At 43.7% G+C, this 72089-nt stretch overlaps 3 long non-coding RNA genes across 4 annotated transcripts in view; 2 read left to right on the top strand and 1 right to left on the bottom strand.

Annotated features, from left to right (window-relative positions):
• The window catches only part of LOC112620712, a 163897-nt gene extending 158942 nt beyond the window's left edge, over positions 1–4955 (top strand). Inside the window, exon 5 of the long non-coding RNA XR_003118577.1 lies at positions 3300–4955. This is a non-coding gene — a long non-coding RNA (uncharacterized LOC112620712). The remainder of the gene's footprint in view (positions 1–3299) is intronic.
• A 22357-nt stretch (positions 4956–27312) lies between these two features.
• LOC112620713 lies at positions 27313–36680 on the bottom strand. Its single transcript, XR_003118578.1, has 4 exons — positions 36519–36680; positions 35016–35156; positions 33983–34236; positions 27313–27720 (listed from the first exon to the last, which is right to left on the bottom strand). It is a non-coding gene; the product is annotated as an uncharacterized LOC112620713 (long non-coding RNA).
• Positions 36681–36833: 153 nt separating this feature from the next.
• On the top strand, positions 36834–68487 carry LOC112620711. Of its 2 annotated transcripts, none has more exons than XR_003118575.1 (4): positions 36834–37193; positions 37991–38032; positions 65089–65168; positions 66761–68487. It is a non-coding gene; the product is annotated as an uncharacterized LOC112620711 (long non-coding RNA). The 2 variants fall into 2 exon arrangements; XR_003118576.1 differs by having other exon boundaries at positions 67345–68352.
• The last annotated feature ends 3602 nt before the right edge of the window (positions 68488–72089 follow it).

The raw sequence follows: 72089 nt of genomic DNA, 5'->3' as shown, positions 1-72089 counted from the left end.
AAATCCTGGAACAGTTCTATCTCAGAGCTTCTGCCCAGCTCTAGAATTCTTTACATCTGTGGTAATAGCATGAAATGGGTATCGAGTACATTTTAAGGACACTCAGAGTTTCCCTTATGCTTATGTTTTTTTCCCTGTTAGTTGATGAGAAAATGTCATCATGTTGCTTGGATTTGTAGGTTCTTTCCTAGTTGTGGGGAATTTTTCCGAGCTGGCTATTATGAGAGGGTCTCAAAAAAAACCACAAAGAAGTTCGGTATATTATGTTCAAATTAAACACAGTATCCCTTCTTATTTTCACTTTTGATCTGGATTTTCACTTCTGAGCTGACTTCTATAATTATATTTAAAGAATTTAGTCTCAGAAATAATCCTTAAACCTTTCTCGCATGCCAAATCGGAAACTTATTCAGGACTTCTAATTCTGGTGATTTCTTTCTTTCTTTCATATATTTATAGATGAAATATGTATATACACACATAGACACAGATAAGACTATATCTATATGTAAATACAGATACTTAAAATATATCTGTATATATTTTAATTGTGGTAAAATAGATAACAGAAAAATTACCATCTTAACCATGTTTAAGTACACAGGTCACTGGCATTAAATACATTCACATTGTTGTGCACCCATCACCATCATCCATCTCTGAAATCTTTTCATCTTGCAAAACAGAAACTCTGTCCTCATTAAACAACAACTCCCCATTCTCTCCTCCCCCCAGCCCCACCGCAACCACCATCGTACTTTCCATTTCTTTGAATTTGGCTATTCTAGGTACCTCAGATAAGTGAAACCCTACAGTGTTTGTCCTTTTGTGACTGGCTTATTTCACTTAAGCACAGTGTCCTCAAGGTTCATCTAATGTTGTAGGATTACAACAACATCGTAGCATTGACATGGTTTCTTTGCTTTTTAAGGCCAAATAATATTCCACCGTGTAGAGATACCACATTTTATATATCCATGTGATGGACACGGGTTGACAGACACAGGTTGCTCCCACGTTTTGGCTGTTGTGAATAATGCTGTTAGGGACGTGGGTGTACAAATACCTGTTTTAGTTCTTGCGTTCAGTTCCTTTGGATCAAATGAGTTATTGATCCTTCTCTATTGACGCTTCTGTTTTCATGGACTCTTGCCTTACTCTTTTGATCATTTCGTGTTCCTCCCCCCATCGACCTTTGGGCCATTTTTCTGGCAATGTCCCTACTATCGAGGTTCTCATACTTCAGTTGGACCCTCACAGAACTGCTGCCTGGAGAAAACAGTTTGACAGCTGAAAAAATATGATTCATTACCACCTCCTACACACACACCAATTCCTGCGATTTTCTGAAGGTATACTGGTGGTTCCTAAATTAAAAAAGAAAATCTCTTGGTCATATGGCAGATTTTTGTAGCTATTGATACTCTGTATTTTGAAATTTAACTGTTGATAATAGCAGCTTCTTGATGTATCAGTCCTCTAATTGTGATACTGTTATCTGTTTCTTATTATGAAAACAATACATGACAATAGTAGAAAACTTGTAAGGTGTAGAAAAGTATTACACACAATGGCACTACCTGAAAGCAACAGCTGTTAACATTCTGGTGCATAGGCTTCCAGTCTCTTTCATGTAAATTTTTACATAGTAAAGATCATACTGTTTTGCCCTTTCTTCTTTGCATTTAATAATAAATATAAGAATTTCTGGCCGGGTGTGGTAGTTCATACCTGAGTAGCTGGGAGATTGAGGTGGGAGGATAGTTTGAGCCCAGGAGTTTGAGGTTACAGTGAGCTATGGTTGTACCATTGCACTCCCCCTGAAGGAAGACCCCATCTCAAAAAAAAGAGAAATTTCTTGTTAAAAAGTATTTGCAAATATTTTCATGATTTTATATAGCTGAGAAATATTTAGAGGGTGGTAATTAGCATAAATAGAATTTTTCCAGTTATAAAAATAATATATTACTTACAGAAAATGCCAACCATCTCAAGATTATAAAGAAGTAATAAAAAATCTAATGTCTTTGTCTGCCCTTTTTAAGCTTTTTTAATGTATCCTAATCCAGTCTTGAGACCACCTTGTCCCTCCCTTCTTCTCACTTTCTTTCTTACCTGGCAACATTAGTATCATGTTTACATATGATTTTATATTCAGCATTTCCACTCAACATTATCTTTTGTTATTTCCAATATCATGAAGCATTCTCCAAAAATCATGATTTAAGCATATGAATTTTTACTGTGATCTGGTTAGTCACATGCTCCATTCCACCTTTGGATGTTTAAGTTGTTCCCAATTTTATGCTTTTGCTAAGTATGTCCTTGTATAGTTATCTTCCTATGTATCTGTGATTATTTCCTTAGGAGATATGTATAAACATCTTAGGAGTCGAAACAGTTTTAAGGCTGAAAAAATACATATATTGCTGATTTCCTGAAATGGTTGTCTCGCCTCACTTCTTTTTTTTTGTTGTCCATCTTTGTGACTGGTGAAATGAATTTCGGTGTTTGCTCATGAAGTTGAGCATTTTTTTTCATATTAATTGGCCTTTCATATTTTTGTGTTAATTGTCTGTTATTACATTTTACCTTTTACATTCAAATACTGTAAAGAATATTATCCTGTTACAGCTATTTTATTTTTTGCTTACCTTTTTATTGAGAGACAATGCCTCCCTCTGTCACCCGGGCTGGAATGCAGTGATGCAACCATAGCTCACTGCAGCCTGGAACTCCTGGGCTTAAGTGATCCTCCAACCCTAGCCTCTGCTGGGACCACACATACGTGCCACCATGACTTGCTAGTTTTTAAGTTTTTTGTAGGAACAGGGTCTCACTATGTTGCCCCAGGCTGGTCTCCGAGCCTTGAGCAATCCTCCTGCCTCAGCCTCCCAGAGTGGTGGGATTACAGGTGTGAGCCAACACATCTGGCCTTTTTTTGCTTACCTTTCAATTCTGTTTGCTGTTTTTTGACATATAGGGGTTTTACATTTTGTTGCAGTTGGATTACCTTGCCTTTTGTTACTTTTTTCATTGCTTCTATAAAGCTAAATCTTCTTTTCCCATTCCAAATTCAGAAATAATTTTCCACTAATTTAGTTTTCTTCCTTTTCTTCTTTTATATTTAACTCTTTAATCGCCACAAATTAATTTTGGTGACTCTTATGAAGTAGGAGTTAATTTTACTTTTTCTAGAATATTATCTGGTTCTTGTGTTTATTCAGAATCCAGTATAGCTATGACATGAACCAAAACAAGTGATTTTTCTTATTTCAGTGCCTTGATTTTCCCATTAGGAGAAATGAGGAAGCCGTGAGTACCAGTGGAAGGACCAAGCCAGGAAGAGGGACTGGAACCATCTCAGAAGCCGTTCCCCTCAGCCTGGAACTTGCCCTGTCTCCTCGCAGATGAGGTAGGAGGCTCAGCACAGGCTGGCGGGAGCAGCCCACAGCAGCAGTGAGGGTCAGTGGGCCTGTGAGTTAAGAAGAAGGTGGCACAGAGCGAGGGTCTCTGGGTCCTGTTTGACTTTTCCATGACTGGGATAAGTAGCCAGGGCTTGGCTAGTTGGAGAGTTACTCGAACCTCAGGTGACATTGTAAGGCAGCACATGGTGTAAAAGAGTCCTAGCCTGGGAAAGTCCAAAATCTTGGGTCTGCTTTTCAGTTCACTCACCTATCTCTGTGACATAGCAAAGTCTCTTAACTTCTTTAATTTTCCAATTAGTGGTATAGTTGCAGGAATGAAATAAAACTGGTCCTGATTACTCAGAGATTCATTTACTGATTACTCTTTTTGTGAGCTGAATAAAGAGTACAACATCTCTCAAAAGGTAACAATTTGATATTTCAGGAAATTAGTTAAGAGACTTTGCTGTATTATGCAGATGGTTGACTGACAGCTGAGCCCAGACCCAAGATTCATTTATAAAACAAAAGAGAAGTACATACTCTGAGGTTTATCCTAAATAAACTAGTCTAGGTAAGTGGCTGAGCTGGGTTTGCCATGAATCAATCTGCTGAGTATATTTCTTGGTAACTAGTTCATCTTTCCTTAATTCAGTCAACAAATATGATACCCAGTTTAGTAAGATGATGACGGATGTCATGTAATACTCCATCTGGACGACTGTGTGCTTCTCAGCTTCCCGAACTTTTCTTAATCTACCTGAAGCTTCCCTTCTGAAAGGTTTCTGTCTTTCCTAACAGTCTCTTCTTACCGCCAGCTACCTCTTGTGTTTAAGAATTTAAGGAAGATGAGCTAGGAATCAAGAAATAACCCAGAACTGATTCCTGTCACTGGCCCCACCCTGCCACTTGCCCAGAGCTGTGGCATAAATTTTTTTAATAGGCTGAAATAAAGATAGGAATAGTATTTTGGTATTAAGCATTGATAAAAGTAAAGGCCATGAGATATACCTGCTCTCACCATGTTAATTTTCTATTATTGGTATTAATAAATTATTACTTACTAACATATTAACAAGAATTGCATCGAGAAAAAAAAGCAGCCACAGGCCAAATCTTTTGAATTTCAAATGTTTATATTAATGTATTGTATTCTAGAAAAGTAGAATTGTCTTAAGTAGCTTTGTAATATAAAGTCATCTATCAGCCCATGACACCTATTAGAATGTTTCAACCTTTGTCTCCCACTTTTTTGTTTCTAGACTGAGTGTACTTGGTCTGGTATTTGTGGCATAACTTACAGAACACATAAGAATGATACAGATACTACTTAATGACGACCTAGTACAAGCTTAGATAGCTAAGGTGAAAGCTTCTGTGGCCTTAACATTTTCCTCTTGAAGAATGTATTTGCTGTAATAAAATACAGTGACTATTTGAAATCTATAAACTTATGTGAGGTCTGGATAAATCTGAGCAACTTTCTTTTTTGTGCTCCAGGAACCCATGCACTATATATACAAATAAAGCTTAAGTAAACATCACTGCTGCAATCTGTGTTTTGTTTGATTATATTACGTATTGCCTGATCTTTAAATAATGATGAAAAATAACATAACCATGTTTTAACATAAACCTTGAATTGGATATGAACTTAAGGGAAACAGTTTCTTGGATAATTAAACTTTATTGTCTCACCGTGCATTACTTGCGTCTTGTAATATTTTTTAAAACAGTCCTGGGGATTTATTTTTTGAGGCGTCCAAATGAATTATTAGTTCTCAAAAGCCGTAGGATATTCCTGGGTCGATATATCCCCAAAACACTATTTTTAAACTGCTTAGTTTATTTTTCTTAGCATGCTCATCTGCTGCATAATTTTCTTTGCTATGGGTCACATGATTCCTCCCGTCCATAACTCACGCACTTAAAATTCTCACTTCCTGATTGAGCCATCAGATTACGTAAAATGTAAATCAGCCTGAATACCTAAGAGCAGGAATTTTAAGGGGGAAAATGCCGTTTTCTTTTCCTGTGTCATTATTAACCCTTAAATATCAGAGTGAGTGTCTGCTCACCTATTTGTATTTGGAAATGAGAGACTGTTAGGGGTTTTTCTTGGCCCTTCCCTTTCAGATTGAATCAGACTTTGCTGCTTTCCTTATAAAAAATAATGTACCAACTAGGTAGACGGTGGGAGTGGTATCGTTGCAGGAATGAAACCAAAAGGGTTCCGATGATTGAGAGAGATCTGAATGAAGAGTACAGCATCTGTCAAAAGGTAACAATCTGATATTTCAGAATTGCAAGTGGCCATTTAGCCTTTCTGCTGCCTGAAAAAAAATGAAAGTAATTTCTAGCAGGCAGGATGACACTTGTTTTATCACGAATCTGACAATCCAGCACATTTTCTCAGAGCAATTTTGAAGTTGTCATAGAAACAGCATGGCATTTGGAGGGTCTTTTTAGTAGTTCTTTAGCTAGAGTTAATTAATTGTATTAACTCTGGATGTTTTTCTTTTTACTCCTGTTCGACAAACAAGGGCTATAATTGCTCAGATATGTATTTTGTGTTCTATATTTTTTGGTGACTGTAGTTTAAAGATGTGATGTTTCGTAAGTGGTTTCAGTAAAGGTTATCAATTGATTTCAGATACGCTAAACTTGGGTTTTTAATTTCTCTGTAAAACTGCACTATCATTGTGGCACCGGGATTTAGTTTTATTTAAGAAGTGAATGTGGGGAGATATTTGCACAAATTCAATTGTGGCTTGCTTCCACTGGTTGCAGCTATCCTTTGCTTTGATTTTGGTGTATTTAGAAAAAGAACTGGGGAATGCAGAAGGGGAAATGTGTCAGGCTTACAGGAGAAAATTGTTTCTTTAAAAACGCAAGAGGCAGGCACAGCACCAAAAGCATGTTCCAGAAAAGAAAGAAATTTGACTTTGTGAAACTTAAGAACGCAGTGCTCTTTGAAACTCTAAAGTATACTTAAATAAATTCTCCCCTAGGAAGATTTGTGGGAACTTTTTATTGGTGGAAAGTAGGTTGGAGCTTCTATTATTAATAGTAAAACTCTGTGGCAGAAATTCTTGCCAATATGGCGGTTGGTGAGAAAGGAATCCCGTTTCTTGGGCAGGGAGAGGGTCAGAAGAAAGAATTGTCTGTGCTGGGGTCTGGATGCTGGGACTTAAAAAGTATTAGATATACAGTGCTTTGTGCTTTTTGTTTCCTTGTATAAGTGAACCGAGAGATGTGACACTTCTAAAACGTCTCGTGAGTTTTGTGGGTTTAATGCTAATGCCACTATCCTTACTGTTCTGTGAGTATTTGTTCAGCCACGGGTGATTCAAGAGAGTTGGGGTAGCAGCGTGTGCAGCCAGCAGCAGTCCAGGTGCTAATGTACCACTGGTGATGTCAGGAGTTACGAGACAGCGGTTTCAAAACACTGCAGTAAACAAGGTCAAAGTGTCCCGTTTCGCTGGAAGAAGGTTTGTTTTTATGAGCTGGACAGTACATGGATGAAGTAATTTTTCAAAACAAACTTTAAATTTATACATGTATTTTTTTTTTCCTTCTTTGGATTAAAAAAAATTGGCCCGTTGAGATTAAATAATGGTTATGTTTTTAAGCAGAATTATGTTTCATATGTTTTTCCAGTCTTTTATTGATTTTCTGTTTTTCACAGAAGAAATGAAAATAACTTCTGATGTAGGGATTCTTAAGTGCAGTTTTAGAGAGCAAGACAGGACCCAGTACTTTCAAAACACGGCAAGTGCAAGTCACAGTCCCTAGTAAGATATTCCTTCTCATTTTGTGCCTTTGACTCTTATTTAGACAGACGTTTAAGTACGAGAAAGCTAATGGCGCAGATTCTGCTGACTGTGTGGCTCTCGTCTTAATGCGTTTTCCAACCTTGAACCTGAGAATGCCAGAGGATTGAGTCTCTGGACGTTCATCTGAGCAGATATCTGCTGGCCGCCTGGTTCCTGAGCTAACAAGTGGGCGTCCCAGGCTTGTGTGTGTAGTCACAACAGTGGAGGTGCCACGTGGCACCCAGAGGTCGACTGGGGCTACCGCGGGGCTTCCCGATCCTCACAAGTGTGTCTTCAGTGTCTGAGATGAACTGGCAACTTGGGGCATCTTTAGAAGCGCAGACATTTGGAGTTCCACGGCAAACCTGGATATAAGCACTCACACAGCTTTTAAAGTGAAAGCAAGGACCTTGAGGAAGGAATTGCCGTCATCTCATTCCCGTCCTGCTTACTGGGCTGGGGAACAAAGTAAGTTCTGCTTGTTTCTTTGTTAGTCAGTCTCTCCTGCGTGTTTTTTCTTGCTAACATTATTAGACACCCAATATCTGGCACATGCCAAGTTTTTCCCCCTTCATTGGGAAGTAGGATATAGTTTATTCAATAACTGATTGCTTCTTTTATCTTTTCCCTCTTCCCATATCTGGTGTGCCGGCTTGCTGTTCAGAGATAGGAAGAGATTGAAATTTATTATCAAGGAGAAAACAAAAGGTGTTTTGTTTTGTTTTGTTTCTAAATGGTCCAAGAACTTTGCCATTAGGTAAATGACTATGACACAGACAAGGCGTTTTGCATGGTGTGACCAGGAGTACCTCCAGCAAAGCAGCCCCAGTTCGCCGCCCTGATTTCCATTTGGAAGCAGGCAGAGTGGGTTTCCCTAGCACTGGTGTTAAGGCAGAGGGTCCTTGTGCAGGAATTGTGCAGAAACTAGGTGGGAAGCTGTCATAGACAAGAGGCTGCAATTTAAAAACGCATCAGGAAATGGAAAAGAGCTGCAAGAATATCAATTATTTAATGATGTTGATCAAAACAAATTTAATATAAAAATGAGATAAATGTATAGAGACCTAACCCTGTCAACAGCAACTAAACTTTCTTTCATGTTAGAAAGTTTTGTGCCATGTAGATTTATGGACAATGTGCTTAATTGCCTCTAGAAAATAATGAAGCGGCTTCGTCACCGCCGTAGAAGATCCTGTGACACTAGCCTAATTCTGACACGTGGCTCCTGTTTCCCATTTTGTTTGTATCTTATGCTGATCCTCTCTCCAGGGATGTGATGTGGATTGATTAACTTGTAATACAAAGTTCTATGGTTTTTGAAGATGCAGAGTAAATAGAGATGAAGAGTGGTTTGTGATTTGTTATTAAATGATCTTCCCTTCTACATTTAGGACTGATTTTTACTGTAGAATTCTTTTTTTATTTTTTTGTTTGTTTGTTTTGTCAACTTGAACAGCAATACTTTGAAGGTAAAAGATGGGAGCACGACTGGAGTGGAACTGGAAAGCAGAAACTAGGGGTCTTCTATGTCTAGTGTGGAATATTGTGAATTTAAGGTAGAGCTTCTGTGTCCTGGGAATTCATATTTTATCTCAAAGTGGTGCTGATAGGACTGGAGGTAGCTGTATTTCATTTGAAACATTCCAGCCTCTTTATAGGAATATCTGTGAATTATTAATTCAGCAAACATCTTTAAGTGTCTCCTTTATGTATAGTGTTGTGGTTAGAGCTGTAATTGTTTCACCATTAAATTTACAGAAATTCAGTTTGTAAATGAAAAATTTAGAACAGTTTGAAAGAAGGGCGAATGAGCAGAGTATTACCATCGAAACAGTCTTGTTAAAGATAGTGCCAAGTGAGCAGGACTGTCCCTTCTAAGCTGCCCCTCCTAATTAAAGGGAAAGGTGGCTGCCATCTGTCTTCTTTCATTCAAGGCAGTAGGGGGTCTAGGGTAGAAGGAAGCAACCCCCCCTTTATTTTTCTCCCACTCTTTTTTATAGTCAGCTTTCTCCCTAGTCAGTGACCCAGAAGGTCATTGATGATCTGTCTGTCTCAGAATGAATAGTAACATAAGCATGCTTGGCACTTGCAAAAAAAGAAAGTTTATAACATGCACTGATCCATTTAAAGTTCTGCTTGAATTATGTCTGAGAGTATTGTAATCTCTGTGTTGGTGTCTCTGCCCTGTTTGTTACCAAGGGCACTACTGGCAGGAAAAGTGGGGAGTTTTACTTTTATTGATTTTGCTTTTCCATGAAAAAATGTTTACACTCCACTGGGCATCATCAGAAGATGGCAGCACGTGGCTGTGTACAGGAGATGTGGGGACGTGCAGGAGTAGTATTCTGAACCAAAATCAGGGACACCTGTTAATGATGATACATCGATGTCATCTCAGGGGAAAGTGTGAACAAGCATGGCAACAGATGTCCAAGACTCAGTGGCGTGCTGTAGCTTTTTGGACCAGTTATTGAAATTAATTCACACTGTTTAGCTTTTGTTAAGCAATAAGCCTTTTAACCTTTTTCTTGTAAGAATACGTTGCAGGAGAATTTAGTTAGTTTGGGGTCATGTCTTAATTGCTTTGGAAATGTAGAATAGTCCCTCCAACAAAATGACTGCATTTTCTTGCCTCAGTTTCCACCTCTCTCAATAGAAGAAATATCTGCTGCTTTTATAAATTATATTATATAAGAGAATATGAAATATTTTCCATCTTTCATAAGAACTGTATTATAACTGAAAAATTCTCAAATCTTCAGTTATGTTGATTTTCAATTTTTATATACCTAAGCAAGGTGTTAACAGTCTTCTAAAGAGATTCAGCTGTTACAAACCTTGTTTAGTTCCCAAGTAGCAGGTATGGACTTCTCAAAACATACTGGTTTTTAGAACTCTCTTTGTGACACAGAAGTGTGGTATTTCTTAAACCCGTAACAATATATTTGGAGAGCTCAAATGTGAAAGTCATGTCTGTAATTTTATTTAGAGCTTTTTTTTTTTTTTTTTTTTTCCCAAATTTGTCACCAACTTGCAACGAGATTTCTTGGAAACATAGATGTGTTTATGTTGTTGTGCCTTGAGATGAACATGTGTGGGCTTCTGAAGACACTGAATGTATGACTGGATGATACCTGAAAAGTGGGTCACTTCCTAGTCAGCGAAGGGTACACAGGGCAGAACAGGCAGGGCTTTTTGGCTTTTTCCATGTTTCTGCTTTTGGTGTGTGTGTGTGGACTAATTTTAGATACTCAGCTAGGAACTTGACTGGCTATCCTTTTTAGCATGTGATTTAAATTAATTTGGTTTTACCCATCAGTATTTATTTCAAGGGGACTAAATAAACACATTAAATGAAGCACTTAAGAACATTCTTATTTTGACTATCCACAGCGGTGGGAAATCTCTGTCCTTTGAGGGTAGGAGGAAGCCAGTAGTTAGGTCTCGTGAATATGGTAGGTGATCAAACCACTGATTGAAGTCATTGTTTCATGTTATAAACATGTGCGGAGCCAGCTACTACATTTCATTAGAAGGTACTGTAGATTCAAAAGTGAACGTGGGTCTGGCATTTCAGAAGGACACAGGGTAGTGAGATAAACGACTGTAAAAAGAGGCAGCACTGTAGACTGATGTCCTGTAACAGAGGTGCACATGTGTTGTTAGAGCCCAGAGGGGGTCAAAATAAAAAGACAGGGCACAGTGGCTCATACGTGTGATCCCAGCACTTTAGGAGGCTGAGGTGGGAGGGTCACTTGAGGCCAAGAGTTCAAGACCAGCCTGGGCAACATAGAGAGATCCCCATCTCTACAAAAATAAAAATAAAAAAATAAGCCACACATGGTGGCATGCGTCTATAGTCCTAGCTACTTGGGAGGCTGAGGCAGGAGGATCACTTGAGCCCTGGAGTTGAAGGCTGCAGTGAGCTATGATCACACCACTGCACTGTAGCCTGAGTGACAGAACAAGATCCCATCTCTGAAAAAAATGGATGAGTGAATTAATTAAATTTCAAAATAGAGACTTAATGGAAAATGAGAATTGTTGTGTACATGATTTATGAAGTGGCTTACATAATAGAATTTTGGATATGAAAGCCCTGAAAAATAGCTTCCTATTTTAAGGATGAACAGACTGGGATTTATTTCTGAAATTCTATAATTCTCAGTCAGTTGTAAGGCTTTCATTATATAATAGACTTTTTTTTTAACCAACGGAAGTTGGACCTCTTCAAAATGTGAGGTCCAAAAAGGTTTTGGGTATTGTTTGAATAACTCTCTTCTCCAAAGTAGACTGTTTTTGAAAAATGATTTCTTTCTGACATTTTAAAATTGAATATTTTTGACACACTGAATGCATCGAAGCATTATATGTCGTGTTTATTGCCGAGAGTAGCTGTATAGCTTGTGGGAGACAGTTAACTTGGAGCTTTCTTGCATCTGGAAGTATGGGGAGAGAAAAGGCTTCTACACATCTCCTTTCATGTTATATTCTACAGGGAAAAAATTTCTATCCTGTAGACACTAGGTGACTCCCTTGTGGATAATTTCATTTAACAATGATTTATGGGTGTTGCTCTATGCCAGGCACTGTTCTAGGAACCGATGCCAAGGCTCAGCTGATGGACTACAGACATGAAGCCCTGTGCTCCTCAATGGCACACTGTAGGTAGATACAGAGCCACCATCTACTGGGTGCTTCTCCTAAGTGTGACAGTGCAGGCTGGCATACAATGCTACCCTCAAAGAGCTTGAAGCTAAGGTTCGCAAGGTTCTGTGCACAGATAAAATTAGAATAAATGCAGAGATGCCATAACAAGATGCCTTAGCAAAAAGAAAAACAAAGAATAAATGCAGAGAGAAAGAGAAATGTATAAAAGGTAGAGAGATAAACACACCACAAGTTCATAGAAAAGAAAGGTTGTGTGTTTATCTGTGGCTGGGATGCTCAAGAAATGCTTCATGGATAAAGAGCCTTTGAGCCAGACATTGAAAGAAAGGTAATGTTGAACTTGAGGACTTGGAGTATCCTCATTGAAGGAAACATGAGCAAACGCATAGGTAGGGAAGGGCAATGCCAGGTACAGAGTGGGCAGGAATCGATTTGTAGTTGCTGGGCAATGGTGTGTGTAAATGACTAAGGAGAAGATCAGGTAGCAAAGGTCCTTGGAGGCCAGAACCCAGAGAGCCTTGAATGGCATGTAACTAAATGATTAAAACTTAAGTTACTGGGGAGCAATGGAAGAATTTGAGTGGCAAGAGTCCCCATCCTGAAGAGAGGCGTTGTTGGGGATCAGCATGTGGGTGCCTCTGGACTGTGAAATAGCCAGAGCTGGGAAGCCTTTTAGAGCTGCTGTAGTGGTCCAGGAAGGAGGTGGGGAGGGTCTGGGTGAGGGCAGGCCACTAGATGGAGAAAATGAATTTATGAGATGGGATTTAGGAACTGCCTAGATAATAGGGGTTGGCTGATGGGAAGCAAAATGCCCCAGAGCTTTGAACTCAGGTGCCATTCATTATTTCTATGCCATCTGCCAGGCATTACATAGCTATTATCTCATTTAATCTTCTCCTAATCTTGTGGGTTCATATTTTCATCCTTATATCAGAGACGAGAAAACTAAGGCTCAGAGAAAGTTAGCAACTGGTCTAAAATTGTACGGTTAACAGGATCTAGAACAGGGACTTCGGTACAGGCCTCCCTGACCCCCAAGCCTGTGTTCTTTCTACTGTACTAGGCTTGGAAGACAGCGGACGTGAGAGTGAAGACAGTCTCTGTCCACTCTGGCATATTCAGCGTAGGTGCTGGGGAGATTCCCACCTTTAGGTGTCCATCAAGTGGCTGGAGACATGGAGCCGAATCTCGAGGACATCGGGAGGACTGAAGGTCTGCATCCTCACTTATTTATTTAGTAGTTATTTGTTGTGTCTTCATAGACCAGCTTGGCAGCACGAATGCTGAGGTCAACAAGAGAGGTGCGTCCTTCATGGAGCTGCCAGGCTGGGAGGGAGCCCTGATGGCGTGGCTTGAGTGTAAGGCAGGAGGTGTGCAGATTGGCCATAGGAACTTACTGGCCTAACCTTGTCAGGTCAGGGAAGCTCTCTAGAGGCAGATGTGGTTCTCAACATGATACTCAAATGATGAGGACCCAGATAAAAAGTGGGAAAATGGCACATCCCAGGCCATAGAAGTAGCGCATACTCAGGCAGAGCAAGAGAGGAACACAATGTCTTTAAATCAAAAACCACATGTGGCTGGAATGGAGGGAACAGCGAGGAGATTAGGCTAGAGAGGTGAGCAGGAACCAGAATAAGAAATGCCTTGGAAGCTGTGAGAGGCTTGGGATTCACCTGTGAAGAAGAGAGTAGCCTCATCTGAATTCCTTGCCGCGATCATGGTCTCCAACAGGTTAAATGGCTGTGGAGTCTAGAGGTTTTTTCCCTCGGTGTGGGCATCACCTCTTCTGAAAGGATGGTGTAATGGCTAATTGTATGTATCAGTTTGGCAAGGCCACAGTACCCAGATACTTGGTCAAGCACCAGGCTAGATGTCACTGTGCAGGTATTTTTTTTAGATTGAGGTTTAACATTTATATCAGTAGACTGAGTGAAGCAGATTATCCTTTGTAATGTATGTAGGCTTCATATATCATCAGTTGAAGGCCTTAAGAGAAAAAGACTGAAGTCCCTAAAGAAGGAACTCTGTCTCCAGACTCCCTTCAGACTCAAGACTGCAACATCAGCCTGGCGCGGTAGCTCACACCTATAATCCCAGCACTTTTGGAGGCTGAGACGGGTGGATCACTTGAGATCAGGAGTTCAAGGCCAGCCTGGCCAACATGGCAAAAACCCATCTCTATTAAAAACACAAAAATTAGCTGGGCGTGGTGGCAGGCGCCTGTAGTCCCAGCTACTTGGGAGGCTGCGGCATGAGAATCACTTGAACCCAGGAGGCAGAGGTTGCAGTGAGCTGAGATGGTGCAACTGCACTCTAGCCTGGGCAACAGAGGGAGACTCTGTCTCAAAACACACAAAAAAAGACTGCGACATCAACTCTTCCCTTGGTCACCGGCATGCCCTGAAGATTGTGGATTTGTCGGTCCCTATAATTGCATGAGCTAGTTCCTTAAGGTAAATATCAGTATCTACCCCTACCTCCACCACTCTCTCTCTCAATCTCAACCTCTCTCTCAATCTCCATTTACCTCTCCCTCTCCCCCTATTGGTTCTGTTTCTCTGGAGAACCCTGACTAATGCAAATAGGAAGATAAAGAAATTTAAACTGTTCGACTCCCGTTGATATTAGCAGAAAGCTGCATCAGGCTTCTCTAGGTGTTCTTGGTGTATGTGTATATTGCTTTTTGTATAGATGAGAATAGTGAAGTACAGAAGGGATGTAATGTACCCACAGTCATGCAGAAGGTTGATAGGAGAGCCAAGGAGAAAACTCAGGTTTCAAACGTCTGGTGTAGTTCAGGTGCTTTCTTGCTATTTGGCCCTTATGTTTTTATTAGCAAGGTAATAAAGTTACAGAGTTTGCCGTGCGTAATTATTGGTAATGTTTATGGAATGTTCTCTGTATGTCAGGCACTGTTTTAGTTGCCCTACAGGTGTTAATGATTTTAATCCTTACAGCTACCTAATGAGATAGGGAATAATAGGATCCCATTTTACAGATTTTAAGCAATGAGTCCTGAGTGACAGAGCAGGACTGAAGACTCAGGCAGCCTGTCTGCAGAGGTTGTGCTGTTGACCACTCCACCGCTTCTCAGCTTAATGCCCTGGGCACAGCTTTTCATCTCTGCCTTTGGAACCATTGTGCAGAATATTTATGATGGTAGTGCGCTCTTGGTAGGGCTTGTATTGAAAGAGAAAATGCTTACAAGTTATTTTTCAAGAGGCCCTCCGATAATGCTTCTTAGCGCCTTGAAAAACAGAAAACATTCCCATTACAGCAACATTGTAGACCTCCTGCTGGAGTATATTTTTAGCAACTAGACTTTGCTGTCTAGCCTAGTGACACTGGTGGGCACTGATTTGCCCAGGGTGATACAGGAGTGTGGTAAAGTGGTGATATGAGTTGGCTCCTGATTCAGCATTTTGGGGTGTGTTCTGGGGGAGAAGATAGCAAACCTCTTTGTGTGTGTCCCTTGGTTCTTTGAGAGAACAGTCATCATAACTCCCATTTATTAGGTCTGTTGTGTGCTAGATGCTGTTTTAAGTGCTTTATAAACATTGTCTCATGGAATCTTCTCAACAGCCCTGAAGGCTGGCATTACCATCCCATTTTATATATAAAGTAAGCAGTGATTAAGGAGTTAAGTCACATTTCCAAAGCAAGTAGCAGAACCAAGGATTAAACCTCATCTGAATGACTCTTAGCCAGTGCTCTTGGTCAGTTGGCTGTGTCTATACTGGGTATCTATACTGGAGCTCACCATTCTTCCCTGTAGACTATGAACTCCGTGAGGGCCTTTATTGATTCTCCACCATACTTCGCACCTGCCAAGTACACTACCTGACACATAGTAGGTGCTTAATGCATATACTGTCATGTGTCACTTAACAGTGTGGATAGGCAGTTTTGTCATTGTGTGAACATCATAGAGTGTACATCCATAAACCTAGACGGTATAGCCTACGACATCCCTAGGCGATATGATATGGCCCTGCTGCTCCTAGGCCACAAACCTGTACAGCCTACACTACAACTGTACTGAATACATTGTAACACAGTGGTAAGTGCTTATATATCTAAACATACATAAACATAGAAAAAGCAAAGCCGTACAGTGTGTTACAATGGCTACGGTGTCACTAGGCAATAGGAATTTTCAGCTCCACGTAATCTTACCGGCCCGCCATCATGGATGTGGTACACCATTAACTGAAATGTTATGCTGCACATGACTGTGTACGGAGCGACTAACAGACCCATTGTGTTCTCTGTGATCGCTTCTGAATGACTACAGGACCAGGGCCAAAGAACACAGACCTGTGAGTGCGTTATGGACTTATGTGGGTTTAGCCCTCATGATAGATATGAGCATATCGTAATGAGTATATCTAGTGTGTGAATGTATATCATAACTTATCCACTTTATGGATATCATAATTTATCCATTTTAGTGATTCCAGGACATTGTATCTATCTGTGCTTTTTTGTTGTTGTTGTTGTTGAAATGGAGTCTCACTCTGTCACCCAGGCTGGAGTGCAAATGGCACAATCTTGGCTCATTGCAGCCTCTGCCTCCCCAGTTCAAGCCATTCTCCTGCCTCAGCCTCCTGAGTAGCTAGGACTACAGGCACACGCTACCACACCTGGCTAATCTTTGTATTTTTAGTAGAGATGGGGTTTCACCATGTTGGCTGGTCTCGAACTCCTAACCTCAAGTGATCTGCCTGCCTCAGCCAAAGTGCTGAGATTACAGGCATGAGCCACCGCATCTGCCCTCTAGCTATGCTTTAAGACAGGTCTCTCAGCCCGGACTGGAGTCATGTAATACACGGCTTTGTCAGTAGCTCTCCTTCCCGCAAAGAAGTCTTGATAATCTTATACTCATCCCTGCCGTTAGGATTCAGGACCAATCTTTTATAGCCTGTACACCACACTGGTCTAGGACAGCACCTAAGTAATACTCATGCTATAAAATATTCATCAAGTTATATATTTTTTAAAACATCCCAAAAATTATCTTTTTCCTCTACTGAGAAGAATTTCAGGCTCCCCTCTCTCTCACTGCCTCTCTTCACACACACCTACCTTAGTCTGTCACCTATTTTGTAAACATATCTTCTTTAAAAAAAGAAAGAAAAGGCAGTACATGCTTTGTCAACTGAAACTAGATTATTTATATTTGTAGCATTTTTTTCTCCTTGAGGTTAATTTCCTTTGCTTCCCATAACTGGAAACCAATGATTCACTGCCATTATATAAGCTTATTTTTCCTCTTGGAAATAGTAAATTATAAGAGGTTTGACCAAAAAATACACATCAAAATTAGGCAGTATTTGGTGTTTAGCCTCCATCTGCCTTGTCTTCTTGTCTTTAGTTGTGCAAGTAGATGCTGATGATTTCTGGCAGAGCTAAAGTAAATCATGTGAATTTACTTTTTTTTCTCATAAAACAGATGGCATGGTCTAGCTCTGGGCTTGTATGTTTCATGAAGTACATGGGTCTGAGTGCATATTTATTTTGTGAGCCAAGGTTTATGCCTTCTTTTATAATTTTCTTTCACCGAAAATTACCCGGAGAGCTAGAAACTCCGTTTTTGTCAGTGTAAGAAGCTTTAGAATCCATATCCAGACTAAGGCCACGGAACAATGTAGATTCACTCAGTGAAAACTCACTAGCGGCCTTCTTTGTACTAGACTGTCACCTTTGCTTGGCTTTGAGAAGCTTCAAACTAGGGCAGTTTATGTTTGGGAATGGCCAGTCAAAATAGCAAGACAGACATAGGCAAGGATGTAATTTTTTTTAAATTTAAGAGGGGAATGGTGGAGCATGAATTAAAACAGAAGGTACTCTTACCTTCTTGGAACTATAAAATAAATACATTTGAAAAAGGCACCCTCTCAACCTTCCGAGAGTCAGAATTTTTGCTGCCACCCCTCATTTTGAATCTATTCTGAATTTTTTATTCTTTTTTTAGTAAGGAGGAAGAAAAATTTCTCCTGAAGAATTCATTGGAAATTAAAATTGACTTGCGTATTTTGTATTTTTTGGAATGTGATGAAGACTGATTTGAAAGTGCTGGATTTGGTCAGGCAAAGGAAAGGAAGACGGTTACATGCAGTCATCCTGCCTAGCTCATCCCCGCCACGATGGAGAAGTGGGGTTGCTTTCGTTGTACTTTTTTCATTTCTTTTCTTGCCAAGCCCAGTGGCTTCTGTTATAACATGTGGCAACTTCTCCCTTGGAGACTGACTCAGTCCAAGTTACCATAATATTTAGGACCAGCTACAAAGACGTTTCTTCCCCTAAACCTGTGCCAAATCTAAATCAAACTATCTTCTCCTCCTTAGCCATTCAAATAGCTCCAGCTCTTATATAAAAATACGAGAAATACATAGGCCTCTTTTTGTTTTATTCCTGTTCAAACAGATAAACAAGGCACATCATGCCTAGTGTTGCTTTGAGCTCCATCACTTCCTCCTAAAACAGTCTTATACTATGTCGATTTTAAGAATTGCAACTTAGGTGTTCAGGAAGGAAGCAGACATATTCTGAGAGCACAGTCATTGTCTATGGTCTCAGAATATGTTTGCTTCCTTCTAGAACATCTGAGTTCTAGAAACTGCGTACAATAAACTGCTGTCAATGCTGCTGGAGGAAGGAAGAGTAATTCTGACATCACTGGCCTTCAACAGGTGTGGCTCTGAGCTTCTGGGCCTCAGAAGCCCTGACCTCTAGAGCCTGGGGGCCAGCAGGGCAGGGAGGTGATCTCATCGTGGATGGCCACAGGTCATCTACCTGCCAAACAGTTAACCCTGAACAAGTCACCTCGATTTATTTTGCTTTTAAAAAAGAAAGTCAGCAAAATAGAAAAAAAAAAAAAAAAAAGATTCTTCATAAATAAATTTGTTCTGATCTGTAAATACCCTGGTCATTTCCCCCTTGGCATTTGATATACATAGTGTAGGCATATTTTAGTCATCCTTGCTCAAGTAATTATATTCCATAACCAACTTTATTAGCATAAATTAACTTCCTCATATTTTTAGCAAGAGTTACTTTCCTTCATTGCTTAGCTTATTGTTTTGAAATATGAATTACTTCCAGCACAGTTCATTTTTGTGGATGGCATTTCTGTCTTTTTAATTTATAATTATTTGACATATACAAAAGATGGTATGTAATATACAAGTAAACTCTAAAGCACAATTTTAAAGGTGCTGCAGTGAACCACCATCCAACTTAAGAATTGGCTCATTACAAATGAGCTCTCTCTAAGCATCTTATTCCTAGCATTTTCCTGCTTTCCCACTAGTCTGAAATTTGTATTCATAATTCTCCTGATTTTTAAACAAACATATATTTTTATCACAGTGTAATGAGTAAATGTGTGTTGCTAAAGGCATTTCGAGACATATAAAAATACTATCGGACTATGCACGGTCTTTTTGGAACTTGAGTTTTTCCTCCACATTATATTTGCAAAATTCACCCATGTTTTCAGGTATAGCTACAGTTCCTTCATATTGCCAGAATATTCTAGTATGTAAATATATCATAATTTATCCACTATCATGTTTATTGAAGGGGGGTGGGAAACAAGGAGCTCTCTTTTCAGACATGTTGAGTCTGAGATCTCTATTAGAAATCCATTGGAAGTGATGACAGGCAGGCGGATGCTGTAATTCAGGAGAGAGGTCTGAGATGGAACTAACAGCGTGGAGATGGCATCTAAAGCATTGTTTTCCCGACTGTTCTTAGAATGATGGGCTACTTAGCCCATCAGCTGAGATTTTTGTGTTAACATTTTTTTTTTAATTTCTTAAAGGTCTACCTGGTGTTTTTTGTTTGTTTGCTTTTTCCCAAATCTGCCTGATCACTTTGCTGAGGTGTGACTCGTAAGGGAGTAAACGAGGAGAGTATGAGCTTCAGAGAAAATGGGGGGAAGTATTTTGCCAGCCCTCATGGAATTTTGTGAGATCCAAATGAAATGCTAGATGCAAATTTGCTTTGTAAACTGAAAAAAGTTATGCACTTAATTATTATATTTGATGATGGCACCTTGTTGGGTTCTGCTTAATACCTCATATTCACTGAGTGCTTACTTCATCTGTATTAACACATCTCATCTTTATAACAATCTGTGAGAAGCAGGTAGTGTAGATTCGTATTTTACAGAGGAAACTACAGCTTATAAATGGTAGACCCAGGATTTGAATTCATAGAGTCTGCTTCTAGAAGCTGTGTTCTTAGCTCCAGTGCTATACTGTCATACTGATTTCCTGCCTACCTTCTCTCCTTCCTTCCTTCCTTCCTTCCTTCCTTCCTTCCTTCCTTCCTTCCTTCCTTCCTTCCTTCCTTCCTTCCTTCCTTCCTTCCCTGCTTCCTTCCTTTCCTTCCTTTTTTTTTTTTGAGACAGGGTCTCACTCTGTCACCCAGGCTGGGGTGCAGTGGCATGAGAATAGCTCACTGTGGCCTTGTGGCCACTCCTGGGCTCAAGTGATCCTCCTGCTTCCATTTCCTGAATTACTGGGACTACAGGCACATTCCACCATGCCTGGCTAATTTTTAAATGTTTTGTAGAGATGGGGTCTCCCTGTGTTACCCAGGCTAGTCTCAAACTCCTGGACTCAAGTGATCCTCCCAACTCGGCCTCCCAAAGTGCTGAGATTACAGGTGTGAGCCACCACACCTGGCCATCCTGTCCTTCTTTAAATGACAGGTTTCTTCCCACTCCTTCAGCTTCAAGAGTACAAACATTTTAGGATCACATTGCAACATGTCTACCTTGAACCCAGCTACAAAAATCCTACCCCAGGCAATGGGCCCCCAGCAAAGGGCTGTGTGTGCTGACCTCGTTTCACCACCGAACCCAGCCCCAGACCTCACAGGGCACTGCTCACCTGCCAAGTGCCCACTCCGTGCTTGCTGAAAATGGTGTCTTGATTTCAGTTATTTGCCTGAAGCCACCCAGTCAGTCAGTAGTGGGCCAGAGAATAGAAACCAAGTCTCCTGCCTTTCAAGTGTCACGTTTGTTCTGTGTTAATCAACCATATACCTCCAGGGGATCTGGCAGAAATTTGAAAGTGCTTAATTTTACTGCAGTAAATACTTAAGAATCCTTTTTAAAGGAAGTCAAGCCCCGGCCAGGGAAAACGCGACCTGCTCTGAGGGCCTTTGACAAACTGACATGGGCACTAGGACTAGGTCATGGATCATTGGCCCTTGATTCTGTCTCCCACTGAGCATCCCAAAGGGGTTGAGACCTCTGCTGGAGCCACTAGGCTTCAGCCGGACCTGGAAATGTTCTCAGAAGTGAAACTGGAATGCATGATGTCCTGGATTCAGCAGGTCACAGCTGACTGCCATCAGGAGGTGTGACGGAGAAGGTTCCATTTATGCAACACTGTGGTGATACAGGTCAGGACCCAGGGGAATTAGCTCAGCCATCTGAATTGGCACCTCTCTGCTTTTCTCGCTGAGTGACAGGTGCTTTGCAGTTGGCTTCAGATGTTTGTGAATGTGCTGTGTTTCCTAAAGCCATGTCAGTCAGGAAGAAGATGTAGGCATTCAGGAGGTGGGAGAAGAAAATCTGAATTAGAATCAACTTGAGGATGGAGAACACAGGGAGGGATGGGTTTTTGTCATCAGAAGAACACCAGGCAGATTTTAGTCCCTCAGCTAATAATACCATTTGAAAAATTGATGGAGAAATGTAACTGGAAGGTTTCGGCAAGACGAAAGCTGCATCTCCAAGGCTGGACTCTGTGTGTTCAGGTGAGAACCGGGTGTGAGTGTAATTATCAGAAGGGAGGGTTGTCATAGGAGGTGCACGATATGGAGTCACAAGGGGATGCATTATTTCCGTGAGTTCTCACAGTTCCCAGGGCAGCCACAGATGGTAGTAGTTTATGTCTGTCTGTCTTGACAGAAGGGCAGTAGGCAGTTGTGGCAAGAAAAATGGACCAAATGAGGGCTGCACTCAGCAGGTTAAATTTGCTGTCAGTAAGTGTTCCTAGGTGAGACGCTTCAAAACTAGAATGCTCTGCTGGGACTTTTCTTCCCCTTAGAAAAGTTCTTTGGACCAGGCGCAGTGGCTCATGCCTATAATCCCAGCACTTTGGGAGGCCGAGGCGGGCAGATCACCTGAGGTCAGGAGTTTGAGACCAGCCTGGCCAACATGGCAAAACTCCATCTACTAAAAATACAAAAATTACTCACGCCTGTAATCCCAGCACCTTGGGAGGCTGAGGCTGGCAGATCACAAGATCAGGAGATTGAGACCATCCTGGCTAACACAGTGAAACCCCTTCTCTACTAAAAATACAAAAAAACTAGCCGGGCGTGGTGGCGGGCGCCTGTAGTCCCAGCTACTCGGGAAGCTGAGGCAGGAGAATGGCGTGAACCCGGGAGGCGGAGCTTGCAGTGAGCTGAGATCCGGCCACTGCACTCCAGCCTGGGCGACTGAGCGAGACTCTGTCTCAAAAAGCCGGGTGTGGTGGTGGGCGCCTGTAATCCCAGCTACTTGGGAGGCTGAGGCAGGAGAATCACTTAAATCTGGGAGATGGAGGTTGCAGTGAGCTGAGATCGTGCCACTGTACTCCAGCCTGGGCAACAGAGTGAGACTCCATCTCCAAAAAAAAAAAAAAAAAAGAAGGTTCTTTGTTCATACTTTCTCTGCGCTGCTGCGAGTAACTCTGGTGCTGTTTTCTGCAGCCTGTGTCGGTGGCTGGGACTTTCTCGACGGCAAGGCAGGCCGTGCATGAGGCCTCTAGGACCCAGGGCTACCTCCCAATGCCGACAGCCCTGCCCTGTGTGAGCTTCGGCAAACCAGTTCCGCTCGCTTCACCTCAGGTTCCTTGTTCCTATGTGCACACGTTGCTTGTTTGGAGGATTAATTAATGACAGGGAATGTAAAGTGCGGTTGGTTTTGCTGGGGAAAGAGCAGGGAAGTGGAGACCTAGGCAACGTGATGTCACCTCTCTGATGAACTCCAAGGCCTCTGTCAACACCGGTGCCCTTGTCCTGACATTGTGGGGTTTGTGGCATGATTGGAGAGACCTCGCGTGCTCTCTGGGTAGCCCTTGTTAGTGCCGCCCGACTAGCTGGGAGATCCAGAGTTTCATGAGAACCCTCCCTCAGTGACAATATCCGCCTTCCTCGCTGTCAGGCTCAGGTTGTCCTGTGCCCCCACTGAGCCTGCTCATTATTGATTAATGAACTTGTAAAATGAGAAGTACTGTTTTACCAGAAGCTACATGTTTATGTGGGTGGTAAAAATGAGAAGAGTTGCTTGAGAACTGGTTCTCCTTTCCATAAGTATATCCAAAGTTCAAATCTGGGCTTTGTGGTTATAAGACATGTTGAGTGAATAAAAATGAAGGAAATGCTGGGCATTTATCACCTTTTTTTTTTTTTTTTTTTTGAGACAGGGTCTTACTCTGTCACCCAGGCTGCAGTGCAGTGGCACGATCTCGGCTCACTGCAGTCTCCACCTCCCAGGTTCAAGTGATTCTCGTGCTTCAGTCTTCCAAATAGCTGAGATCACAGGCATGGGTCACCACACCCAGGTAATTTTTGTATTTTTTGTAGAGACAAGCTTTCGCCATGTTGGTCAGGCTGGTCTCGAACTCCTGGCCTCAAGCGATCCATCCGCCTTGGCCTCCCAAAGTGCTTAAAGGCATGAGCTGCTGCGCCTGGCCTTTCACAATTCTTAAACTGTTGACTTACAGAAACATAGACCTGTGTGAACACAGAGATCACCTGAGAGGTCTGTCACAGAACTACCTGCTGTCATGGGTGATGTACAGATAAAAATGTGGAAGATCTAGAAACTAGTCATTTCATTCGTAATCTCTGCCGTAAGTAAACATTTTAGTTTAATGTTAAAAGGTCACTCAGGGTTATTATGAGATTTGATGAACTCATGGCTACAAGGAACCTTTAACTGTATGAATGAAAGATGAAACTGCAAAGGCACTCCTATTCACTACAACCAGTGCAGTGGCTGTTTCTGCCTTTCTTTTCTTTCCCTCCTCCCTTCCTTTTTCTTCTGTTTTTTTCTGGCACCTTCCTCTCACTTTCCTCTCCCTTCTACCTTATTTTTTTCTTCCTTTCCTTCTCCTTCCTTTCCCTCTTTCTGGCAGTAGCAGTTATTTTTAAATTTTTATTACTTTTTTTTTTTTTTTTTAAGACCGAGTCTTGCTCTGTCACCCAGGCTGGAGTGCAATAGCATAATCTTGGCTCACTGCAACCTTCACCTCGGGGTTCAAGCCATTCTCCTGCCTCAGCCTCCCGAGTAGCTGGGATTACAGGCACCTGCCACCACACCTGACTAATTTTTGTATTTTTAGTAGAGACCGGGTTTCACCATGTTGGCCAGGGTGGTCTCGAACTCCTGGCCTCAGGTGATCCGCCCACCTCAGCCTCCCAAAGTGCTGGGATTACAGTCATGAGCCCCCACACCTGGCCCCAGCATTAGCAGTTTTTACACAAGAAGAGCATAGGCATGAATCCTGCCTTCATGGCACTTACACACTAGCAGAGGCATCTGGCAGCAAATAAGCACACAAAGGCAGCTGCAGGGTATGATGTGCCATGACGTAAAGGGACAAACACCATGAGAGTCTGACTAAAGCCTGGCATGTGTTAATCCTGTGTACCTATTCAGAAACTAGGGTTCATGACAGTGCTTCTGTTGTTACCTATTAGAAGTAGCTTTGTAAATATAAAGATTGTAGTTTTGTGAAGCTATCTAGTATAGAGGCACTCTGGGAGCTTAGCATTATGGAGTTTTTTCATAGAAAGGACGGATAGATCCTAACAAGCAAAAGTGGCAGAAACTAGTTTTTCATGTGTACATTGTAGGATTGAAAGATAACTGTGGTTGAGTGTGATAAACTGAAACTTTTTAAAAAACTATATTACTATTTTTTACAAGTTAAGTTAGAGCAAGATATGCTGATTCTCTCCCATTTTCAAAAGAGGAATTGGAAAAGGGAGAGCTCGTTTATGTGGTATTCACAATAGCGTCTGTTCCTGAAGACAATTCTTGGAAAAATCTCATGAGTGTTCTCAGACTGAAAACAGGGATCCAGTCTGCTGTTCATGCAGGACTCAGGAGGCGAGCGAGCATGTGATACCAGGAAAGGTCCCAACCCTGCCCTGCTGGGGAGCCCTCGGTGGCGAGGTGGCCAGTTCAGGCTTCACTTCAGAACATGGATACTGCTGCGTAGGTGCTGGAAGGGTGCTGCATGGGTGCCGGAAGCTGCTTGGCACAATGCATGTCCTGTTTCTTGCCACTTGGAAAGACGACTGTGGAAGTCAGGTCTTCCCAGTCCCCACCAGTAAAGCAAGCAACGAATGCCTTCAGTCCAGGTAATGTGTCCAGGCTTTAAATTCTCCGGATCTGTCGTCTTTGGATACCCTGGGAACAAGTCTTGTCTCTTCTTAGGCCCTTCTGACTAAAAGCAGCCAGGACTTTTAAACTGACTAATTTTTAAAGATTTCCAAATAGAGGAGAAAATTAAAGCAAAACTTTATGAAAGCTGAAAATGATCTTTCCAACTTTTCTCATTCAGAGTAGAACACTGGAGCATTGAAAGCTTGCTCATGTTTGTGATAGATCACATATTTAAAAAATTGTAAAATAAAGACCTCATTTTAATTTAAAAGTTCACTTCATCACCATCATTTCCACGAGGTTCTAGGTCTTTTGTGAACAAATTTAAAACAGTGCTTTCTTTATAACATGAATTAAATCTAGATCCCAATGATATTTGGCACCTTCTAAATACCCAGATGGCCACTGCATTTGCCTTGAAGTGAAGACGTGTGTAGAGTTTTAATCACATGTTTTATTTTTTCTCTTTTAAATATCGCCTTTTCAATAGTTGCTTGTTAATGAATGACTGATTGTTTACTGCAGTTTATAATCAGGAATGTGAACATTAAAAAATTCTAATCAGGATACAGGTTGAAAAACACTTTCCCTCTCATTCTCTTTCCTTATGCTAGAACAATAAAAATAAATTGTCCTTCCTTTGGAAACATAATAGTAAGAAATTTTATCATTCTCTTCTTGAAAACTTAAGTTTAATAAAACAGTTCAGAGGAAACTTAATTATAGTTCTTATACTACAAAAAGCTCTTATAAAAACAGGGGTAGGGCTACAATAAATTTTACCTCTTGAGCATAACCACCGCTTGAAAAAGAAAGATGGAGTTACAAAATGATTGTTGCTTTATCTTCTCCATTGTTTAATGCCTGAACATACTTGGGATTTTTTAACAGCAGGAACAAGACACAATTTTGTTAGCTACCCAGGTAAGATCATTTGAGTCCAAAGACCAGATTCCAGAACAGACAGCAGATCCCTGTTGAGGACATGGGTTGTCAGGACAGCCTGGAGGCAGAGGGGTGGATTCTGTTGTAGGTGTCATAAGTGACATTTTGGATCAGATTTTTAACTCTCTTTTGTTTTTGAATGTGAGTAAATCTTCATAGCAGATTATTCTCATGAAACAAGACTGACACTATGACCTCAGGGAAAGAGTGCTTTGGGAGCGGAACTGCTTATTCAATTAAGCAAAGAAAGAGCTGATAAAAGGGGCTGTCTCAGAGCTGTTGTTTCTTCTGCTGAACTTTTCCAAATAGGAGCACAGAAGTCCTGAGAACACTGCCTCTCTATATGTTGTGCTCAGTCCACACACTGCCAACACATGTGCATACACACACACACACACACACACACACACCCTCCAGCCTATGGTTTTCCAGAATTAGCTTTCCCAAAGTACCTTGAGCACTAGGGGTTCAGACTGGGGTTTGGGTTTGGTGACAGCTGTCAGTGCTCCAAAGGCAGAGAACTGAACTTAGGGCAAATCTGTGGCAACAGAAAGCTCTTTTCTGTTCCATGAAAGTCGTGGATGATGCTTTCAGATCCTGTCTGCAAATTGCCCAACATCACATTGATAATGGAAACAAATGATCTGACACTCACATAGCTAAATATAATTTATAATTTTGATGTGAGGTTGACACATGAAAGATCATGCTTTTCAAACTGCTGTGATGACTTACACAGACAATTCATTTTAGATAATGGTGAGTTAAGCCTGGCAGCCTCTGAGCGTTTCTCACTCATTTGTGCAAACACCTGCAGTTGGGTACTAATGCACATGTTTAATTGCTTAAACTTAAATTATAAAATCCCTAAAAGGATGTTTTTCTCCTAGAAAATCAGTCAGGTCTCTTGCAAAGACTGCCTGCTTTCATGAGCTTCTTGTATTTCCCGGGATGCTTATGCGCCAGCCCCTGTTAGAAAAGGTCTGCTTTTAAACACAGGAAGTTGAGCCCTTCAGGGAAAGTGCCGATGTCTGAACCATCAGCAAAATCACTACACCCATTCCCTGGGAAGTCTAGTTCGTGAGAAACAAGTTTAATTCGGGAACTATAGTTTATCCAGGTTCCGTGAAGGCAATTAGCACTGGGCAAGGGCTGTTTGATCAGCCTAGAGACACCGCCTTTACGCCTAAAGCTCCAGTCATTTGTCTCTGCTCCCGCCGACTCGCAGCGACCACAGAAGACATCAGAACTGCATGAAAATGGCCCTGCCCCTGCGACAGAGCAGGGCGCTTCTGGCTTGCGCCTTGTTATTTGTCCCTCCAGTGGTTCCTAGCTGTTGTGACGTCAAGGCTGCCATTCAGAGCAGAGAAAAAGGAAACCGTGGCCTCTCTTCGCATCAGTGGCCCGGACAAGCTGTTGTTTCTCAGGCATCCAAAGCGCTTTCTGTCTGGCAGAGCTGTGCATTCCATGCCTGGGTGACCTGGTTAAATGGAGGAAACCAAATGCTATCTGCTGAATGCTCTCCAAAACAAGCATTCCGCCCTGCGCGTCTCAAGCACAGGCTTCACTGCCTCTGAGGACTGTGAAGGGAACAGCAGCACTGCCTGCATTTGCCGCTGGCATATTCAGCTTCTGGTCAGAGTCTTAAAGGAGAAAATAACATCCTCAATGGCCTCGATTAATACACACTTCACCGACGTCTTTGTGCTGCCTTTGGGGTCAGTGCTACAAAATCCTTTTTTAAAAAAAAAGGATTCGGAATCACAGTCAGAAGTTCCCAACTGCTGAACTGCCACCTCTTCCTTCCCGTCTCACTTCGGCTCACGCCATTCCCCAATTTCAGATTTCTGAATTCCAGACAGGCTCTTGTGTATGTGACTATATTAATCTTCCACGGTGCCTCACTGAATGTGTGTATGTTTTGCACACACATGAGAAAGACTCACAGGTGTAATGCATGGATCACAACTCTATTATTTTCTTAATGAAGAGTAACACTTTGTGCTTTTCAGAGAAAAGGAGCTATTTCACAGCGTCGCAGAACTCTCTTTAGGAGCAAGGCAAGATCTCTGTAGCAAACATCAATCGTGCAAGGCCAAAAGCTCACGAAGAAAGTTGTGATCACTTAGAGTGACTGCCTTAGCATTGACCGACTTCAGACTACATTTTCTGAGGACATACCTTCTTGGGTTTCTTTCTGGCATGAGGGACTATTTTATTAGATTCTTGGATTTGATTATAGTCACCAGAAAAAGCAAGGTATAACAACCACACTTTGTGTTCCAGAGTTGTCTTAGTTAACTCAATATGCATTTGAGGTTTTATGTTACAAATCCCATTAAATCTTTCTCAAAATAGCCCTTCTCTGAACCTTTGATGAAGAATATTTGCAGGAACCAAAACCATTTGATACATACACCGGTGTGTGTCAGGAAGGATCGTGATACAGGGGTGCCTTTGGAAAGCGGGTTATTATAGGACAGAATTCTTCCAGGTCCCTGACTCTTGTCTTCTGAAAAAAAGGTGGAGCTCTTCAGATGTCTAGATAAAGACAGAATGGATGGAGTGAATTACGTAAAGTTAGGATTTAGACTGAGGGTCTACAGGGCTGCAGTCTAGTTTTGCCTCGACAGTCAGACATGCCCAGGGTCTGGCCTAATACCATACAAATGCCATATCCACACTGGCATTGACACAGTGGTGGGAATGGGGCATGGGGGTGATGAGCAAGGCTTCTTGCTGGGTGCTTTGGTCTGGGTGAGCCTGAGATCTTGAAATGAGAGAAAAACTAGGACATTACTTTCCATCGTGGGCTGAAGAATTAGTTCTTTCTTGTTGCCTACTATTTGCGTATCAGTTAATCATTTTCTTCTTTTTTTTCCTATTACTACCATTTCAAAAGGTACTTGTTATCTGAAGATAACTGATATAGGACCACTACTACTATTTTAAGAGGATTGACTTAAAACTGAATCAAACATTTAAAAACAAACAGTCACTTTTTTTTTTTTTTTTTTAAGATCTTATTGGGACTAAGTCCTGAGAAAACTAAAACAAAAGTTGAAGCTTCGTTAGTTTTATATAACAGAAATTTGGGATATGATGCAACAGCATGTTATTTCTTAGAAGAAAAATTGAATGTTGACTTCTAAAGCAGAATCATAAAAAGGATGATTTTTGTACAAGCATTCGCATTTCCCCGAAGGCCTCTCTTAATCTTTTGCTATACAAACCATTCTCTTGAAGAGTCTACCTCTCCTGTAATCACCTCTGTGGACTTTCTCTTCCTTGGTTGTTAACTGTTTTTTTTTTTTTTTTTTTTTTTTTTGAGACGGAGTCTCGCTCTGCCGCCCAGGCTGGAGTGCAGTGGCCAGATCTCAGCTCACTGCAAGCTCCGCCTCCCAGGTTCACGCCATTCTCCTGCCTCAGCCTTCCGAGTAGCTGGGACTACAGGCGCCCGCCACCGCGCCTGGCTAGTTGTTTTTTTTTTTGTATTTTTTAGTAGAGACGGGGTTTCACCATGTTAGCCAGGATGGTCTCGATCTCCTGACCTCGTGATCCACCCGTCTCGGCCTCCCAAAGTGCTGGGATTACAGGCTTGAGCCACCGCGCCCGGCCTGGTTGTTAACTGTTGAAACTGTCTTTCATCCTTATTTGTCAGTGATCCTATGTGACTCATGCAATTCGCTGGTATCATTTTTATCAACTGTGTGAAAAGCTGCAATTCCACCTTACAAGTGAACTGCATTGGATTTTCATTTTATTCTATGACATTATTCAACCAAGAAAGTGAGCAAGCATAGATGCTGATGTTAATGAGGACTAATAATAAGCGATCACTGTATTTGTCAGTATTTTTATAGGATGATGACCTTTGCTTCCCTTATGCAACTTGGTAACTACAGGGATTCAGATAATGATTACTCAAGTAATGACTCCCCACCCCCTGCCAAATATTATGTTGTATTTAAAGTACTCAGTATGGTTTAGTGGGCTTGATAATCAACCACATGTAGATTTGGAAGCCACCCCTGACACTTCACTGAGTTCTATAACCTTGGGTGTGCTTTCACAGAACCTAAGATTCTTGATCTTTTATACAGAGTAATAAAACCAACCTTGCATCATGGTCATGAGGATTAGAACCCATATGTATAAAACCCCTGAGTAGTACCCTGTGCATGAGCTTAAGAAATAGTCCTGTCCGGCCGGGCGCGGTGGCTCAAGCCTGTAATCCCAGCACTTTGGGAGGCCGAGGCGGGCGGATCACGAGGTCAGGAGATCGAGACCATCCTGGCTAACATGGTGAAATCCCGTCTCTACTAAAAAAATACAAAAAAACTAGCCGGGCGTGGTGGCGGGCGCCTGTAGTCCCAGCTACTCGGAGGCTGAGGCAGGAGAATGGCCTGAACCTGGGAGGCGGAGCTTGCAGTGAGCCGAGATCGCGCCACTGCACTCCAGCCTGGGTGACACAGCGCGAGACTCCGTCTCAAAAGAAATAGTCCTGTCCTCACTAGGGCTGTTACTGCTTTTGTGTGGTATCTTACATTTTATATGAGACTTTTACACATATTTTGTTTAATTCTTTATATATAAACCCAGAAGCTAGAGAGCTTAAGTTTTACCCTCTAGACATTGCAAAGTCACAGAAAGATTTTGAGGAATGCAGCGACATGAATTTTACTACATTTTAGAAGAGCAGTTGGTGACTGTATGCTCTGCATCAGCTAATAACATTTGATAGGCAGTTTTTTCATGGCATAGGTGAGAACACTAAGGCCCAAGGATATGATGTACTTTCTTGGCAACAGATAGTTTGGTTCTGGCATAGCTAAGCCTAGAACCCAACCTTCCTACTGCCTGCTGTTTCTTCACCACCCAGTTGCTCATTGGCAAGTGAACCAATTACAAAGGCTGTCTTACTTGTCCAAGAATAGAGAGAAAGGTGCACCCTGGGTGACTGGAAACGGGAATGGGAGGGAGAGGATGGAGGCAGCAGACATTGAAAATAAGTATTGACTAGACTTGGTGACAGAATGGCTCAGCTCGGCTCAGTGAAGAAGGGAGTCCAGAGGCCAAACTTTCAACCCTGGTAGATGGCTATACAGTTAAGTAAAGTAAAATCAATAGAAGGGTGTTGGTTTTTTTGCTTCACGATGAACTTAAAGGGTCTGCCCTATCCAGATAGAAATATGTTAAAGATATAGGTAGGAGAGGTAGCTACCATTAAAGATACAGATTTGAGATTAATCACAGAAGGAGCCACAGAAGGAGAGCTGAAACCACTATACTACATATAACTCTGTGTGTGTGTGTGTGCGCGCGCACTGCGCACACTTGTGTTAAACTGGATTTGTTGGCATATCTCCAATTCAAGCCTGGGTCACGTGATTACGCTGTAACTTATTGCCCAGTTATAATCACAAACTGTTACACCTTCATCAGAAGGAAGAGCGAGTTCCCCAGATCAGTGTGTTTGTGTGTTTGTTTTGTTGGATGGATCCTGCCGAGGCACTGAGAGACAGACTTTGCTGGGCCCTGTTTTGTAAACAAATCTGTTCACGCACGCTTTCTTCTATCATTGAATGTGTACACTGGCTCTGATTTTCCTACCCGACATGCCGAAGCCTAAGCATTTAGAAGCTTGTTTTGTTTTAGAAGTAGGCAAGCATCAAAGAAAAACATGCACATGCATTTAAAGTGTGCACATCTACCCTAAGTAAGTCTTTGGATCTTTACAATTCTAACCCTGGGTCATGTGCAGTATATTTCAGCCCACTACACACAGCAGACCTGCAAGGTGTCCTGACAGCCCCCACAAAACTATGGACTGAGCTTAGTGCAAAAGAGAAAGCCTTTTTTACCGTTAAAGTTCATTGCATGGGCCATTGTGGGATTAGTCACCCCAGATGATAAAACATAATACTGGTTTTCCTAAGTAGGGGTGATTCAGCTCTTAGATTGGAATATGAACTTAATGTATATAATACATACAGTCACTTCCTGAACTTGCAGTTTTTTGCATGTTTTATTTAATATTCTAGCCAGGTTTAAATTTTTATGGCAGGAAGTATGTGAATGGTTATGACAGGAGTAAATAACATTTGATTTTATGATTACAGTACAGGAAGTAACTTTTCACACCAAATAAATCTTTGGGAAAAAAGTGCTGGCTTATAAATTTAACGAACATAAATTTTCCAGAATCTTGCATACAGTCGCCTTTGCTCTCTTAAATGGAACTAAATACCTGGCTGGTCTCCTTTTTTGCTTAACTTTTTTTTTGTCAATGAATGTCTTTGTTTTAGAAAGAGGTATTTTCGAGTGTTTTGATGTGATCCAACACGACGTAAACCCATTAAAAGATTCTAAGCAAACATAATAAGGCCAAACTTTAGTGTAAATAGCATGAAAGGCTGGAACACTAAATAAAACATTATTTTTTTCCTTTAAGAGTAAATAGCTAGGCTAGGTGTGGTAGTTCATGCCTATGAACCTGTGAACCAGTGCTTTGGGGGTCTGAGGTGAAAGGATTGCTTAAACCCAGGAGTTCAAGACCAGCCTGGGCAACATAGCAAGACCCCTTCTCTATTTAAAAAAAAAAAAGAAATAGCCAGATATGGTGGCACATGCCTGTAGTCCCAGCTACTCAAGAAGCTGGGGCAGGAGGATCACTTGAGCCGAGGAGTTTGAGGCTGCAGTGAGCTATGATGGCGCCACTGTACTCCAGCCTGGGCAACAGAGCGGGCCTCTGTCTTAAATGACCAAATTATTTTTCATCATTAAAGCCCGGGAAGACTCCAAACTGCCACCGAGGCAAGTTCCTTCCGGTGACTCCTGTAGCCATGATGTGCAGGCACTTGGGAGGAACAGCCTGTTAACATCAGAGAGGCTGTTGCATGTGAACAAGTTTACAGAGAAGAGGAAAGAATTGGATAGAACTTCAGTTACACTTCATTGTAAGCAGAACTTTAACAGAGCCTCTGTTTTTCCTTGAAAAAAAAAGCGAATAGTGGGAATAAAAGGTTTAGAAAAGATTTCTTTCTTCACCCTTTTCATCTTAAAGCCTGAAGATGTTGTAATGAGAAAAATATTGTGACATTCATTTCTGAAGGTTACTATTACACACACGTGAATTATGTGAGCGAATGGATGGATGCCTGGCAGATTAAAATGTAGAGTTCCAGAAGCATTCGTAACCACCATGTGGCTATGACACAGTGGCACATCATTGGGCTGGGAGTGAAAGGATGAAGGTTCAGACTTCAGGTCTGGGTCTGGGAGCCTCACCCAACCACCCTGACGGAAAACAGGATCTCTGAATCCCGTCTACCTCTACAACTCAGTACCACACATTGTGCAGCTAAGTAACTTGCAAGTTATATGAAACTGTTTTCACAGGATCAGCAGAGTTACCACTGCTTAGTTGTCCTGAATCTTCATTACATTTTTACAGAGAATATATTTGCATGTGACATGATTAAAAATCTACCTTGTGTTTTTACGGTCTTGGTAGGTTTTAAGGTCGTTTCTTACATGCTGTTTTCCTTGCTGTGCAGCCAACCCGGGTGTGACTGGCAGACATGCTGAGGGCAGGCTCTGGAGTGTGAAGTCAAGGTCAAGCCTCCCTGGCTCTGAATCCTGGCTCCACCACCTACTGATTGTGTAACCCCGGGCGTGTCCTTAAGCTCCCTGGGCCTCAGTTTCCTTATCTGTAGGATGAGGATAAAAATAGAACTTACCTCCAGGGCTGCTGTGAAGATGAAACAAATGGACGGATGTGCAGCTTGTGGTAGCTCCTGAGTGGGCCCTGTATGTCAGTCAGTGGGCCCTGTATGTCAGTGTGCTGTTGTCGCTGACGATGAAACTGGCTTAGAGAGGTTGGGTGATAGGCGCAAGAACAAATTAGCAAAATAGATGAGCCAGAACTCAAACATAGCCTTAGGACTTCTCAGCGGCTGGTGCCCTTCGGTTGTGAGACCACTCTCTCCCCTGCCTATAAAAGTGCCACGAAAGAGCGCTCTACATTTGTTTGTTTAAAAGAGAACTGAGTAAATGTTAAACGTGAAGGACATTTGTCATGGGGTTTTACTTTGTTTGGAGAGGGCGGACTCTATAACTCTTGAAAGGTGTCCACAGCATATAGCAAGGGCCTGGACAGCCTCCATGGTTTCATCACATTCTCAATATCCAGCCTTAGAAACAGCTCCCTTTAGGTCCCCAAATTAACAGGAGTTTCTAAAGGATAGCAGCTTTTTTTGCAACTGCTACATCTGTTAGATTCATGTTGTCTTTGCTATCCCCTCCCCAAGCTTCTACTTCATGATCTTTTTGTTTTGCTCGACTTTTCCTCTTTTTAAAACCTCTGCATTGGCCACCCAGGACTTAAGAGGAACTTTCCTGGAAAGCCGTCTGAAACAGGAACAAATTGCACAGAAACACTGAGAGCTGGGAACTTGTGTGCATACCTGACATAGTGGGAGACGGAGGCTTCCTTCTGAGTAAGAGAGAAGAGTGGATATTCTAATCGCTGAGTAGTGGTCAGGCCTCTTTTGCTGAGCTTGGTATCAATGGGATTTTTAAAAATGGTAACTATTTGAAAGTATTCTCCATGTAAAAGGTTCCTGTTCCTTTGACCCTATCACAGAATATTCCTATCTTTCTATTGAGGAGGTTCATAAGGTTTCATGGGCAAGGGCTGAGATGACTATTGTGTAGTGTAGTTGTTTTAAATTAAAAATTTACCTCTAGTTATAGGTGCTACCTTTTACTTACCCTCAATTTGGAGATTACATCATGCAGGCTGGGCACAGTGGTTCATGCCTGTAACCCCAGTGCTCTAGGAGGCCAAGGCGGGAGAGTCGCTAAAGGCCAGGAGTTACAGACCACCCTCGGCAACAGAGCAAGGCGTCATCTCTACCAAAAACAATTAGCTGGGTATGGTGGCACTTACCTGTAGTTTCAGCTACTCCGGAGGCTGAGATGAAATGAAGTCAGACCCTGCCTCTAATATCCATCAATCAATTATGTGTCTCAGGCAAATGCTTTCCATACTCTTCTTGTTAAAATATCAGTTTGGTAAAGATGATAAAAGCGTATCACATCCCGGGAAGTTGAGGCTTCTGTGAGCCAGGATCGCGCCACTGTACTCCAGCCTGGGGGACAAGAGTGAGACCCCATCTCAAAAAAAATGAAAATTCCCTTCCAGAGTATAAATCACAGATTATGTTTTTATATATTTTTTTCATATTTATCTTGAGTATCCAAAAATGTGAACTAAAAGAGTTGGGGTCTAAGTGGCAAAGTGCTGCCGTGTTACAGGTTAAGGGCTTCCATGGATTGTGTGATAAATACAGGTGTGAATTTGGGCGATGTGTTTTATTTTTCAGTGCCCATTAAGTAGAAATTTATCTTTTCCTCCCTCCTCCTTCAAGAGGCCCCCTCCCCACCGTGTGGCACATGGAGGCCCCAAGTTGGAAGCACATTCACAGCCTGAAGCTGAAGGACAGGCTCTGAAAAATCTATCTTTCAGCAAAACACCTACCAATCTCAGAAAGTGAGCTTTGTCACCACTGATACTCTGTCAGGTGGGATGAAAGCAATTTTTCTTACTCATTTTGCCCAGTTGTCAAGAAAATACTGCTCTTCTCTCCGACATAAATTAACAGGTTTGGCTACAGCCTAGAGAAATACAAAATGTCACATTTGAGCCTTAGTGGCCGGTTTTCAAAGGGGTGCCTGAGTGTGAACACCATGTCGGCTGTTCTGTTAATGTGGCTGGGTCTCATAAATAGGTATTTTTCTGCCCCTGTGATGGACAAATCTGAAACAGTTTTTCCATCTCACAACCCCAGGGGATGGTATTTAGAGGCTGATTTTTGGCATCTCAGTTCCTGGTAAGGAAGATGAATTCCGTATTTGAAATTTGGGGACAAACAAAAATAACTCTTTCTCTTTCCTTGAAGGGTTAATGCTCCAACCAGCCTCAGATTGGTTCGCTTGAATCTTAAAATTACTTTTCTGGTCACGCGCGCCGAAGGTCTAAGCATTTGTGAAATGTCTTTTTTTCCCCCCCACCCCTTGATGCTGTTCTCTTTGGGCTGTCTTAATTACACAGGGGTTGAGAAACCAAATTAAAATTAGGCGTGTCTGGTCAACAGTGATCACGTTGCATGCTTTTAGCTTTGCTTGTTGAAGTTGCTTCTCCTCCCTGAGTGGCTTTCCTCCTTTTTTTTTTTTTTTAAAGGAAATATCATAAGCTCTTTCAGAAATACTCACAGGAAGTGAGTGTCCGTATGCTGGTTACTCACCAGCAACTGAGTGTTGGCAGGTGGAGAATGCTACCGCAGCCCGCCCAGACGGATCTGCAGACTGGCCCCATTGCAGAGGATTAGACACAGGGTGCGTGGATCATAGGGTTTTTGTACAGAAGGCAGTTTTAAGAGGAAATTGGTCACTGCATGTCATCTCGAGGGGTGGTGATTCAGGGAGCAGGGCTGGGGGTCAGAAGGCACGTGGCTGCCATCTCGGAGGTTCCTGCTCACTTCTCAGAGGGCAGGCTGGCTTCTAAAAATCAATGCTCCCTCCACCCCCAAACAGCGATTCTTCTGCAGTGAATCACTTCCAGAAATGAATAGCCACAGTTTTTTGGAATGAACGTTGTGAAATCCCTCCTTTATAATGGCAGGTTTTCAGTTGGTGGTTTTATCAGAATTTCTCAAGATCAAAACGAAACCTTCTCTTTAAAAAGGAAAGAAAGTACTATCGATACAGAAAGCAAAAGTATTTCCAGTCTCCTACTGAACTGTCACGGCAGACCTCTCTGTATCTATATTTAGAGATGTATGTCCATATATTTGCCTGAATGTGTGAGTTCTTGGAAGTATGGATTCGTTGCCAGGAGCTGGTGATTTCCTATGCAGAGGTCGCTCACTACAAGAAATGTTACACTCGGTGAGTAGGTGGTAGCTTCTGAAGATTATTGGTAACCCAGTGTTGGTCGTCTTGAGTCATGGATTTAAATGATGGCTAGCAAGCTCTTAAATACCTTCTGCTTTATATGATACAGAGCATGGAACTGTAGGACGCACAGACGGCTGTGAAGGGTTTTTAAGAATATGGATTCATTGAATAATCAGTGAATCTTGTGAATATACTACACCTTTGGAGGAGGAAAGGGTGTTTTACGAAGGAAGTGGTTTGTTGGGGCTTTTAAAGGTACAGTTATCGCTTTTCTATATTTATTTTCAGCATCGTTCAGTCCTCCTGTATGAAAGAAATAAACAGTCTCAACAGAGAAAAAGTTATGCTGACTCTTTAAATGAAGAAGCTCAATCCTCATGTTACTCTTAACTGGACTTTTTTCTTCCTAAATATTCATAAGGGAAACTATCCCATGAAGGCAGCTAACTTCCTGGCAATCTCTACGATGTGTCTCATTCAGAACCTGGTGGGCTCTCCATGCATTATTGGCAGCACTTTTATCCAGGGGCACAGAGAGGGAATAGGGTTACTGGAAACAGGGAGTGTAGCTCAAGGAGTTGTTCTCTCTCTGGAGTGGATAAGTTGTTTGACCTACTGACTCATTTCACAGGAATTAGGAAAACAACCTAGTGTGGTTTTTATTGTTATTCCTGGAGGATTCCAAAATCTGTGTGCCTACAAATAAGATGAGCTGGGGAAAGGGAGCGCTGGCATTTGGCGTTTCTACTTGCCTCTTTTCCTGGTGGAATCCGATCCTCTGCTTCCAGGACAAGTCCTGCGCTTGGGATCCTTTGTACAACCATTCACAGGTGAGTATGTATGACAGCAACTTCTGATTTCACTAGTTCTTGCTTCTAAATGCCTAAATGGTGCTTTGTCTAGGGAAAGGCTTTAAAGGGCATTTTCCCCCGGTACGTTTATAATGCATTTCATATTTACCTACAGAAAATACGGTGGATGTGATAATAATTATACAAGACAACCCACAGACAACAATGAAAGTTAAGAATTAAGATACATTCTGATAGATTTTTACAGCATATTGACATAAAGGCAGTTTTGGTTTTGACATACGTACACCAAAATGATATTTGTAATGCTATTTAAACACAAGTATACAAGGCACCAGTGTATTCTGGCAAAAATAATATAATTATCAACAGTTAATGAAAGGCTTGTGCTTTGAGCTGCTAACAAAATGTTAATATGTAGAGAAACTTGTGATTCATGATGTTATGGTTTTCAACCAATGTTATCAAATCAGCTAAAAATATCAGAAGAGGACAAAGAAAGTATGTTAAACATGGATAAAAGCAGAAACTGAGAAAAGATAGCTTTGATATTTAAAGTGTTAGATTATGGCCTCTATATAATGTCACATATGCTGGACTGCCCCTCCCCCCAAAAAAATCACACCCTCAAATTATGATCTTAATTATTCAAAGGATGTTTGGCGTGTTGGTGGTATAGTGGTAAGCGTAGTTGCCTTCCAGAAGATGGTTGGCGTATAATTACTAGAGAATTTCTTGCTTTCTTGGGAGGTGGCTTAGTAAAAGGTTGAGTCAGACATACTGAGGCTGTTTATTCAGTGTGCTATGCTGTGCTGTGTCCGAATGCCTGGGAGTTAAGAGTTGTTAACCTTTCCAGGGTGCTAGATCCCTTTGAGATTATGATGGAAGCCATGAATCCTTTTCCCACACATGTATGCAAACATTTACCTGCCCATTTACAGACCCAAAGAAGCACATCCATGTACCCCACGTGAAGAAGGCTGCCCTGGACTAAGCCCTCACTGTGACTCTGCTGTTCTTAAGCTTCCCAGGAAACACTGTTATTTAAAAAGACGAGCTATCCAGGTCAAAAAGAAGTCATTGTGGTTGCTAGGTGGGGGTGCAAAGCCAAAGACAAAGGGTGGGGAAAATACATGACTAATAATAAATAAAGAGCATGGTTAATACCAGAGCCTCCAAACTGATAGCCCAGAATCCCTCAACATTTAGCCACGAGTATTTGTAAAGTACGTTGTGAATTCAGGTGGAGGGCTGAAGACTCAACATTAAGCAGTTGGGCAGAGTTTTCATATGTCTATTTGTCTATGCCTTTTGCACAATATAAAACTAGGAAATCTCTTTTCATTTTTCTATTGTGCACACTACCACATTAGGTACGACTCAAAATCATCTCAACTCCAGGAGTATAATTCGTAACAATTATAACAAAGCATAAAAATGATTCTACATTAGCAGAAGAAATGTAGTAGGGATAGATTTAAAATAGCATGGTTGAGTACAAAAGAAACATCATTTAAAAAAAAAAATGCAGCCTTTATCACTCATCAGCTAAACTTAAGTCAATGCTGTGAGGCTGTTGTGGGGAAAAAATAGTCATGATTCTTGGGTATATTAAAAGGAACATGACACAGAAGGGTAAGAAAACAAGAGTTAGTGTTCGTCAGATTCATCATTGTGTCCTGTTTGAGTCACACTTGAAAAAAGGTTTTGGACAATTGTGAAAAGCTGATACACAAGCAACAGAAATTACACGCCCTTCCAGGAAAAGATAAGGCTACTGAGAGTTTTATTCCACACAAGGCTAGAGGATTTCTTGCTAATGGCCTTTAAGTAGTAACAGCCTGGTTTATCCTTATATTCCTGGGGCCTTCCACACTGTCTGGTGCTCAGTACTTGAGATGATTGTTGTGTTTAGTGATATACGTAACGTTCCTGTGATAGACTTAGCAGGAATAAGTAAGTTCAAATAAAACCAGCGATAGTGTCATGACAGACAACATATAATACATGAATTTGCTGGGTGATTAATACACAAGGATGACTGTCTCACTTGTGAGGATGATAAAATGCTTCAGCAGCTAACTGGGGGAAGCTACAAAATCTTGGTTTGACACCTCTTTCAGGATGAAAGCAGATTAAGTCTCCTGGGGTGGTGGAAACATGTATTCATTCATTCTACAAACCCTGAGGGCCTGCTTGGCTAGGTGCTCACGGTCTGGTAGAGGAGACAAAGATACAGAAACAGAGTCACAGTGTGTGATGAGTGCCATGGGAGCATAAAAACAGCATGTGCAGGGCTTGTGACACTCAACCTCCACCCCGCACAGCTTCCAGTGGAGGCAAAGTCACAATTGACTCAATGGACAGGCTTGGCCGAGTTAGCTGGATGGGAGGCAGGTGGGACAGCCTGGCCAGAGGCCCAGACCGGTGTGTGTGGGGAAGGGGTGATGGGAGATGCAGACTCGGCAGTGCTTGGAACAGGTCTGAATGCCGCGCCTTGCTAGCCTGAAGATTTCCACCCAGAAGCCTGACAAAGTCAGATGTGCGCTTCAGAAAGGCCAGGCGGGCTGCAGTGAAGAGAGTGACTTGAGGGGGTGGGGGACAGGCCATCGAGGCAAGGGGACCAAATGGAAAGCTTTGGTCAGGACACACATGGTGATGGATTTGGGGGAGAAACGGGGGAGGGTGATGCAGGCAGAGTGGTCAGTGTTATCAAGTGGCACCATTCACCACAAAATGCAGTCCAAGAGGAAGCCCAGGTGTGAGGGGGGACAGGTGGCATTCAGACATGTCAGTACACAGAGACAGAGTCAGTGGCAGAGACAGAACCAATGGGGAGTTGGGCCATGTGGATAAGGACTTGAGTGAAGACCTATCTCCAAAGCAGGGGATCACGCTTCTAATTTTTTATATGGTGTTTTTCATTTTATTCTTACTCATTTGTAATAAAACCTCTTTTTTATTGTATATATTTAAAGTGTCAACCTGCTGGTTTGATACAACATGTGCATAGCAAAATAATAACTTACACTCAAGCTATGAGTGTACCATCTCACAGTTACCTTTTTGTGCCTGGGTAAGCCCACCTAAAATGTACTTAGAAATATTCAGTATCTTCACTGTCAGGGTCCTCATGCTGTACTGCAGATGTATTCATCTGACATCATTCCAGCTTTATACCCTTTGACCCACATCTCCCCATCCCCCCCAACCACCACTGTGTTTCTATGGACTGTATTTGACTATTTTAGATTCCACATATTACCTCTAATCCTCAAAGCTCTATTAGGGTTTTGTATGTTTCCTTCCAGCACTTTCCTACAAACACACAATTTGCAGAATCAGCATAATTCTGCATAGGTTCATTCATTCATTCATTCATGTATTTATGAGATGGAGTTTCACTCTTGTTGCCCAAACTGGAGTGCAATGGCGCAATCTTGGCTCACTGCAACCTCTGCCTCCCGGGTTCAAGCGATTCTCCTGCCTCAGCCTCCCAATTAGCTGGGATTACAGGCATGCGCCACCACACCAGTTAATTTTGATTTTCAGTAGAGACGGTTTCACCCTGTTGGTCAGGCTGGTCTCGAACTCCTGACCTCAGGTGATCCTCCCACTTCAGCCTCCCAAAGTGCTGGGATTACAGGTGTAAGACACCATGCCCAGCCTGTATAGACACTTTCAATCCCACTTTTAAAACAGGCATGTTCTCCCTATGCTTTAAAATGCCTCTAAAATATTTCTAATGGTGCTAATTCTCTAATTTGGGAGTGTCTCATTTGCTTCCAGTTTTTAAAAACTATTTTTATATTACAGTAATTAACCTTTTAATACATGAATCTTGGGCATATTTTTAATGATTTCCTTAGGAGAGATTCCTTACAGTGAATTTCTTGGGTAAAAGTAGGTTAAGTGTAAGATTCTTGATATACCTTGCTAAGTTGTTTTCTAGAAAGCTTGAACCAAGTTCTACACATTTTAGCAATGTATGAAATGTCCTTCTCTCCATATCTTCATCAGCATTGAGTGTTCTCTCTTTTTTATCTTTAGACAAAAAGGTTACATTCTTTTTGGTTCATCTACTCAGAAGCTATTTAATGAATGTTCACTCCATGTCAGGCATGTGGCATGTTTTCATCTCTACCAATAACATTGAACTTTCTTCATGTGTGTATCAGCCTGCTGTTTTCTTTTGTAAATGTTCTGTTCATGTCCATTATCAACTTTTCTATTAGGGTGTGACTGTTTCTATGATATATTTATAAGGGGGTGTGTGTGTGTGTGTGTGTGTGTGTGTGTGTGTAAGATATGTGAGGCAAATATTTTTCCCAGCTTCTTTGACTTTTAATTTTGCTTATACTTTATTGGAAATACAGAACCTTTATTATTATTATTATTATTATTATTATTATTACAATACTGTAAGTTCTGGGATACATGTGCAGAACGTGCAGGTTTGTTACATAGGTATACACGTGCCATGATGGTTTGCTGCAGCCATCAACCCGTCATCTACATTAGATATTTCTCCTAATACTATCTCTCCCATAGCCCCTCACCCACTGACAGGCCCTGGTGTGTGATGTTCCCCTCCCTGTGTCCATGTGTTCCCATGAGAACCTTTATATTTTATGTAGTGGAGTAAATGATATTATTTTTTTCCTGTATAACTTCTGTTACCTCAGGCTTAGGAATTCCTTCCTACCCAGAAGTTAGAAAATATTCATCTAATTAAAAAAATAATTATTTCATTTTTAACATTAAACTCACCAAATTAGACGTAAGATGTGGCCAGGCCCAGTGGCTCACACCTGTAGTCTTAGTGCTTTGCAGGGCTATGGTGGAAAAATCACTTGAGGCTAGGAGTTCAAGACCAGCCTGGGTAACATAGTGAGACCCCACCTCTATCAAAAAATTAAAAAAGTAGCCAGGCATGGTAGCATGTGTCTGTAGTCCTAGCTGCTTGGGAGGCTGAGGTGGTGGGAGGATCGCTTCAGCCTAGAAGTTTGAGGCTGTAGCTATGATCATGCTATTGCATTCCAGCCTAGGCAACAGAGCAAGACCCTGTGTCTTTTTTTTTTTTTTTTTAAAGGTGTGAAAAAAGATCCAAATGGAGTCTGTTCCACATAGTAAATCCCCCATCATGTACTGAGTCATGTATCTTTCCCTATTAATTTCCATATTTAATTTATGTTTCAAGACTTTTTGCTGTTACATCCAGCGGTAGGAGCCCATGAACTTGTTGGATATTGGTAACCACAGACAATGTGATAATACTTTTTTCCAACATTTTATTATGAAAAATACACTGGCTAGATTCTATAATTAATATTCTGTCACTTCACCATCTATTCACATAATAATTCTTAAACCTCTCAAATCATTATTTGAATTTCAAAGTGGACTATCAAAGACATTTTCTCTAACCCTATTTTTCTCTAATTTGTAGTTTTGATTTCCAGGAAGCCTTCAGCAATTCATATTATTAGTACAGTAAGAGAGTAAGCAACACACTAAATACCAAGAAAAACTACTTTCCAAAACATGTTTTAGTCGTTTATGAAGATGGCTAGCAAGGGGGCTTCCTGGGACACAGTGCTGGGGAAACGGCAGGCCCTAGGAATGGGCTTTGAAAGAAGACTTCTGTCACTGTCAGATCACATTCCCAAGTGGCCATCGTCGTGCTCTGCCAGGGAACCCTTAGCAGAAAGGCTGCTTTGCCCAGGATCTGGCTTGTCACCCCAGACCACCCCTACCGCTGTCTGGCATTGAATGTCCCCGGTCCAGAGTGAGTGGCCAGTTGCATAGACCTTAGACCAAGGAGCTTAGTCACCTCTTCCCAGCCTAAATCGTGAGCACCCTAAATTCCCATGGGTTGTTGAGACCTAATAGCATCCTGGCTTAGAGATGGGATTGCACCTGGGTCTGCACAGGAAACTGGCCTAGTGTGTGTGCTGCTTGGTGCAGCGTACCACCAGCCACATGGAAAAACTCACAGCCTGCAATAAAAGATTCGCCTTTGGTCACCACTTGACATTAGCTGTGGTTTAATCTGTGTAATGTTTTTCTCCCCCCATCTAAGCCTCAATTTCCTATCCATAAAATATGTTGGTTTTGGCCAGGCATGATGGCTCATGCCTGTAATCCCAACACTTTGGGAGGCCAAGATGGCCTGATCACCTGAGGTCAGGAGTTCAAGTCCAGCCTGGGCAACATGGCAAGACCCCATCTCTACTAAAAATACAAAAAACTAGCTGGGCATCATGGCACATGCCTGTAATCCCTGCTACTTGGGAGGCTGGGGCAGGAGGCAGGAGGCAGGAGAATCGGTTGAACCCGACAGGCAGAGGTTGCAGCAAGCCGAGATCGTGCTACTGCACTCTAGCCTGGGCCATGGAGCAAGACTCTGTCTCAAAAAAAAAAAAAAGTTGGTTTTATTAGATTGCAGAGAATTTTTTTTTTCTCTATCCAAAATCTGTGATTTTAATCTAGAACACTGAATGTAGGTCAGGATCCACCCCATTTTCAGAAATCTGGGAAGATCTTTTTTTATTTCCAGCTTCTTGGAATAAATAATTTCCAGGATGTTACAAACATTGATGAAGTTCACCAGAACAGACCCAGGGTTAACATTTTAAAGTCGTTAGATATGGCTCCAGGAAAAGGCAGGAGAAGGCACCCGTGAGACCCTGCAGAGGAGGCCTGACCCTGGGCAGCCTTAGGGCTGACCCGCTGCCTTACTGAGCGTATTCCCGCCTCTACCCCCAGAGACTCACTCTGTGGGTCCGGTGTCACCTCGATTCTAAATTCCCTGCTTCCTAGTGAATTATGCTATCGCACTTTAGAAACCTGGCCAATAAATGCTTTGAAATTTAAGGATAGCTGTCCTGAAAAAATTTAATATAACCTAAATTGATAGTCTCGTGATGTCAGTATTCAGAAGAGGCGTTCTATTTCAGCAAGTGGTTTTCAGAAAAAAATAAAATAACCTGAGTTTTTCTCCTGCCACACTCCCCTCTTGCTTTTATGCTGCAAAAAGAGCTTGTTGCTTGCCTGATGCACCGTGTTGTTCTCTGCCTCTGAAGATATAGCTCCCTGAGCCTCCCCACGTTGTCCACCTCTCCAATACCATTGCTCCACTGGGAAGCTGGCCCGGAGGTGCCCTACCACGTTCATCTCTCCTAGCCCAGGGCTGTCTTTAACGTTACAGAGACACAGATATCAAAGTGTTGCAATTTATTTGGCTTTCATTAATTTGCCGGAAGCAAGGGAGGGTAGATACAAAGTACTCCTCTAACCTGTTATTTCCCTTGCTGTTAAATGTAAAGAAGACTGATGTAAGAATCTTTGCCTTCCACCAGTCATAACCATGGTATGCACAGAGCTTATGAATCATCTTCTAAATCCACAGCTAGTTTTAAAATTTAGCTTCCAGGCTAGATCTGCAGGAAATGATTGTGAGATCATAAACGCTATGGAGTGAATATGAAGTTACTTACCAGATGCCATAAAGTTAGCTCAGGGAATCCTGAGGAAGGTGTCACTAAGAAAACTGCTTTCAAAGCGGAGTCAGACCTGCATGGCATTTATTATCTCCATCGTGTTACCATGCCAAACATATAAATAGCTTCAAAGTGAGTTCAGATTAAAACACAGAAAAATCTTTGGATATATTCACAGGCAGTAGGGGTCATGTAACAAGTTAGTAATGAAAATAAAAGATATTTGAGGTGCAGCCTCAACTTTTTAAGATGGATCTTGAATAAAAAGGTCTAATGAAATATTCTATGGTATCTTCTCTGGGATTTTAAAAAAAAACAAAGCCAAACAAAAAACAAGGGGGCACTGGAACAACGTTTTAGATAGACCACGGGTGTTTCCCAGTGGGCATTTGTAGTGCACTTACTTAACTGAGAGCCCTCTCATATGAAACTGGAATGTCACCACCATGTGACAAAGCATAGACTAGCCGTGACCTAATATGTACTGACCATGACTAACGCAGAAGTCCAGGTCACTGCGGTTGTATTTCCTGTGGCCTCAGTGTTCTGGGGTTAGGGTTAACAGAGATAATTTATTTCTGTGTTCAGGTCTCTAATTCTTCCATCATGTAGACTATAGGTGGGAGCAGACTGGATTCAGCATTGCTACAATAAAAAACAACAAATAGAACCACCACCAACACCAGGTATTGAGAACTCCATGTGCCAGGCACTGTGCCAAATACTTGATTTGATTATCTCTTTTAATACACAATCCTGTGTGACAGATCCTACCATGAGACCCATTTTACAGATAGACAACTGAGGCTGGGGAAGTTGGAAATGGAGGAGCCAGGATTCAAGTCACAGCAGTCTGGCTCCTGTGCCCAAGCTTTTAATTTGTATCCTATTCACTTTTCATAAATGAATGACTCGTGTTGGAGGTGTTTTTATCCTTGGGGCCAGTTTTATTCAGCCAGTTTCCTTTGGTGGTGGTTTTAATGTGTTAGGGAAGAATGCATGTATTCCCCACAGCTGGGCACCTTTGTGCTGGATCACCTGGCTACAGCTCATGCATAGTGCAGATTACCACATCCCGCCCCCATGACTCAAGCAATTGTGCTGTGGGTATAGTAGGGTATGTTCAAAAAAGGCAATTCACAAAGCAGCTGTCCCAACTACCAAGAAAAACAAATGTGGCATAGCCCATGATAGAACCCCCTTTTTTGGTTATTAGACATGAACAGAAGCTCATTAATGCCATCCAGTAAGTTCAAGCCCTATAACTTAAGTACACCGTCAGGACCCAGAAAGAAACCTGTTGTCTTGTGATGTTATTGTTGCTTGGTTGGCCTCATAATGTCTTGACAGGGCTCAAGACACCCTTCATGATCTGGTCTTACCTCTCAGGACTCCCCCCATCCTTACCATTGTTTGTTGATCTCTAGTGCAGGCAAATGAAGCCCGTCATGCTTGCCCTCTGCCTGGAAGTTCTTCCTTCCCTTTTCCTGGCCAATGGCTACTGTCCCTTCAGAGCACTGTTCAGATGAAACCTCCTCCAGGCAGCCTGTGCTGACTCCTAAGGGCTGGGCTAGGTGCCCCTTGGGTGCTTCCACAGTCCCCTCTGCTTACCCAGTTGTATACGTGTCATACTATGTTCTGTAATTCCTATTTTTTGTCCATCTTCGCTGGCTTACACTGACCCCTTAAAAGCCATGACTGGGGCTGGGCACGGTGGCTCACGCCTGTAATCCCAGCACTTTGGGAGGCCGAGGCAGGTGGATCACAAGGTCAGGAGATCGAGACCATCCTGGCTAACATGGTGAAACCCCATCTACTAAAAATACTAAAATTAGCTGGGTGTGGTGGCACGCACCTGTGGTCCCAGCTACTCGGGAAGCTGGGGCAGGAGAATTGCTTGAACCCAGGAGGCAGAGGTTGCAGTAAGCAGAGATTACGCCACTGCACTCCAACCTGGGTAACAGAGTGAGACTCCATCTCAAAACAAAAAACAAAAAAAACACACAAAAAAAACATGATGCCATGATTGGGTAGTGTTTACTTTTGGATAAATACCTGGACACATGATAGACAATAAATGTTTGAGAGAGAGAAATGACCTACTGGGTAACACCAAAAACTAATGTATACTATGTCTAGTGTTCACAGTTGACAAGATGCTTTCACATACATGACCTCATTTAATCCTCCTGGCAACTCTGGGAAATAGATTTCTGCATCCCTGTTGTACTAACCAGGAAACATCAGCCTGCCCTGATGGCAGGGACGTGGTTAGCAGGTGGAAAGCCAGGACTCAGGCTCAGGTCTTGAAACTCAGATCTTATGCCCCATGTACCACCATGTGGATATTCTCGAGGCGTCTCTCTGAAATATTTCCAGAATCTTTCACAAAAGTCCTGTGTCGTCCTTGTCCTGGCCAACTAGACTCAGAGGGAGGATTGATGGATTTTCATCTTCCTCTTCCCCTTCGTCTTTTCTTCTTAGCATCTTCCTATCATCCCCACCACCGCGCTTTTCCACCAAAAGCCTGATGCTGGCATGTAATGGACCCTTTCCAAGTTTCAAGGTGTTGACAGTAAATCTTTTGTATTTAGACCAGGCCGGCTGCTTTCCTTCTTTTCTTGTGGGTAGAACTCTGGAAAAGTGGAGGGGGGTGGGTGGGGCTTCAGGTAAAGTGCGTCAGCAAATCAGGTAAGTCAGATCGTCATTGTGTTAGTGGGTAAGAGATGAACTGGGGGAGGGGTGTGTGTTTGGGCAGTGAGCAAGCCAGCAAGAGAATGTGAGTGGGCGGCCAGTTGGTTGGCAAGTGAGAGGCTGTGGAGAGGTTGCTGCTGGGACGGGCTGTGCAATTAAACAGTTGAGCAGATCTTAATAGCAGACTGGGGCGGTGCTCTCTGCAGGCCTGCGGGGAGCGGGGGAAGCAAGTGAGCTGGAAGCATCTTTGGGCACAGAGCAAGATACGAATTTCATAAGCACATAACCTGAGGAACAGAATGCAACCAGAGGAGGGAGAAATAGAGATTCCAGGCAGCGTTTCCTAAACTTAAAAAATTCTGAATACCCAGTTTTGCTTTGTTCTGGGGACCTCTGGCAATGCTTCTGAAGGGAGGAATTTGCAATTTCATAGAAAAGTGAATTTTATCACCACAGTGGAACATGAGACCAAGGTCATAAATCCCTTTGTTTGGAGTGTCCATTCTGAACTCCTTTTATACTTTTATTTGCAGGAAGAGGCTATACCAGCAAGTATTATGGTTTTACTGGGTGGGGTGGCAAGGCCAGCAAGAGATGGGAGATGCTGTTAAAGGTCCTTTCTCCAAAACATTCAGAGATCAGAGGAACTCAAGAGGTCAAAGTAGGCTGACATCATTGTTCATCCATTTATTCAGTAAACCTTTCTTGAGCACCTACTGCGTGCCATGCGCTGGTTGGCAGTGAGGTGAAGATGATAGTGATGAAAACACAAGCATGGTCTCTGTCATCGTGGAACCTAAGTAAACACACACCAAAAAAAAAGGCCCAAGAAAAATCATGGCCTGAGGGGAAGGCACTGAGATGACAAGGACCTCCTTCCCAGTGGTTCCCTGAGGAGGTGATTTCCAAGGTCCCAGCACAGGGATGAGCAGGAATGTGTGGGTCAGGGGGTAGGGGTGAGAGCTCTCGGCATAGAGAGCAACACATTTCAGAGGTCCTGGAGTAGGGAAGGAGGTGGCAGGTGCAGCTGCGTGGTGGCCACTTCCATTTCAGAAGTCTTCTGGAATGTCTTTTTTCTTTCTTTTTTTTTTTTTTTTGAGACAGAGTCTTGCTCTGTTGCCCAGGCTGGAGGGCAGTAGCACGATCTCAGCTCACTGCAGCCTCTGCCTCCCGGGTTCAAGCAATTCTCCTGCCACAGTTTCCCGAGTAGCTGAGATTATAGGTGCGTACCACCACGCCTGGCTGATTTTTACATTTTTAGTAGAGATGGGACTTTACCATGTGGGCCAGGCCGGTCTCAAACTCCATCTCCTGGAATCTCTTGATGAGCCCCTGTGAGGTTCCCCTGGCCAGGGCATCCCCCCAGGTTATTCAGGACAGACCTGTCCCCAAGAGACTGCCTGCCACTGCTGCTTCTTGTGAATGTCACTGTGAGGGGAATAAATAAGGATAAACCAGAAAAGCAAACTGTAAGAAATCTGAAACCAGTTGTCAGTTTTCAGGTGCCCAGGAGCATGACAATATGCCTAAGGGACCATAACAGGACTTGACATGGAGCTGGGTCTAAAGCAGGTGACCTGGTGGCTGCAGCGTGTTCCACACAGGCGAGCATTTGTGAGGTCAAAGGACTGGTGTTGAGCAGGATGAAAAGCACAGTGTTGGTTAATTCTAAAGAGTGAACCTGCAGGAAGAAATGAACTTCGGCCTTGGAGTGGGGGTGGGGCGGGGCTAGAAGGAAGAGAGGCTCGGAAGTGTGTTGTGTAAACGTGGTTCTGTTCCGTCTAATCTTTTACTACCTGTAGGGACAGGTGGATGCAGCAGAGCTGCTGGCAGGAAAGGTGGAGTTTTTTCAAGGTCACAGGTTAAGCAATAGAGTAGAATATCTTTGCAGCTGCAAGAGGAGGTGCGAGCAGCTTGTTCACAAGGTGTATTTTGCAGGAGTTTCCCCTTACAAGATCTTATTTGCTTGAGAGTAGCGTTAGGGATTTCTGTGCCAACAGTTAGCTGGATCTCTGCGGTTGAATCGTTATCACCAATCTATAGTTAAAATAAGCATTAAAAAAAAAAAAAAAGGGAGTCTACTTTCAAAGTTTTCCCAAAGTGCCAGTCTGAAGCAGCTACCTTTAAAAGCTGTTCTTGAATAATAGGTTGCTATATCCTAGTCTGTAATCTTGGACTAATGTCTGAGGAAGGAAAAAAAAAAAAAAGAATATTCTCTCTTTGTCCGATTAAGAAGTGGAGGTAGACAGCGATTCAACATGTTGTACGGGCGAGGCTGTGCTGAGCTTGCGTCTGGGACAATGACCAGACAGATGAAAGGAGAAGTGAGAGATATTTTTAGCACATCAGGACTGCTTTGAAACACTGATTTTTTTCCATCTCCTCCCACCCCCCATAATTCCAGCAGGAGGGTTCAGTGGCAGGTGCTTTAATTCAGTGTGTAAACATGTTCTATATTACACACTAAAATATTCACGAGGAAAGGGAGTTGCTGATTTGAAAGCATAGCTTTCAAACCCACGTCTGTGGGCTCGGTGGTCAGTGTCCCGCCACGCAGTCTGAAAGTGTGACGTGACCAGGGAGGACCCCCAGGAGGATCCTGTGTCTTCTGTGGCCAGGGACTACTCCTTTCCTCAGAGGAGCGGGTTCACAGGAAACCGGAGCAGGAGGACGCCTTTAGCCCCACTCCTGTTGGTCCTCGGTCCCTTCTCCTTTGATCAGGTGGTTCAAGCACGCCTTGAGGTTCTGGTGTTCAAACAACGTGACCTCTGCAATTAGGTTCTAACACTTGTCAGTGCCCAACTTAAACCACTAGCAATGTTAGTTAAAAACCTCAGGGAGGCCGGGCGCGGTGGCTCATGCCTGTAGTCCCAGCACTTTGGGAGGCCTAGGTGGGCAGATCACTTGAGGTCAAGAGTTCGACACCAGCCTGGCTAACGTGGTGAAACTGTCTCTACTGAAAATACAAAAAAAGTTAGCCAGGTGTGGTGGCAGGTGCCTGTAATCCCAGCTACGTGGGAGGCTGAGGCTGAGGCAGGAGAATCACTTGAACCCGGGAGGCAGAGGTTGCAGTGAGCTGAGATTGTGCCACTGCACTCCAGCCTGGGTGACAGAGCAAGACTCCGTCCAAAAAAAAAAACAAAAAAACCTCAGGGGGCTGTAAATCAAGCACAACTGAAGCAAAGATAAAAACGGGCAGTCTCAGAATCACCTTTGAAGGTGGAAGGAAGGCGTTTGTGTGTGGCAAGAAGAGTGTACATTCATACAAGGATTTTTACTCCTCCTTTGAAAAGTCCTGCTTGGTGGCTGGCCAGTTTGTCATGCTTGGCTGCCCAAGCAAGTGGTGGCAGTTGGAGCACAGGAGAAAGCCACAGGGGGTGAGGAAGAAGCGCTGGAGAGGGCGCCTCCACCTTTCGGCTGCCCCGACCTGTCTCCAGCCCCAGGGCATGTGGTTCTGGGCCGGGCACTGGCCCTCTTTCTGTGGACTGTACCAGGCAGCGGGTAGCGCACAAACTCTGAGGTCAGGCTGCCTGGGCCTAAACTCCAGCTCTGCTCCTTGCTAGCATCTGGGCACATTCGAGTTACTTCATGCTTTGTGCCTCGGTTTCCTCACTGTGAAATGGGGATGGTAACAGGACCCTCGTCTCAGGACTGCTGTGTGGATTGAAGTGCCTGCAAGGGGATTTGTCTTTTCTGGGATCGCGGTGGATGCTGTGTTCCAGGTGAGGGAGTCTCTTGCTTTCTCCTACCTTTTGCAGCCGCTTTGCCTCTGGGTGGCAAACAGCAAGTGGCTGAAAATCACAATAAGCCCATCAGAGAGTGGTGATAGGCCACAAGGCCACAGTGGGATGGGCTCTCCATGCCCTCACCTATGGAGCGGGGTCAGGGCGTCCCTTCTTCCTGGGGTGCCCACATCATTCCCTTGGAAGTTTAGACAGCAGCCCTTGCCTTGCCAGACGCAGCGACCCCTCCCAGCTACACGTGGAATCTGCGGCCCAGCCTCCCTCAGATGTCCTGTGTTGCCTGACGGAGACCAGGGGCCCTGGGGGGTGGCTGTCGCTGGCCTGGGGACGGGGTCCCCGCAGGCGTTCAGGGTCCTCAGCGGCATTCGCCAGCGTCGGGTCAGACTTAGCCATGGGGCCCGAACTCTCCACGAGTTGGTTCTCGTTGGGGATGACGCCCTTCATCGAACCCCTTGGTCCCCAGCCTGTATCGTCTCAATCTCTTCGCAGTTGTCAGAAGGCCCAGCCGCCACCCTGAAGCAGCCCAAAGCTCTCTGAAGAGCACGAGCTTTTATGCTTCTCTCCCCGGATCAACTGACTTTTCCATTGCTTCTGTGGAGGCTTTCTGTGGGAGAAAAGCGTGTTTATGGGGCAAGCTTAGAGAGCTCTGGTCCCCGGGCTGGGATTTTTTGAGTGGCTCTGCCCACGTGGTGGTGAGCCCCGGTGAGGATGGGACGCATTTTCTGCTAGAATGGCAGTGCGAGGCTGCCACCTCGTGGCCAGCACAAGGCAGTGTGTGTCTCCCTTGCTGGAGCTTCTGGGTGAAATAAACTCATTTTAAAGGTCTTTAGTAAGGCCCTCACTCCCTCACTCTCTCAGTATGCATATCATTCCAGCTCCAGGGCTTAACGCGTCTGTTGTGGCATCTCTCAAATCTGTACTTTGCCGTCTCTTTGACTCCAGAGTCACTACCTTCCAATAAGCCCTTCTGCTGACTCCAGACCGATCCTTCTAAAGCATAGATGTCATTGTCTTTCCCTCTTTCACGGCTCCTCATTTTCCGGGTTCCAGCCCATGTCTCAGGAGGCTGCTGAGCCCACTCCTCTGCCCCAGCCTGTGTCTGCGCACAGCTCTTCTCCCTTCCTTCTGGTTTCGTCTGACACCTGCTCGTGCGAGAGTCATCTCAGATGCCACCTCCTCCAGGGATCCCCCGTATTAGATTAGCTTCCCTCTTCCCCATTCCTAGCTGACTTCTTTCATTATGCTTCAGATCCTTTTTTTTTTGGAAGAAAAAGAAAGAAAGGGAAGACAGACTGGCCAGAAGGAAGAGAGAGAAGGAGGGCGGGCGTATCAGAGAATTCAACACGCTGCGTTTTAACCAGATACTTTTCTCCGTCTCCCACAAGGCATCAGAGTAGAGACTGCTTTTCATCTCTCTCTCCCTTGTGTAACAGCACAGTGTCTGGCAGGTAACTGTTGCTTGCTAATTATGAGAAGGAAGAAAGGGAGGGAGAATAAAAGCCAGCATCACCATGCGTTCTTCCTAAGTGCGATGGATGTCAGAAAAGAACTCTGTTAGGCTCAAGGGGCCCTAGAGGAACGGCACTGCGTGCTGGTTCAGATGGTAGCAAATGCTCTCACCTGCACTAACAACACCTCACCTCTTCTTTCTACCACCACAGCAACTGCCTCCCTCCAGCCCATCTTACTGCTGAGTTCATCTTTTATTAAGCACAGCTTCAGTCACCTCATTTCTTTATCAAAACACTTCGACAGAAGAGTTCCAAATGCTATTTAGCCGGGCCGTCCAGGGCCTCCACAGGATGACCCCAGCCCACCTAGTTTTCTACCACTCTTTATGTGTTTCCTAAGTACCATTCATTATTTTAGGACTTGGTATTTGCTGATGAATTTAATGACTTACTTGAGAGTGTGGCAAAAGCACATCCTAAAATTTCAATGAAAAGGAGTTTGATTGACCTGCTCTGAGTTTAAGGCACGTGCTGGTCACTGTGGGAGCCATTAAAGAAGGTATTGTTCTGTGGCCACCAGGAACGGATAGCCCAGCTGGGGACAAGACAAAAAAGCAGGAGGCATTAAGGAACAGAGAGCAGAAAGGAACATGTCACAAGTGCACAATTAATCGCCAAATATATGGCTGAAGAAGGGGTGGTGATGAAACCAGATAATGTCTGTGAAAGTGCCTCTCCCCCATCAAACTCCCAATTCCGAGCAGTCCTACAGTCGGCCCCTTCCACAGGGCATAACCCTGTCATTCCACCTCAAACATCGTACACACTCGGCCTGTCCTGCAAAGCCCGTCGTGATAAGGCCTGCTTCTCCCAACCTTATCGGACCCCCGGCCCTGGAACCCCGAGCTGCAGAGCTGGAGAGAATGCACTGTTGTTTAGTATACATGTTCCTTGAAACATTCCTCCCCATTTTCCTTTGGTGTTTAACCTGTTCTTCCCTTAAAATTCAGCTTTTCCTTTAAAATCCAGCCTGGAGCTCCCCAATGAAGACTTCTCTGGCGCTGCACGCAAAACTCACCACCTGCAGAGTCTCTGCTGTCCCTTGTCAAATACGTGTTTGTGACATACACTGGAAGGCATCGGGCACGTTTCTGTCGTCTGTGTGACTGTGGACCTCTGCCGCAGGGGCCATGTCCTTTCCCTTTACAGTGACTGATGAGGTACACATCTTGTCAGTGTTTGTCACAGACTGAAACTTAACACATTAGAAAGGACAGCAAAGTCAGTTGACTCTAAATTGTTAAGGCACAAGCTCTGTGAGTTCAGAAGAGACATGTGCCAGAATCGGTCCCAGGAGGTTCTTAGAACCTACCAGTTCTAAGTAGGAATTCTTAGAATTGGAAGGTCAAAGCTTTGTACATGTGAAATAGATCAAACAATAAAAAGAATCCCATGTGGAATAGCGCAGTGTCTGTGGCTCCTGACGGCTTCCCCATTCTCTGCTCCAGGCAGCGGGAGGAGAAAGCCTGCAGAGTGGGAGCAGCGGAGACAGAACATCTTAGCCCGAGCAGAGGCTTTATCTAAGGAAGTAGAGCCAATGCCCTGAAGGTGGGTTGGACTTAGGTGGTAGAAAGGTTTCAAATGCACTCTGTTATCTTGTAGGTAGTGGCTGCCATTTATTACTTTAGAAAATCATGGCGACTTCATCAAAGTGGTGTTTTAGAAAGATGATCCAGGGCCGTCTTTTCCCTTTGAGAGTGGGAGGTGCCCTGCGGCCCTACCTTCATTTTCTGTGATGGTATTCCCAGTGGTTTCCTCCCTGTGGCTGTGCGGCTTAGTGGTAAACCAAGAGGCTTAGGATGCAGGTGCAAAGCCCCTCTACTCTTTAATACCTCACCACAAGGTGCAGGATCGTTCCTTCTGTAAACAAAGGCTTTCCTTCTGGCACTGCCCTTGACCTGCTCGGAGCTGTTCTCTGATCCTTTGGGTCTCTCTGCCCTCGTGACTGGCAATGACCTGCTAGGCAGCAACCCCCACGCAGCAGGTGGTCCTCCGGAGCTGAGTCACCGCCCCGGGAACCGGGCCCCGGTGAGGCCATACAAGGCAGTCCCGCACCGGGCGGGTGTGAGTGGCCTCTCCACCTGGCCCCTGGGTCTGGGAGGGCTCTTTCAGTTTGACACAGAGAGCAAAGGAAACTCGGAGTTTTGGCAAAGCAGAAAAACGTTTTACCTGTGATCACAGTTGGGCCTTGGTCAGTCATTTGATTTCAGCACACCAAAATTATCATTACAGATACCCTGAGACATGGAAAGGAAGGAAGGAAGCTTTTAAATGATGTTTTAAGATTCTGTTTGACCTGATGAATTAAGAGCGCTGAGAAGTAATATAACACGGAGAGATATCTAAGCCATTGATTGATATTGTAGGCAATGAACAAGTGAGGCTCAGATTATTTTTAAAAAATTTTTCATGGGCACTGATGGATGTTTAAAAAATTATGACGTGTTCTGTTCATTTCCAGAGAAGAGAAAAATGTAGTGTTGCTTTTGAAAGGAGGTTTAAAAAAAAAAAAAGTCTAGCTTATTCATTACACCAGTGAATAGCGATGACTTCAGTCTAAAAAGCAAGTTAACCATCATCTCTCTCCTTGCCTGGGAAAAGAAGCCTTTATCTAAGTAGCCACAAGATGGGCAGGGCTGACCACCCGGTCATTTCGGCTGATCAGGATTTTCCAAAAAACAAAAAGCTCTCTCTGTTTTCACAACTGAGTGACAACTCTTAGGAAATACTACCAGCTTACTCAGTTCGAGAAAGGCCATGGAGAAGTCTGGTGACAGTTAATCATTCAGTTGCCTGGATGCACATGTTACACGTGGCTACGATGCTGTGACCACTGGGAGCTTTCAGAATTGGAGAAAACAGCATCATGTCTCTTGCTTTCTGAACACGGAATTTTTAACTTTTTTTTTTTTCTGGAGACAGAGTCTCGCTCTGTCACCCAGGCTGGAGTGCGGTGGCATGATCTTGACTCACTGCAGCCTCCACCTCCCGGGTTCAAACAATTCTCCTGCCTCAGCCTCCCAAGTAGCTGGGATTACAGGCGCCCACCACCACGCCTGGCTAATTTCTGTATTTTTAGTAGAGATGGGGTTTTGCCGTGTTGGCCAAGCTGGTGTTGAACCCCTGGCCTCAGGTGATCCACCCACCTTGTGCTGGGGTTACAGGCCTGAGCCACCACATTCCCAGCCAGAATTTTTTAAGTTAAAAAAAAAAAAAAAAAGTTTCAGTGTTTGACCTTACCCATTATGTGCCCAGTTAGTTCTAGATCCGTGAAAGCTTCCTTAAAAAAAAAAAAAAAAGGGGGGCCGGGCGCGGTGGCTCAAGCCTGTAATCCCAGCACTTTGGGAGGCCGAGACAGGCGGATCACGAGGTCAGGAGATCGAGACCATCCTGGCTAACCCGGTGAAACCCCGTCTCTACTAAAAAATACAAAAAACTAGCCGGGCGAGGTGGCGGGCGCCTGTAGTCCCAGCTACTCGGGAGGCTGAGGCAGGAGAATGGCGTGAACCCGGGAGGCGGAGCTTGCAGTGAGCTGAGATCCGGCCACTGCACTCCAGCCTGGGCGGCAGAGCGAGACTCCGTCTCAAAAAAAAAAAAAAAAGAAAAAGAAAAAAGAAAAAAAAAAGACTGTCATTTTCTTGGGCAGTTTTTCTTGAGCTCTGCATGTGTATGCCTGTGTCTGGGGCATACACAAGGACTCCGGCAGGTCCACTGAACTCTACCACATAGTTGCCAGATACACTGTAAACTGTGACCTGGAAGTTGCGATTTACTCTTTTATTTTTCTGTTTACTTTGCATGAGTACTGTATGTATAAAAAAGCAGCCACATATGGATGGTCAAAGGGTTTCCTAGAAATATGGATAGTCAGAGGGCTTCCTAGAAATATGGATGGTCAAAGGTGTCCTAGTTTTTCAGGTAGATTCTAGAAACCAGAACCATATCCCAATTCCTGTAGCCTTGATTATTTCAGATAAATAGAAGCAGAATCCAAATGCATTTGGAGCTTAGAGGTCAATTGATTTGGAACCCATTCCAGTCCAAAGAATCTCTAGATTCATTGATTTTAGAGTATTGTTTAGGGGAAAAGGACTTTAAAAGCTGGGCAGGGGAGCTTTATTCTTTACTTTATAACTTGTGTGGGGTGGGAGAATTAACCTGTTCTGGATAGAGGCTGCAAAATCCAGTTCTGGTGACCACACTAGAAAGATTAATGAGCACTTAGCACCAAATTAAATACCCACCCCCCACCTTTATGAAGTGGAGTTAATAGTACAAATGTGACAGCATTAAACATTGAAGCCATTAGAAGGAACTTGGGAAGTGCTCAGGCACCGATGAGTTAAAAACACAGACATCCAGTAAGTGAGTTCCCGCTGGGCACGGGTCTGTTTATCCTGCCTTTCTGAAGTCAGAGCCAACATTCTTAATGGTTTTGAATGATTCAGAATGTTTCTTTTTTGGCAGGGCCAGTTTCCACACATGGGCTTATGACTAAAGCCCCTTCGGTGAGGTCCAAAGCAGAAACCGGCCTCACACTTAATGTCATATTTCAGAATCGTCTTATTTTAGAGCAAAAGGAAAACTATTAAATACAGCTTGCTTATTTCAGACACGAAGGGACGGAACCAGGGAGGCTTTGGTCAGCCAGAGGTCACAGGACTGGAGAGAGAGGCCAGCCCAAGGCAGACCTCTGGGTTCTGGGCCCAGCCCTCCTCTGCACCACACAGCTCCTGTCCAGACCTCGGAAGGAGGTTCCAGCGTGGCCTCGGCGTCCCGTTGGAAGAGGCAGCTTGCCCTTTGAGATCATTTAGAAAACGACTTGGGTCAGAAAGGAGAACTTCGTTTTTACAAAAGGAAACAAATCAGTTATTTGCCATAGACAGCTTTTGCAAAACATCCTTTGCCAGTGTGTCATGAATGTATTAGCTCTGGGACAGAAACAAGAATAATAACAGTTCTACCTACTATTCGCCAAAAGAAGAGACTTGATATACTTCTTTTTTTTTTTTTTTTTGGATGAGAATTAACTTATGCCACACTAGTTCTTAATAAAACAAACTGAATCCTTACCGCAGGAGAAAGAATTGAGCAATGTTCTAAGAACATGCTGTACTCTTTGGGGCACTGAGGGAATGTAATATTTAGAAGATGCCCTTGAAGCTCACAAGTGCCTCTTGGGATGGAGTAAAGGGGGAGAAACGGCGCGAGACCTCGGACAGAGAAGCTGTCCATGGGAGGAGAAGGCCTTGGGAAGAGCCATCGACTCACCCCCTTCCTGCTTGATTGAGGATTTTGGGGATCACAGATGCCATAGGAGAGAACCCATTTCTTCAAAGCCAGGAGGTAAACCGGCCCACCCCTGCTGTGCCCACCACACTACAGCCAGTAAGGGTTCTCCTCTGAACCTGAGCCACTGTCCCCGAGAGCCAGAAACCGGCCATGTGTGGCGTCCCCAGAAAAGGACATGAGCAGGTCCTCAGCCCTGCCACACACATTTGTCTAAGGAGAGAAAGCAAGTCAGCGAAATGGGATTTGCACTGAGATCTCTGCACCCAGGGAGCCCTCCTGTGGAGTCAATCCTATTTTTCCAGGTGGTGTTTAAATAGCTTCATGGATCACTTTTTTTTTTAATTGATTATTACAAAACGTGTTTCCCCCCAAAGAATGTTAATATGTCATCAGTATTCAGTTAAGCAACTCCAGGATGATCTTTTAGTCGGAGGAGCTGTCTTTTGGTCCTAGTAACACTAAGTGCCATTTTTTCCTCTTCCAAGCCCATGGACACAGTGTGGAGGAAAAATGATTCTATATTTAGCTTCTAGCATGATTTTGGAGATAAATGACAGCCACCTCCCAGACCCCCTCCCCAACACCTGTATTGCCTTATTGTTATTTTTATTTTTTTGAGACAGAGTCTCCCTCCGTCACCCAGACTGGAGTGCAGTGGTGTGATCTCTCAGCTCGGCTAATTTTTGTATTTGTAGTAGAGACGGGGTTCTGCCGTGTTGGCCCGGCTGTTCTCAAACTCCTGACCTCAAGTGATCCACCTGTCTCGTCTTCCCAAAGTGCTAGGATTACAGGCATGAGCCACTGCGCTCCGCCTTGTCTTTATTTTTAAAGTAGGCAATTTATTTTATTTTAATTATGTGTGTGTGTGTGTATGACAGGGTCTCGATCCATTGCTGGAGTGCTGTGGCACCATCAAGGCTCACTGCAGCCTCAACCTCCTGGGCTCAAGTGATCCTCCTGCCTCAGCCTCCCAAGTAGCTGGGACTACAAACACCACCACGCCCCGGTACTTTTTAAATTTTTTGTAGAGAGACAGGGTCCTGCTGTGTTGCCCAGGCTAGTGTCAAACTCATGGCCTCAAGTGATCCTCCAGCCTTGGCCTCCCAAAGTGCTGGGATTACAGGTGTGAGCCATCATGCCCAGCCCAGTTTATTTTAAAAAGAGCTACTGGTTGGGTGCAGTGGCTCACGCCTGTAATCCTAACACTCTGGGAGGCCCAGGTAAGTGGATCACCTAAGATCAGGAGTTTGAGACCAGCCTGGCCAACATAGTGAAATCCCATCTCTACTAAAAATTAGCTAGGTGTGGTGGTGCATACCTGTAGTCCAGCTACTCGGGAGGCTGAGGCAGGAGAATCACTTGAACCTGGGAGGCAGAGCTTGCAGTGAGCCGAGATCGCGCCACTGCCCTCCAGCCTGGGTGACAGAGCGAGACTCTCTTAAAAAAAAAAAAAAAAAGAAAAAGCTACCGAAGAGCCGAGTTTCGCTGTGTTAAGACCACCATGCGTCCATAATGGCCTTCCCTCAGATCTCTCTTCCAGGGAACTAGGGCTGTCTACACATGCTCCGTAGAAACAAATGCACATTTCCTACACGGGAGTGAAATGGAGAATCATTGTGGTGATAGTTTAACTGAAATCTACCTTGGATTTTTTTTCTTCCCTGTTTTATTTGTTTAAAAAAATCATAATCCAGCAAATGCATCAAATTAAAGCTGTGGGTACAGTTCTAACAGAAAATCACACAGTAAGCTGGGACAGTGGAACAGAAAGCAGTGGGTATTGTTTTCTTCTTAAGATTTTTATATTCAGAATGTCTCCTAACCCTCCCCTTGCTGCTGTTTTTGGAATGGGTACCTTACTCATGGCCTCCATACACAGAGGGAGCAGATTCAGGACAGAGGCTTTGCATGCTCCTGAGTCCCTCCTAAGCAAGCGCTCCCTTCCCTGCTCCTCCTGTCGCGCATGCTAGATTTTCTGTGCACTTGCAGTCATATGGAAACTGTCTTCCTTCTTAGCTGTGCGTGTGAAAGTCACCCCAGTGTTTCACCTGCAGTGTGAGTGTCATTTGGGGTCCCACGACATGATCCTCTTCCTTTTGACTTCTGAAGTTGGGGTCAGGGAAAGGGACTCATTTTGAGCCAAAGGGCATTTTAAGGGTATCATTTCATATATTCACTGTCTCCAGCCAACACTGCACTCTAGACGAATGGGTACCTTTATGTCCCATTTATTAAGACATCCTGCAAAAGGGGCTCCTGGCCCCTGTGGGAAGCTTGAAAGGAACAGACCATATCCTGTTTCTTTTTGCTCCTACCTCTGTGGGGAATCCTTATTCTGACCCCAAAGTCTGGTGCCATACCTGTGGGTCCCTGCATCTCCTAGAATTCCCCCTATGCTAGTGTTTAGCCCGTGTAATAACAGTTTTCTGTGCACAGGGCTGTATCCCCTCCGGCTTGTAAACTCCATGAAGACTGGCCCCAGGTCTCACTCGCTCCTGTCCACAGCAGTGCTTTCCACATGTTAGGTCTTAACAAACATCTGTTTCTTCTACTCTTCATAAAATTCACGTTTCTTCTCACCCCCTGCCATCCCTGATCCCAGCTAACTTTCACCCTGTGTGCGGGGGTGGGGGATCTACATTTGGGCTCCACCCCCACACGCCTGCTGGCCTGTCATCTCAGATCCCTGGTGGTGGGACATCTACTGTGGCTCTGCCCCATCCCCCACTGTCTTCACACCTGCCACCTCTGGCATGGTTTTACTGTCCCCTCCCTGGAGTTCTCCCTTTCTCCCCTGCCCAGGCTGCCCCTGCTGGAAAGCCCAGCTCAGGCCCCTGGCCCTATGAAGCCTCTCCTGACTGAATAATCCATCAGCCTGCCCTGAGCTCATCTGGTCCCCAGTGACGACTGTGCTCTCCACCAGCAGGACACACCAGAGCACTTTCTCTGTCCCTGCGAGTTGGACTCCATTCCACAGTTAGGTCCTGGATCACAGACAGACATTTCATATCCCCTCCTCGGTATTCTCCAGCAGTGTGCGGCACAGTGCAGGCTCCTAGGAGGCAGCTGGTGGATATCTACCCATGATTTTAAGAGGTCTGTCTTGACCAGGAGTGTCGAGAAGTGACCTGTGTCTCTGAAGCATTGCTGCTGGTTAGTCCCTCGCGGAAGAAGTGACATGTCCCTCCTGTGTCTGGCTCACGGGGACCGGCGCCTCCCAGTTTGCCCCTGCCGTGCCCTCTGGTTTCCTTTGACACCCTCTGTCATTGTCTATTTTTATGTTGTAAAATCCAGTGGGATTCACCTCTCCAATTTGCTCCCATGTCCTCCTGGTAAATTGTAAACGCGGTGAATCAATGATGAGTAATCAGTAGGCAGAAATGGAATTTCCTGGTCCCAGTTTCAGATCGTATCTGTCTTTCCCCAGACTCCTAACTTCTTGTTGGGACATCCCTTGGTCTGGCCCTTCCCTCCAGAGGAGCCCCCAGACCCACCCACAGCCTTGATTTACTGATGCCTAATCTTATTTTAGTTTTTCACACCAGTTTTAACAATTCGATTGTATAGATCTTCTGGAAATTTTACCCCAAAATGTTAGCTGTTCCATCCCCTCACAGGGGAATGTGGTGGGGGGGGGGGGTTAACATGTTGAAAATCTAGGTATCATGTGTTTTATTTGAGTTAGCTGTGTTTTCACAACAACTCCGAGAGTTAACATTATCATTTCTACTTAATAAATTCACACACACACACACACACACACACACACAAACTAAAGCCCCAAAAGGATTGAACAGCTTGCCAAGGCTGTGTAACAAGTGAAATCTGAATCCAGGTCTGTATGATCCCAAAGCTTAAGCTGCTGCCCGTCTTCCTATTCCCAGTTCAAACGTGCCTTGAAATGGGAGCTCACTTGATAGCATTTGGCTTTTAAACGGCTACGTACGTGTAAGTTCCTTCACTCAAATATGCTGGGGCTCAGGAGGAGAGGCAGAGAGAAGGAAAAGGTGTTGATTGATCGATTGGATTCTAAGCAGAGATAGACAGAGATAAGCTTCTAAGACCTTTCAGGCCCCAGAGTGTGACTGTTGAGCACCTAGGAAGTCCTCACTTGACCCTTGACTTCCTGCCGGAGCCTCGGGAATCCCATCAGTGCAGCGTGCTCGCTGGCTGGGCTGGAACTTGCTGCTCTCCTCTGCCGTGGCAGGCTAGCTTCTGCCCCTAGATTGAAACTGCCAAGGGCTGCTATAAAAGGGACAGACTTCCAGTGCTCACCGGGGAGCCAGGGGTATCCTGGGAAGCTGAAAATGCATTTGTCAAGCTCAGGTCTTCACAGCTGAGAAACCCCGTCACTAACCCGCAGTTTTCTTGACCAAAACTTTAAGTGCTCTGTTTTTCCCATCTGTAAGTAATGTTCATACATCTAAATCCTCGGAGGTTGCAGGGACAGTGGCTAGAAAGCCCCCACATTCTCTAGAGGAGTGACGGAGGGATGAAAGAAGCATGCTCTATAATTAGGTTTTATTACACGCTTTTTAAGGTTAACTGAAGGACTTCCCAGCAGCTCCCCTAGCCACTTTTTCAAATACTGAAAGCTTTCAGAAAGCAGCAGACTGGGGTTCCTCACAATCTGACACAGACCTCAGTTACTGTTGAAAAGTGAAAGAGGGCCGAGCACGGTGGCTCACACCTATAATCCCAGCACTTTGGGAGGCCGAGGTGGGCGGATCACCTGAGGTCAGGAGGTCAAGACCAGCCTGGCCAACATGGCAAAACCCCATCTCTATTAAAAATACAAAAATTAGCCGGGTGTAGTGGCGCACGCCTAAAACTCCAGCTACTTGGGAGGCTGAGGCATGAGAATCGCTTGAACCCAGGAGGCGGAGGTTACAATGAGCCGAGATCATGCCACTGCACTCCAGCCTGGGTGACAGAGTGAGACTCTCTATCTCAAGAAAAAAAAATGAAAGAGCTCTTGTCTGACACTGGTTTCTATCCTCATTTTTATAATCAGACAATTTTGGAAACATGCTATTATGATAGTGTTTAAATATTCTCGAATTCTGTGTGTTCGGTAGCTTCAGGTTGGTTTGATTCTTGTTTTACCCCAGTGCCTCTTCCTTCCCATCTGTGCGTCTCAGCTTGGTTTTTTAGATGTATTTTTCTGTTGTAGGACAGTATTGAAGGGCTTTTTCTGACCATTTCTTTTACTGGCCAACCTCCTCTTGGATTTTAATCTCAGTTCTCAAGAATCTTCCCAACATACCTTGTTCCTGTGCTTCTATCATCTTGAGAGCTTCCCAGTCACTGAAGAGCATGTTCAGTAGCCCCTGGCTTAAAGAGCCCACCTGCCAATCACAGACCATTGTCTTGACCATTCAGCTCCGACCCACACATCTGGGCCACATCATCCCACTGGCCAGTAAGCCTGGGGAATGCTCTGTGGCCTCAGCTGTGTTCAGGTTCCTCAGTGGAGCTGTAATCAACTTAGAAATTGCAATTGGTGGTAACTTGACAGAGCTTTCTTCATCAGACTGCTGAGTCATGCAGCCTCTTGCTGGGTAAAATGTGTTTTGAGATGTAATCCCCTATAAGGATACCCCCTTGGAGCTACTGTGAAGGCGCTCCCAGCTTCCCTAGCAGGTCGCATCAGGGGGACGACTGAAGGATTTACTTGAACAATCAGTTTTCAGAAATGAAGACGACCTTACGACCTTACGACCTTAGCTTCCTCTCTTCTGATGCAGCTGAAAGATGCATTTCGTCTGTAAAGTTAGACCAAGTAGGAGAGAATGTAAGGCGGTTTCCGTTCTTCTCAGTTGCCCTCCACCTGATTCTGAAGCCGTCACAGGCTGTCCGTGCAGACCGGCGCTCCCCTCTGCAGGCCTTCTGCAGCCTGTACTGCTACAGCACGAGGCTGCAGAATCAGCTGTGAAAACAGAAGCCACCTTCCGTCTCCTGTGCAGGATCCTTGCCTGCCTTTCTTCTGTGATTGGATCTATAGGCTTAGACTGTGTTTTATTTCCTAAAACATCTTGCTGAGCAAACCTTGCTGCTCTGCCTCATGTTAGCGGTTTCCTTAGTAACGGCCACACCTCGCGTTTTCTCCCGCACAGAGAGCACCAGCATGAGGGGGCATGTGTTGCTCGCTGTACAGGAACTTTCCCAACCTGTGCGCAGGAAGGAGAAGGCGCTTTCTATTTCTCGTTTTTAAAAATGCCTCTGTTGGTGACACTGGTGGAGAAACGTGCTTACGAGAAAACAACTGACTTTTTCTTCTGCTGTTACTCTAGGAGATTTCCTAGGAGCTCACACTGTCATTTAAATTCCAGGTGCAAGTCTTCCGAACAAATGCCTCCTGAGGATTTGTGTGCCTGGAAAATATCTGTGAACAGATTGCTTTTACACCTACGTAAGTAGAGGCTTCTAAGTCAACCTCCAGGGAGTTTTGTTTTATTTTGTACCTGGATGATTCCTCAGTGCATTTTTCTTTTTCTTTTTTGAGGTAGGGTTTTGCTGTGTTGCCCAGGCTGGAGTACAGTGGTGTGATCACGACTCGCTGCGGCCTCAACCTCCCAGGCTCAAGTGATCCTCCCACCTCAGCCTCCCAAGTAGCTGGGACCACAGGCGTGCACCACCACGCCTGGCTGATTTTTTACAATTTATTTTGTAGAGGCAGAGAGTCTCCCTGTGTTGCCCTGGTTTCAAACACTTGGGCCAAGTGATTCTCTGCCTCAACCTCTTAAAGTGCTGGGATTACAGGTGTGAGCCACCATGCCTGACAAGCCCGATCATTTTTTTTAAATGGTCATTTTGACCATTTGATCTCTACTCTTTTTCTCTCCACCACCCAACTCCCAATTTACTGTCAGAAAGAGTCTATAACATGAACTCCTGCTTAAAAACAAGGATACAGATCCCATATTCAGGTCTTAGGATGGGAAGAGGAGAAGGCAGTTGAAAATATTAAATATATGTATTTCAGTAAATCCAGTTGGAGATGCCATTTCAGCTTCGCAGTCAGTTACTCTAGAATGTGTCCATGTACGGCAAAGCATGTGACAGCAGGATCTCTTCACCCTCTCCATTTACCAGCTGTGGTGGATCTCTTAGCCACATCTCTGTTTATAATGTGCTCATGGAAAACTATTGTGTTACTTTTATTATCATAGCTAACATTTGCTGAATATTTACATTGTGCTAACATTGGTTCAGATGGCTTCATCATATTTACCTGATTTAATCCTCACAACCACCTTATGTGCTAGGTCCAGTTATTACCATCTTTTTTTTTTTTTTTTTTTTTTTTTGAGATGGAGCCTCACTCTGTCACCAGGCATGCAGTGGCGCGATTTAGGCTCACTGTTGCAACCTCCGCCTCCCAGGTTCAAGCGATTCTCCTGCCTCAGCCTCCCAAGTAGCTGGGACTACAGGCACATGCCACCATGCCCAGCTAATTTTTGTATTTTCAGAGATGGGATTTCACCATGTTGGCCAGGATGGTCTCAATCTCTTGACCTCGTGATCCACCCATTTCAGCCTCCCAAAGTGCTGGGATTACAGGCGTGAGCCACCGCACCCGGCCTATTAACCTCATTTTACAGATGAGGAGACTGAGGCACAGAGAGTTAAAGTGATTTGTGCAGGGTTGTGTGAGGAGCTGGTGGCAGAGCTTGGCATTCTGGCTCTGGAGTCTGCATTTGGTCATCTCACCATACAGTGTCATAGAAACAGGAAACTCGAGAAGATAAACTGCCCGGCTGTATTTTGGAGTCAGTATTTTAACACTGTCATAATCTGAAGCATGATCTGTGGGACTCATCACTGTGCTCTTTGACTTGAACTTCTTTAAGGTTAGCGGGAAAATGAGGCTTTAGAGAAGGGCAGGACTGGCTTAAGGTCACACTGCATGTCAGAAGTGTGGTGGAGGGTCCAGGTCTTCTGACCATTCAGTACAAGCCAAATTGTGCTAATTTCTAATTTTTCTCCCTTTCTCTTGGTGAGTTATTTGGTGCTACTTCTACTCCTCAGGACCAAAGCTGGCTTTCATGGTTTACTCATGTACTTACTGATGAAACCCTGAAACCTGGAGCCAGTGACTGTTCAGAGGTCCCTGTGAAGATGCGCTGAAGGGTGTAAAGGACGGAGCAGTAAAGAGTGCTGGCTGAATCCCTGGGCTGGGAATCAGGCATGTTGGAGTTTGAGTCCTGGTCTGCCACTCCAGCTCTGTGACCAAGAGGAAGTCATGTACCCTTTCTAAGTCTCTAGCCCATCTTCTGAAAGACGCTACCACCAACCATGTTAGTGGTTGTGAATGCCAACAAAGTCCATGGGAAGCACACAGCAGTGGCTGCCGTGGACTAAGTGTTCCCAAGATGGAAGCTATGACAATTTCACAGAGTACTCTTCCCATCATTTTCCAGTTCATTTTGGCCTTTTCCCTCGAAATCACTCCAGTGTTCTCATCCAGCTGATAAGACACCAAACATTCATATAGTGCTTTAAAAGTGACCCACTGTTTTTATAAACGCATTACATATGACCCTAACAACCACTGCAATATAGAAATTCGCATCTCCATTCTCCAGATCAGGAAACTGAAACTCGGAAAAATTAAATGATTTGCCCAGGATCACATAGCTAGTAAGCAGCCCAGCCAGATCCTGTGTTAACTTGTTCATCCACTTCCTATAAGAAAACATCCATTCAAGGCATGTGGGGCAACAAAGAAAGACTTAGAGCTGTGTGGCCCCTCGTCAGGACAGGGCCAGCTGCACCTATAGTCCGGCTGGAATACGCGACTTAGGACTATTGTGTCCCATGTCCCAAACACTTTGAAGCCACATCTTAAAGAAGTGTCCTGCTCAGATGCAGTTCTCCTTGTGAAATCCGCAGGCCCCAAGGGAAGTGACTTTAATCCAGTTTGCTCATGCAAGAACAGACTGGCATTTCACATCCAGGAAAACAATGGATTTGTACTGTTCAGCTTTTGCCATGCAAGGAGTTCCTGGTGTCATTTATCAATTTACATCTCAGGCTCCAGCTTCACTATCAGATTTGGAAGAAAAAAGTTACAAAGAAAGGCAGCTTGCTGAGAAACAGCAGAAGCATGACAGTACAGACTGGGTTTTGAAATGGAGACACATTCTCATGGCTTGTGGGCTGAGAGACACCGAGAAAGGATTTTGTTCTTGAAAGATGATTGTTTTAATGCTGGAGATGGAGAGTTTTGACAATTTTAAGTGCATGTTCTGTGTGTAAGAGTCATTACATTTTTTTTTTTTCTTTCAGATGTTGCCATGCCTTAAAATGGCTGATGATTAAAATAGAACATCCTGAGTTACAGAAATTCAGCCCTACCGTATCCTGGCCTAAAAATACAGAACAATCACATTGATTGTTGGAAATGAGAGGCTAGGGAGGGTTGGAAACATGCTAATGTTTACTGAGTGAAATCTTTCCTTCTCAGTAGAGTTGCCCTTGCAGCTGAAAGTCACTGAAAGACTCAACAAAATCAGCGGATCCCACTTGCTCTCACTCTGTTCTCGTTTGCATGACCTGGAAAGGGAATGAATGAGCCCTTTTAAATTTATCAACTGGTTTTCTTCCATCTCCTTCCTAGTGAGCCACGGGGTTTTTTGCTGTTAACCGGGTAGCCAGTCTCTTCATGCAGACTTGTTTTCAGGAAACTAGCCTCTTGCTTCATGTGAAAACAGGGACCCAACTCAAAATGCCTATCACAGTGTGTTCTGTTGCATCACAGTTGCATCTCCAGCTTCAATGCTCAAGTTGGGACTGTTGTGTTCTGATGTCTCACACATTTCAAAGCTACATCCTTAAAGAAATGTCAGGCTTAGGTAGAATTCTTCTTGTGAAATCCTCAAAGCCCAGGGGAAGTGACCTTAAGCCAGTTTGCTGGCTTTTCATATGACAGAAAACAATCGACTGCCACTACTCAGCTCTTGCCACACCTGGTGTGGTCACTACTTGCCAACTCAGTACCCCACTTTCTCCCCAAGGACATAAAAGCAGTGTGGGAAGATATACCAAATGACCTTGTCACACAGGGCTAATATGAAGAGCCCATAGATGCAAAATAATATACCTTTATTCTTCTGATTTTTTTTTGAGACAGAGTCTCACTCTGTCGCCCAGGCTGGAATCCAGTGGTGCAATCTCGGCTCACTGCAACCTCTGCCACCCGGGTTCAGGCAATTCTCCTGCCTCAGCCTCCCGAGTAGCTAGGATTACAAGCACCTGCCACTACACCCAGCTAATTTTTGTATTTTTAGTAGAGACAGGGTTTTTACCTTCTTGGCCAGGCTGGTTTTGAACTCCTGACCTCGTGATCCACCTGCCTCGGCCTCCCAAAGTGCTGAGATTACAGGTGTGAGCCACCGCACCCAGCCTTTTATTTTGAGAGGGAGTCTGATTGTATCGCCCAGGCTAGAGTGCAGTGGCATGATCTTGGCTCACTGCAACCTCTGCCTCCCTGGTTCAAGTGATTGTCCTGCCTTGGCTTCCTGAGTAGCTGGGATTGCAGGCATGCGTGGCCACCATGCCCGGCTAATTTTTTTTTGAAACACAGTCTTGCTCTGTCGCCCAGCCTGGAGTGCAATGGCACAATCTCAGCTCACTGCAACATCTGCCTACTGGGTTCAAGGAACTCTCCTGCCTCAGCCTCGGCCTTACTACAGGCATGTGCCACCAAGCCCGGCTAATTTTTTTTTTTTTTTTTTTTTTGTATTTTTTGGTAGAGATGGGGTTTCACCATGTTGGCCAGGCTGGTCTCAAACTTCTGACCTCAAGTGATCTGCCTGCCTCGGCCTCCCAAAATGCTGGGATTACAGGTACAAGGCACCACGCTCAGCCTTCTGCTGAATTTCTGAGAAGCATACATAAAGACAATGTAAAAAACTCAGCATATTTGTTTGGCCCTGCTAAGGGCATGGTTGAATATATACTGTGTGTGACGTATTTGGTGTATGAGATGTATATGATCTTATCAGACATAAGTAAAAGAAATTCATCTTCAGGAAAAATTTTCCCCATAACTGAAGTGTCAATCATTTGAAAAACTTCTAGGCAGTAGGCAAACACTGCAACGAGTTATTTATCAAAAATAAGCAGACTTTGGAGTTTTGTGACTGATGAGAATAATCTGGCTGCTGCTTTTGTACTTCAGTCACTGATACTGCGAATTACACTAGCATGTACAGAAGGAGGCAGGGGGTCCCTAAAGGAATCACAGAATTAGTGAAACCATTATTTGAAAGTTGTAGTGATTCTTCTGTGCTGGCACTTTTCCCAGTTTTGGTGCTTAAGTTTACTATCCACTTGAAATGTGTCGCTGCCTGTCACTTCACAAAGTATGCGCCTTTCATTGCAGTCAACAAGCTGTTTACATCTTTGATGAAATGATTGCCACACATCTCCATAGCCCTGGTGTTCTACTCCTTTATTCACAGAGATTTTTTAAAAAACTAGCCTAGCAGCAATAGGTATGTGCTGTGGATGCTTCTCCATGATAAAGGATGAGTTTGTGCTGGGATCTCCTTATGAAGAGATAACCGGCCAAGCCCGTGAGGAACAAGCATGTTATTTATGGTAATCAGAAGGCAAGCAGCCTGCAGTGCACCTCCTGACTGACTAGCACTGAACCCACTTGGAATCATCAACCACAGGCACACGGTAATTGGATGTTCTTCTAATACAATAGCGAGATTGTAAAATGAGGATGATATATGAGGAAAGTCAGAAGGAGAAACTAAAGTTCAGTTCTTAAATATAAACCAAGGGAACAGACTAAGTGAATGGTACAGCCAGAATTAGAGCCTGTTTTTTACAAGGTGGTATGTCATGATAAGCCAAAGAAAAGGTTGGGTAGTGTTTTGAGGTTAAAAGAGACCAGTCTTAGTGAATCAACCTTGATGCAATCTGGGTTTGAAAAAACTATAAAAAACCTTTTGTTTGGAGAAAGTGGGAGAAGTTGGATGTGGAATGGATATTTGGGGATACTAAGGAATTGTTTATTTTCTTACGTATGGTAAGATTTTGTGGTCATGTAGAAGAGTGTCTTCATTTTATAGAATGACCTCATTGTTTAAAGACATTCTGAAGTAGGAGCAGTGTATGTATGGGTGGTTGTCAATTTACTTTTAAACAATACAGCAAAAAATACACATCTATATTACATATAGATAACTAAAGCAAAACATGGCAAAAGGAATAGTTATTGAATTTAGATAGTATGCATTTAGGAATTCATTGTATTATTTCAAATTTAATGTGTAAATTTTTTATAACAGTTTATAAAAACAGTGCACACCCCTTTAGTTAGGTGGCCTGGGTACATGAAGTATCTTCTTGGATGTCTAGAACACAAAAAGGGATGACAACAGGCCACCTAATAAGATGATATCAAGAACTATACTATGAGGGGGAAAAAGAACTGTTGCAAAAAATAATTTGCCAAGGAGAACTCAGAGTACAAAGCCTTACCTTTTGAGTAGAGGGAAGGAGAGTCTTAAGTAAAGCTCACAAAAACCTCTAACTCACTCATAGATGCAGTCTAAGGAATTCATTCCAGAAGTGACATTAGCATCTCATTAGTGCCATCATGTGACTTGGCCTCTGAGTTAGTCTATTTTCTTCCCTAGACCCCAAAATCTCAGTAATCCTTTGGATCAAACAAAGTTATCTCCAGGTGAAAATCATAGGTTTAGGAAAACATTTTTCTTCCACTCCTACCGAGGACTTACTTGCTTGGTCCTATTTGCATGTCCGATGGACAGTTCTCCAGCACCACTGCTGGTCATCCTCCGCCTGCCTGGGTACTTGATCACAGGATGCCTCTGACTTCTCCTGCCTTTACCCAAGCAAAGGATTTTCCTTGTCTTCCCACCCAAGAGTGACGGGGTTGACATGTGCCCTTGCCTCTAAATGATAAAGCTGAACCTTTGGGCAACTTAAGAATAAGGGGAGTCCCAGGCATGCTCCCCCATCAATAACAAATTCAGTGGCATCACTGTATGAATAGATGAAATTTGCCAAAGCTCTGTTTAGACCATTAAGTAACTCACTCACAACTAGGTTTCAACTTTTCCTTTCTAGGTTGTCTTGGGTTTATGGTAAGAGAGCATTATGAAGAAAAAAATAGATCATAAAGCTTCTTCAGGAAGCTGGTTTCATATGGTGGTTTAGATTTAAATAGTGATTGTCTAGCACCATTTGAAATCAGTGTTCTTGGGGGAGACCAGCTGCGCTGCACTGCCAACAGCAAAAGAAATGAGTGGGACAGCTCGGAAGTATTTGAAAGCAACAGCAGGACGGC

Source organism: Theropithecus gelada, chromosome 3 (genome assembly GCF_003255815.1).
Source record: "Theropithecus gelada isolate Dixy chromosome 3, Tgel_1.0, whole genome shotgun sequence".
NCBI classification, from domain to species: Eukaryota; Metazoa; Chordata; class Mammalia; order Primates; family Cercopithecidae; genus Theropithecus; species Theropithecus gelada.
The sequence above is the reverse complement of the archived record's forward strand: the minus strand, read 5'-3'. Positions and strand labels throughout refer to the sequence as shown.